This window comes from Bacillus rossius, chromosome 1 (genome assembly GCF_032445375.1).
Source record: "Bacillus rossius redtenbacheri isolate Brsri chromosome 1, Brsri_v3, whole genome shotgun sequence".
In the NCBI taxonomy this organism is placed as follows: domain Eukaryota; kingdom Metazoa; phylum Arthropoda; class Insecta; order Phasmatodea; family Bacillidae; genus Bacillus; species Bacillus rossius.
This window is the reverse complement of record NC_086330.1, coordinates 378,292,533-378,364,621: the sequence shown is the minus strand read 5'-3', so window position 1 is coordinate 378,364,621 and position 72,089 is coordinate 378,292,533. Positions and strand designations below refer to the sequence as shown.

The following is a 72,089-nucleotide window of genomic DNA, read 5'->3' as shown; positions in this document are numbered from 1 at the left end:
TGAAGGATGCTAATGGCTTCGGGAAGACTGAAACTAATGGAAGTATCAACACCGTGAAAAGTGAGAATACATTCAAGCCTATATTCAGTAGATCCTCCATTCTTTGTAAAAATGATGGACTCCTAAAAAGGAAGCATGAAGACGATGAAGACACTTCGACATCATCGATAGCGAATTCATACGGTAATCTGGGTGAAGAGGATGTCTTCTACAGTGATTGTTACAGTGACTCTGAGGCTGTTGACAAAGGCATAGACTGTGATGAAGCACCTAGAGCTGACAAGATCGAAGAATGTGGCGATGTCCTGAGACCGAAACGATGGAAACGTCGTGTTATAATAAATAAATCTGATAATGCTTATTATGATCACTGGAACGATTGTGATATTAACAGTATTTATAATAAACAAGCAAGTAAGATGGTTGTAAAAGAGATTGATTACACAACATGGAAAGATGCAAACATATTGGTTGACCGGCTAAGACTTCTACATGGCTCGCTTTGTGCAGGAAACTATTCGTTCATCAAAGAAATATCCTTCATACTCAAGGAACTGAGGAAAGCTGGCTACATACAATAATGGCTTCTTTTACTTGTATTTGTGTAATGTTGAGAAGTAATTAAATATTGAATGTAAAAATTTAATGTTTTTATTTCTTGTATTCTGATTTCCAACTAAACCTGTGTGTTTCCGCTAATGTATGTGTGATCATTCCGTTTCCTGTGTGTAATGTGTGTATACGTTTCCATTCCTGTGTGTACTGTGTGTACGTTTCGTTTCCTGTGTGTGTACGTTCTGTTTCCTGTGTGTACTGTGTGTACGCTCCGTTTTCTGTGTGTACTGTGTATACGTTTCGTTTCCTGTGTGTACTGTGTGTACGTTTCGTTTCCTGTGTGTGTACTGTGTGTACGTTCCGTTTCCTGTGTGTACTGTATGTACGTTCCATTTCCTGTGTGTGTACTGTGTGTACGTTCCGTTTCCTATGTGTGTACTGTGTGTACGTTCAGTTTCCTGTGTGTGTACTGTGTGTACGTTCAGTTTCCTGTGTGTACGTTCCGTTTCCTGTGTGTGGTCTGTGTGTACGTTCTGTTTCCTGTGTATACTGTGTGTACGTTCCTTTTCCTGTGTGTACTGTGTGTACGTTCCGTTTCCTGTGTGTACGTTCAGTTTCCTGTGTGTACGTTCCGTTTCCTGTGTGTACGTTCAGTTTCCTGTGTGTACTGTGTGTACGTTCCGTTTCCTGTGTGTACTGTGTGTACGTTCCGTTTCCTGTGTGTGTACTGTGTGTACGTTCAGTTTCCTGTGTGTTCTGTGTGTACGTTCCGTTTCCTGTGTGTACTGTATGTACGTTCCGTTTCTTGTGTGTACTGTGTGTACGTTCAGTTTCCTGTGTGTACGGTGTGTACATTGCGTGTTGGAGCCGAGTAGACTTGTATCCAAGTAGCTTCATAGAAATTTAGTTTCGTAGCCATGCGCTCGTTTAGTCATGCAGTCTCGCGGTCATGAATAACTCGTAAACAGCTAGATTTTTTAAGACTCGTAGCCTTGTGGCCTCATAGTCTCTTAGACTCGTAGAATTCTAGCCGAATATATTTGGAGTTGATGATACAAAAGACAGTTGGAGCCTATGACTGTAGGAGCCAATGACTGATGGAGTCACTAGACTGATGGAATCAATAGACTGATGAAACCAATGAATAATGGAGCCAATGAATATTGGAGCCAATGAATATTGGTGCTAATGACAAATGTGCTGCCTTTTCGTTGTCGGTGTTTCCAAATGTGCTGTCTTATAGTTGACGGTACTTCCAAATGTGCTGCCTTTTCGTTGTCGGTGCTTCCAAATGTGCTTCCTTTTTGTTGATGGTGCAGCCTTTTCGTTGTTGGTGCTTCCAAATGTGCTTCCTTTTTGATGATGGTGCTTCAAAATGTGCTTCCTTTTTGATGATGGTGCTTTCAAAAGTGCTTCCTTTTTGTTGATGGTGCTTTCAAAAGTGCTTCCTTTTTGTTGATGGTGCTTCTATTTTTAATGTTGTTTTGACTCTAGTATTTTAGTAAATTGTTCTTGATTTGACTAGCGTATTATTCCATCCTGTGCATGTATATAAGCGAGTCCTATACAGCAGGTCGCTCAGTTTGTTACTGACGTTATCGGTGTAAGGATCACCTAGTTTGTTTCTTATGGTGCATAAGTCGCGTAATTACCTGTTCTTGTGAACTCGATGGTATCTTTACCGTCTAAAACGATGAACTTGATGGATGTTGTACCATCGTCTACAGGAACTCTAACGTCAGCGCCGACGATGTTGGAGCAGATCCCGACGGCAACGCCTCTGACAACACTGGAGGAGACTTCAACAGTCGTGGTACCACCAGCAGAAGAGAATTTAATGCCGGTGGTGCTGGCTTCACAGGAAAACATGACGAACTTCGTTTCAGCCTCGATGGAGACTTCAATGGCTGGTGATTCAACAACTAACGGACATCGGTGTTGTTACTGTGACAAGATTTTCACAAACAACAGCAATGCTCGACGACACGAAAAGAGAGAATGTGTCAAGAACCTTTATCGTAAAATGATTGTTTGTGAGAAATGCCATAAGCAGTTTTCCAGAAAAGATAATATGAAAACGCACATGAAGACATGCAAAGGTCCTGCTGTTCGGTAGAAAGTAAAGGTTTCTATTCAACAACGATGCATTGATGTTCATAAGAGTATGCCTGGAGATGGCGCAACTGCGACGTCAGTATCTGTATCGGGTCTGAAAGGCTTGTCTTCATCAGCAAGGTATCCTTGCAGCTACTGCGATATGTCGTTCACTTTTTCTCATGTAGCACGAAGACATGAGAGGAGTAAATGTAAGAAGAATCCATCTCGCATAAAGTTCCGCTGTGATGAGTGTCATGAATGGTTTACACGTATTGATAGTTTGCGACGGCATGTGAAAAAATGCAACGGTAAAGTTCGTGTGTCTACTGAAGAACTACCTGTAGAAATTTCGACTCCTCGCTTTAGATTGGAGACTCGTAAGCGTACAAGCAAGAAAACCAATGTGCAGCAACCGATTGCTACAACGTCTGGACATGAAAATAAACCTAATACTGTGCTCGGTGCATTACAAGTGAATGATAATGGGTTCTACTTGGCGCAGTCTGCATTTCGTGTAAAATTGAAAGATTACTATTATCTAAATACGTTAGGTGAGTCAAAAGACATTTGTAATTTTCTTGATGATATCAGAGAGGACATAATCAATCAGCTTACTGATGATGTAGCAACAAACGGTCCATCAAAATAGAACTTGTGGTTGGACTGTATATATGGAAAGCCGTATCCATTCGAAGACGAAGTGAGGAAGTGTGCATTCAAGACACCGGCTGCAGTAATTTACAGTTCTGACGATGTGAAGCAAACTGTTAAAAACGGTATCCATAAACTCTGTCAAGAAGAGGAGGACTATGTCTGTAAAGGTTCTGGTTGGTCTCTGTCTAGTATAAACCGATTGGAGCTAAGAATTAGTCATTTCACGCCTATGCAGGGCTTTCGCAAGTGATCCTGTAGTAAAATATAGATTTTGTAATAAAATTTATTTTGTAAAAGAATTTGCGATGTTTTATTTACGAACCTGTCACTATTATGTTAAATTGTTGTTATATTAATTTTTTCTTCAGCATCCAGAATCGTACCAAGGACCTAAGTCGATCTAATTAATCATTTTATTGGTTACAAAATTTATTTAATGAATTTTGAACTTTTTCCTGAATTTCTAGCATTGAAATTATGAATTTCCAAGATGGCGGACATGAAGGCCTATAGGATGATGGTAGTAGAGGATTTTAAGCCTCATAAGAATTTTTGAACATGGTTTATTGAAATTATTATTTTTTACATAAAATTAAACATTATTGCATCGATCGAGTATCGAACCAAGGACAGGACTGATCGAATCAATATGTAAATTAATGAGTGATTTATTTAATGAATTATGGATTTTTTCCCGAATTTCTAGCTAAATAATTACACGATTCCAAGATGGCTGCCATAACGAAACATGCAACAGTAATAGGATTAGGTTAGGTTATGTTAGGTTAGCATAGATTTGCATATGGATTAGGTTAGGTTAGGTTAGGTTAGGTTAGGTTAGTTTAGGTTAGGTTAGGTTATGATAGGTTAGGTTAGCATAGATTAGCATATGGATTAGGTTAGGTTAGGTTAGGTTAGGTTAGGTTAGCATAGATTAGCATATGGATTAGGTTAGGTTAGGTTAGGTTAGGTTAGCATAGATTAGCATATGGATTAGGTTAGGTTAGGTTAGCATAGATTAGCATATGGATTAGGTTAGGTTAGGTTAGGTTAGGTTAGGTTAGCATAGATTAGCATATGGATTAGGTTAGGTTAGGTTAGGTTAGCATAGATTAGCATATGGATTAGGTTAGGTTAGGTTAGGTTAGGTTAGCATAGATTAGCATATGGATTAGGTTAGGTTAGGTTAGGCTAGGTTAGGTTAGGTTAGGTTAGCATAGATTAGCATATGGATTAGGTTAGATTAGGTTAGGCTAGGTTAGGTTAGGTTAGGTTAGGTTAGGTTAGCATAGATTAGCATATGGATTAGGTTAGGTTAGGTTAGGTTAGTTTAGCATAGATTAGCATATGGATTAGGTTAGGTTAGGTTAGGTTAGGTTAGCATATGGATTTGCATACGGATTAGATGATGTCATCAGGTTGGCAACATCGAGGGTCGCAAGGCTAAAGGTCAGGGTCGAATTTCAATGTCAGGGTCAAATTTCAAGGTCAAGGTCAAAGTTAAAGGTCAAGGTCAAGGTCAAAGGTCAAGGACTCGGTTCAAGGTCTAGGTCAAAGTTCAGGGTTCAAGGTCAAAGTCAAAGGTCAAGGTCGGATCCTGGATCCTCCGCCTGGGCTTGAACCCCCCATTTCCAACTACTGTAACGGGACATTTTTTCGTGCGTACATGGCTGATGAACGTAACGGGACACTTTTTCGTGCGTGTATGGCTGGCGGAAGTGACGTAATCCAACATGGGTGATGAAGCGAAGCCTTAAGGTGGCAGGATCGGATCCCCGATCCCCCTCCGTCCTCCGGTGTCCCAGAACGAACTATATACATCTACTAAAAAGGACTACTTTATATATTTTTACAGAAGCTATCAAAGAAAAGTTGTTTGTTTTTGCAACCAGCTACAAAGCTCTGCGATTTTGTTTTATCAATTCAGAGGACGTTTCTGACACAATAAAATCGTTTATATGTTAAAAATGTTAATTAACTTGTTTTTTAATAAAAACAAAGTGAATTGAAAGTTTCTTCAAAATTAACATTTCTGTGTTATTACTCACACCCAATTTTAATCGTGACTCTTGTGAACGATATTCGGATTCGAGACAATTTTTTTTTTAATAATCGAATTCGCGATTCGGATCTGAGAAAAAATTCATTCGAATCATCACTGGTTTCAACTCTGATGTTGATATGAAAAGAGATAAAATAAAGCACGCGTGGAGTTAGGAATTGCCAGGAGACGACATGATGTGACATATAGTGGAAATACCACGAATTTGGATGGTTATAAATTTGACGAATGAGAACCTCCGTCGTTAAGCACAGCCACTTCCACGAAACACGGTCGTTTGGAAGTGTCTGCACAGTGCGGACACTACACTTCAGGCTATGCTTCGGGCGTCCAATCAACAGACAAGAGAAAGGCTTCACGCAGACTCAGCCGACCCCATGACTCCAGTGAAGGGTCGTCATGGGTCATGCACTGTTGAGGAATGTTCACCTTCGATTTACAAAGAACGCTTCGCGCTTGTAGGTGTTTCGCCACTAGGGACGTTTATGGTCTGAGTGCGAAAATAATTAGTAGAGCCACGGAAATTTCGCGGATTCATTTAGTCGCAAGCTAGAAGGCAAACCTCCACACTGTCGCACTGTGTTCATGATTGGACCGCAGTTATCTGGACACGCCCCTCTACGACCGTGAGCCAACGATGTCCAGCTAGGAGAGAAGTAAGCGAATCAGGTAGTGCCAAATAACAAGGATAAAAATTTTCTCGCTAAGAAATCAACCAATGGGAAAGTAAAGATGGGTCGAGCACACCTATAACTTTGAATTCTATCCTGAGGCCAGAGGAATCCGCGGAATCTCCGGGACTCTAATAATTAGTTACAGCTGTGGTCTAATTCCAACTTGAAATTTAATTGAAAGTGTGTGTAAATGTCGACTGGACAAATTAATACCACCAGGTTGATAAAGCCCAATTTCAATTCATTTAAACCGGGTGTTTATGTTGTGTGTTTTGATATGGACAGGAGTTTATTAATTATAGGTCAGTCTTCAGATTATAATCAGGGTTTGTGTATTTATATTTTGTTTAGTATTTATAAACACTCCTCCTGTTTACAGAGTCTTGCAAGCCGTGTCCTGTTAAGCGATACTTCTCGACGGCTGATCACGGCTACCTAGAGTGCCAAGTTTACATTTGTGTCATCTGTGAATCTTGTTCTGATAAAAAAAGAAGTGTATTACACCAAACTGTTTAAGTTTGATCGCAAGTAAACCTAACCCATTTCTCCTTTGGCATCTCGTGAAGAGCTGCTACAGGAGAGATAACACGCTCGTCACAAACTACCCAGCGATCTTCGCTAATTTACGACGATCTTCTTACACGTACTGACACCGAGTTCACTTACTTCCAACACGAACACAAGAGAATATTTCTCAGAATGTCATCAAAACATTAAGAAACTGGTCGAGTCTACAGCAAGAACACTCTTATTGACTTAATGTAAGCTTTTGGACATACGCCATTGCTAAGCACAGCATGTCTGTAGAAGAAAATTACAAAAAACCAAAAGACAAAAACAAAAACACAAATTAAGCAAAAAAATTGCTGTTGTCAATAGGATATCAACACCGCATAATATACCATAACAGGAATATGGTCAACAAACAAAGAAAAACAAAGAAAAAAAGACTAACAGAACGAAAGAAACCCCCACAAATGATGACAGAACAAAAATATTGAACCGAAAAAAATCCTGCACAACAGTTGAAATGAGACAAAAACAAGACAAAACGAAAAGACGAATCAAACACAATAGTTTTCCTAAACAGAAACAAGCGACGTTTCGGGAACTGCTATCTGCTCCCGTCCTCTGGCAGAGACGCACATGGTACGAAAACACAGATGCACTCTTATTGTGTCCACTTGTGAGTTTTACCTTTGCTTAGTTTTAGAACGAAATATACAACGGTGGATGTCTGAATACGGCGTAGGTTGTACGAAGATTAGGTTATTTGAAATTAAGGAAGGAAGCTTCGTGTTTGTTCGAGTTAAGTTCTTCTTTGAAAAGTCCGCGAATGTGCTGTAATCTCTGACTGTTACTTCCGCTGATAGACCCGGGGCGGAATGTCTGAATGAGCTGTCCTATTGCGAGTATGCGGGTGGCCCACGGAATACTTCTGGATAGGGACTGGAAAAATTAGCGGGTTCAATGACCTCCAGGATAGACTCCACGATCCTGTGCATACTCGGACAAACGTCGCCTGTTCATTGGCTACTGACTTATGAGGCGTCTCAATTGGGAGACTCGTGATTCGATACTGCTTGGACAGAGGTTCTATAATTAAAAAAATTCGCGATCTCATCTCGCGATAGGCTAAAATACAAGTAGTTATACCTCAGTGTTTCCTCTGCTATTGGCTCACAACTCACCTGGATGACTCTGGGCCAATGAGAAACACCCGACCAAAGCTTTATCGAATCACAGGCTGCTACGTTGGGACGTCTCACAAGACAGCAGCCAATGAGTGGGTGACATTTGACAGAGTGTACGTAGAACTGTGGAGTTCATCCTACAGGTCTTTGAACCCGCGAATTTTTCCGGTCCCTATCTATAATTGGCTCACAGTCCTCCAGGTTAACAGTGAACCCAATATCATAAATTGCATAAAGGTACAATTATTTGCATTTTAGCATATCGCGAAATTAATCCGCGAATTTTTCCGGTCTCTACTTCTGGAACACCTCTCGCGACAGGCCGTCGTACACAGACCGGCTGCAGTTGCAAAACATGACATGAATAAGTCAGAGATTCACCTTGGAATGTTTACTTTGGTGTGATAATAGTTTAACACATGATTTTACTCAATTTTTATTTTACATACACCATTGCTGGTTACTCTGTTGATTAATACGCAAGCACACTGAAAAAAAGCCAATATCAGGTCAGCGTTATGATATATATAATTTTTTTGACTACTTCCTCCCCTGAAATTCTCTGGGCTGTCTATATGCTATACCTAGTGACCGGAAAAAATCGCGGATTCATTCGGCGATAGGCTAGAAGTCAAATACATATACATTTTAGATGATTTTGCTATTGGCTTACTATTCATCTGTACGAATCTCAACCAATTATAAACCCCTCAACCAAAGAAGGATCGAATCACAGACAAACCAGCTGAGACGACTCACAAGTCAGCAGCCAATGAACTGGTGTTTATTTTCCTGAGTGTACAGGGGAATGTGCAGTCTATCCTGAAGGCCGTCGAAACCGCGAATTTTTCCGGTCCCTAGCTATACCTATGTATTTTGTTTTTGACATCGGCTGATTTTTCCTTGTGTTCTGTGTGTTTTCCAACTCGCCTTTTTTTTCGTTATTGGGTGTTCTCTATGACTTATATTTTAATTAAATCTTCCCCAATGCAATAATCGTTCAAAGAACGTAACATGATTTCAAGTAAACATAAATGCACCCTCCAACTAAATTCAGGTTCGGGAGGGGTTATAGACTCCTCCCTCTCATTTTTCAAGACAATTCTGGAGCCGCCAAATGAAGAACTGCGTCGAGCAAGTTCTTCGTCTTCGGTCTTCATCTTCCGCAAACCGTCTACCTGGCAGCGACTGCAGTGCATTCCTGACAGAGGACACTCTGGAGTCGACTCCTGACAGCCATTCTTGTCGACAGATGCGCGCGGTCCAACTTTGGGCACACCCTGTCTCACACTCACTCCGAACTGACAACATGCTATGAAAACAAGTGTTATATTTTGAAGCTTTATCGGCTGGAAAGCCGGAATTACAATAGTCCGTCGCCTCAGTCAGTCAGTCAGTCAGTCAGTCATATGGCCCGGAAAATTCCATCCATCCGTCCATCAAAATCTTTGTAACGTCATACTTTTGACGGACAAACGAATCAATTAATAACATCCAAATTGTTGCAAGGATTTTGCGTCTCACGTTTTATTATATTAGAAGTTTTTTTAACTTAGTTTAATCCTTTATATTGTACATAATATATATTTTTTAAATTATGTTTGAACTCATTTTAACGTTTGTGTTTGGAAACAAAAACCGTCCGATTCACAGAAGTGTGATAAATTACGCATAGTAAATCTAAAAATGTTGAAAATAATACCAAAGTGGCAAATATTGAGATTAATGAACCATAAGAGCATAGCTTACATGATTGTCAATCCAATCTAATTAGAAAAGATAAATTTTCTCCAAAATTTAAGTTTTCTAAACAGTTGGGCAGCATGGACAAGGGGAGATATTATGACGAAAGAACGGAGTGTTGTGAATCGCTCGGCGGCTTGCGAATGGACAGACGTCAGGCTGACGCGACTGGCTATTGTAATTGAGGCTTAGAAAAAAACTAGCGACCCGCCCCGACTTCGCACGGGTGCAATGCTGATACTAAATATACTACGGAATGTCTATATACAACGTTCACAGCTTTTTTTTTATCATTAGACAATACAAACATAATATAGATCAATTAAATGCACAATGTATTTAAGATACTTAATTGGATAAGGATTAATGCTGTATTGCTTAAAATCGCTTCGTAAATAAGCCATTATTTCTCGTAAAAAGTAAAGGATAAAAAATGGTTACTGTGGGTTATCCATAAGAGATAGACATATATATACCATCGCGGACTTTTTTGTAGACCTTTTTAAGGTGTACAATACTGTAGTACATTATTTTGATCTATCTCGTAGGGTTCAGCCAGCGTTTGCAATGTAAGCGCAAACAAAATGTGTTTATTTACGACATCACATTAGAAACCTCTAAAATTATGTGTTTCTCTACTATATTATGCATGTATTATACATATAAACCTTCCTCTTGAATCACTCTTTCTATTTAAAAAACGCATCAAAATCCGTTGCGTAGTTTTAAAGATCTAAGCATATGTGCTTAGGGACAGACAGACAGCGGGAAGCGAGATTGTTTTATACTATGTAGTGAAGAGGTCATTTTATCAAAGTTTTTAGTTCTACAGCTGGATATGATTTCATATTTTCTAAGAAACAAACTAAAAATTGGTTGGCTAGCCAAGTACTTCTATAAACATAGGTACTTAATTTTAATTAGTTGAATAAAATGTGAGAAATAGCTGCCTATGGGTCAGTCGCTTCAGGTATTCCGAGTCTTATAAAGTAAAACAAAGGTTTTATTGTTAGTTTTAATAGTTTTCTAGTTACTGCTTTTTCAGAGAAGGGGTGAAGAAAAAGCATGCCAGTATGGTTGTATGGCAATTTATTTTTTTCAAGTTTGGTGTTCAAACTATCTTTGAAAATCACCAATATTTTATTATTATTTATTTCTGTGTTCTCAAAGCGCCATGTAGGAAAATGTTAGCCTTAACAAGAAGATCTGAAACGGCGCAACCCTTCTTTACACTGTTGCAATTGCCACAGAGGCGAAGATATGCATATTGAAAGCGTAAATTTCGACCGTATATGCATACTCCCTGGCCCAAAGTCAGGCGTCACTCAACTCTTCAAGAAAACTGATTTTAATAACAGTTCTTATTTTAAAAAAATGTAAATTTTTCCTCGATACAAACGTAGTTTGGTAAACCAAGGGCTGATAAACACTTAGCAGTACTCTACTTAAAAACGAAACAAATAAATGAATCTAAAATAACTCCAAAAACAAATATATCATATAAAACTACCGATAGAAATATTACTAAAAAAAAGGGGGAGGGGTTGTCCGTAAAGTCGGTTTACGGACGATAATTTTACGTGATAATGTCATATCAATTTTTTTTAATTGCTGCATTTAAAAAGCCCTCAACCTTTTTGATATTACAGAAGATTTTCTCGCACGGTGGTTGGCCGGTTCTTGCACGCTCTGGCTCAGGCGGAATGTGGACAATGAGTCATGCTTTTTTCGTGCGTGCAGCCGGCATTTATCGAATTATAAGACGTTATCATGTAATAAAACTAAAAATTGACAAAATAGTATAACTTAATATTATCTTTGAAAGATTTCTGCAATGGGAGTGCATGACTTGATATAAGCTTTTGGACATAACGTCATTGCTAAGCACATCTATAACTGTAGAAGAAAAATACAAAAAACCCAAAAGACAAAAACACAAATTTAAGCAAAAATATTGCAGTTGTCAACAGGATATAAACACCAAATAATATTCCATAACAGGAATATGGTCACCACTGTTGAAAACAACAATTTTTTGCTTAATTTTATGTTTTTGTCTTTTCAGTTTTTTGTAGTTTTCTTCTACAGACATACATAAGCTTAGCAATGGCGTTATGTCCAAAAGCTTACATCAAGTCAGTGTACTTAAAACCATTAAATTAACCGATCACGACGAGATTGGAAAGCGTGCGTTTAAAACTGTTTCGACTGTAAACGAAGTACGTGGCCTCGTCGGGGCTCTCACCTGAACTGTGCGGCGAGCTGTTGGAAGAGCCGTAGCCGTCGTCCAGCACTGCCTGCGCGTGGGGCGGCTGGGGGCAGGCTGCGGGGGCGGCGGGGGCGGCGGCGGCGGCTGGAGGCGGGTCCTCCGGCTGTCCGGCCCTCAGCACCGACAGCTCCATGGTCCGCCACGCGCTGCCTGCTCAGGTGCGCGCCATGGGGTCTCCTCCTCGCTACCTTCTTCTTCACCTCCTCCCGCAGGTCCTTGCCTCGTCCCTACCACTTCCCCCCGCCCTCTCCCATGCTCTCTCTCTCTCTCTTCCGCGCCCGCCGACAACTCAGGTCCTCATGTCGAGGCTCCCCCCTCCACCGCAGACTGCTCACAGTCGACGACGTCGGGACGCGGAGGACGTCTGCTCGCCGGCTGACGCGCGGGCCGACTGAGGCGCCGCTCATATACCTGCCGCTCCGCGCCGCTCCGCGCATGCGCAGTGGCCGGGCGGGTCTGGACCGGCGCCATGTGGCCGGCCGACCTGCGCGGCTCGGGAACCACACATAACTTAGAAAGTCACAACTTAGAACAGACATAACTTAGAAAAATTGGAAAAATCCACGTAACTTAGAAAAACACAACTTAGAAAGATCATAACTTAGAAACACACAACTTAGAAACACACAACGCAGAACCACACAACTTAGAAACGTCATAACGTAGAAACTCATAACTTAGAACTATCACAACTTAGAAACATACAACTTAGAACTGTCATAACTGAGAAACACGCAACGCAGACCCACACAACTTAGAAACGTAATAACGTAGAAAGTCACATATTAGAACTATCACAACTTAGAACTGTCATAACTTAGAAACAAGTAACTTAGAAACATGCAACGGAGAACCACACAACTTAGAAAAGTCATAACGTAGAAAGTCATAACTTAGAATTGCCATAACTTAGAAAATTTCTTAGTTGTGTGTTTCTAAGTTATGACAGCACCCCCATTAAATCAGTTCTGTATAATTGTAATACCTGAAATTATTATCTACAACATCGGTCTGAACGAATTTTATACGACCTATCATTACTGCAAGGGGTGGAATAAACAGGGGTTGAATGAAAACAATTCATAACTCCCTTAGTAGGCACACTATCAAATTCATTCGAATTGTTTTAAAATTAAAAATATAATCAATTTTTTGTCTCAAATACTTTTTGGTACAACCAACCATTGCTGCAATGGGTGGATAAAGAGGGTTTAAAATAAAATAAAAAGTAATTAAGAATTCCCTTACTAGGCATACCATCAATTTTATCTATAACTTTTGTCTGAAACAATTTTTGATTGTACAAACCATTACTGCAAGGTGTTGAAAAAACCTGGGTTTGGAATAAGAAAATAAAAAAACTTCCCTACCATGTACTCTATCTATTTAATGTTATTTTTGTTCAACTTTTTAAATATTGTTGAAAATTTTTGTAGAAAGTAAATTTTTTGTTATAAACCATTGCTGCAAGAGGTGGCAATAACAAGGATATAAAGACAAAAAAAACAATTAATTTGTTTTAATAAACATACAGTCAAATCCGTTATAATTTATTGTAAAATTCCTAAACTTGATCTAAAACCTTTGGCTGAAACAATTTTTGATGAAACGAACTACATATTACCGAAAAAATAAGGGTTAAAATTAAAAAAAAAAACTTCTTTAGTATCAAATTCATCGGAATTTATTTATAAAAATCTTGATATTACCTTAAACATTCGACCAAAAAAAATTATACGACCACGTATTATTGCAAGGGAAGAAAAATAGTGTTTGAAGGTTAAAATGAATTGCATAACTACCTTAGTAGTCATAATATTAAATGCGTTAAGACATTCAATGCTGGATACTTGAGTTTGAAAAAATTCAAATCTTTTGCTGCATGGAATATTAGAAAATGTTTAATCGATCTTTTTTGAATATTAAAGAACATATATGTAGGATGTTATATACATAAAGTCTTAAAATGTTCCAGGAGTTTACAGAAGTTTCCATAACATTTCCAGAATAAATAGGTGCTTAGAAATCAAACTACGCCTGTAGGCTGTGCCAAAAAGGTTTTTTTTTTTAAAGAAAAATGCTCTCGTTAAAACTCGTTGTGTTTTGTATCATGTCTGTATAATTCGTTTATTTAAAATAATAACTGTAAAATAACGTGTAGTGACTAAATGTAAAGGAATCTGGAGACCTCGGTAAAGGTTAATTTTAAATACCAAAATTTATGTTCATTTTCGTGTGACCATGTATGTTTGGATGTGTCGTTTGATTATTGAAGGCATTAGTTAATGGTACATTTATATTTTCGTATTTGTGGTGTTTTTTAGCTACCTCTTCAAATAAAGCTAATTTGTGTGTATTGAATTATGTGCGCATTTGTGTAAATTAATATCGTGATTTTGCGAGCCAAAGATGGTTATGTATTATGAAAACATTTGGTTAACCTATCATAGTTCTAGACCACAACTAACGCCACCTTACGTCTCTAATAAAATATTATAAAAATCCTTCATATTTATCTCATGTATAACAAGACATTAAAATACATATTAGACGATATTTTATTAAAAAGTATTAATGAGACCTAGATTCTGAAACAATCTATTTCCTGATATAATTCGGGACAAAACTAAATATATTTTGTTTTATACTGTGTGGTTGTTAGTGTAAGCATCATTAGTGACCGATTTCAGAGGGGAAAAAAAAAGGATCCTTTTTAACCTGGGAGTTGAATCTCTGTTTACTTCCATACTCCTTGGTTCTAACTGTACTGCCTGGCCTGGATTATTTTCGTCACGTTTGCAGTTTTTTTTTATATATTGAGTGTGTTCTACTTGGAGTCCCCTCTCGAAAAATGTACTTTGCCAAGTGAATAAATGATAAGGTAGTGAAAATGGAAATGCTCGTCTACAAATCAATATCAGGCGCGATATAAAGGTTTACGGACGTATTCGGGAGTAGAAATGAAACAAACATTTAATAATATTTAAACATATCAATATTTAAACATGCTGAACATGTTTGTTGACCATATTCCTGTTATGGAATATTATGTGGTGTTTATATCCTGTTGACAACATCAATTTTTTGCTTAGTTTGTGTTTTTGTCTTTTTTTTTTTTTTTAGTTGTTTTCTTCTACAGACATACATGTGCTTAGCAATGGCGTATGTCCAAAAGCTTACATCAAGTCATGCACTCCCATTGCACAAATCTTTCAAAGATGAAATGCTGAAAGAAACTAATTACGTCTATTATAAGAAGTCATAAGATCTAAAACCTCATAATTTCTGATAGGATTACAATTATTTGAAAAAAATGCCACCCCTCCGCTTTCTCTGTTTTTCCGTTTCGAGCTGGATACGTCCTTGAGGAAGGCACACACGCATTTGAAATTTCTTTTCCTACGGCGAAGAGAATTTGCGGAAATTTTCCCCCGTCTCTAGCACGTAGTACGCATCCACGACGTTCTAACCTGACGCAACACGTCCACCCCAACCCTCCATTCTCACTCTCTCTTTCGATGCTCGCGTCTCTTGCCCTGGTCGGGCTCGAACCTGGATCCTCATTACGGCATTCCGCGGAGCGCCCTTGGCCTCCGGGCGCCCCCTCCCCTCGCGGCCCCGAAGTATGCCGAACTACTCGTCGAAGTATGCCGAACTCATCTCGGAACTTGGCGCGGATGCCGGAGAAGAGGAGCGACGGAGGGGAAGAATTCCCGTCTCCAATTTGTACATAATTAACGTACGTTTTAATTCTTCTAAGACGGTTGGATTTGGTGAGGAGTTGGAGGGTTGGTGGAAAGGGGGGGGGGAGATGATGATTACGTCCTCCCCCCCCCCCCCCGTCGCGGGCCGCGGGTTTTTAACTACTCGGGCCCCGGAAATTAAACCCCCCCTGACAGAGAGGGCTGGTGGGGGTGGCAGTTGCCCGCGTGACGCCCGGGGGGTTTTTGACTCGAGTCGAGGTGGCATGACGACATCAGTCACTGGCGCACGACACGTTCAACATCTACGGCAAGACGGTCGTCTATAACTAGGGACCGGAAAAATTCGCGGGTTCAATGACCTCCAGGATGAACTCCACAGATCTACGTATACTCGGTCAAATGCCACCCCACTCATTGGCTGCTGTCTTGTGAGACGTCCCAACGTAGCAGCCTGTGATTCGACAAAGCTTTGGTCGGGCGTTTCTCATTGGCCCAGAGTCATCCAGGTGAGTTGTGTACCAATAGCAGAGGCAGCACTGAGGTGTAACTATTTGTACTTTAGCCTGTCGCGAATTGAACCCTCGAATTTTTCCTATCCCTATCTATAACTAGGGACCGGAAAAATTCGCGGGTTCAATGACCTCCATGATGAACTCCACAGCTCTACGTACACTCGGTCAAATGCCACCCCACTCATTGGCTGCTGTCTTGTGAGACGTCCCAACGTAGCAGCCTGTGATTCGACAAAGCTTTGGTCGGGCGTTTCTCATTGGCCCAGAGTCATCCAGGTGAGTTGTGTACCAATAGCAGAGGCAGCACTGAGGTGTAACTATTTGTATTTTAGCCTGTCGCGAATTGAACCCTCGAATTTTTCCTATCCCTATCTATAACTAGGGACCGGAAAAATTCGCGGGTTCAATGACCTCCAGGATGAACTCCACAGTTCTACGTACACTCGGTCAAATGCCACCCACTCATTGGCTGCTGTCTTGTGAGACGTCCCAACGTAGCAGCCTGTGATTCGACAAAGCTTTGGTCGGGCGTTTCTCATTGGCCCAGAGTCATCCAGGTGAGTTGTGTACCAATAGCAGAGGCAGCACTGAGGTGTAACTATTTGTATTTTAGCCTGTCGCGAATTGAACCCTCGAATTTTTCCTATCCCTATCTATAACTAGGGACCGGAAAAATTCGCGGGTTCAATGACCTCCAGGATGAACTCCACAGTTCTACGTACACTCGGTCAAATGCCACCCACTCATTGGCTGCTGTCTTGTGATACGTCCCAACGTAGCAGCCTGTGATTCTACAAAGCTTTGGTCGGGTGTTTCTCACTGGCTCAGAGTCATCCAGGTGAGTTGTGAGCCAATAGCAGAGGCAGCACTGAGGTATAACTGTTTGTATTCTAGCCTATCGCGAAATGAATTCGCGAATTTTTCCGGTCTCTACGATATCCAACATCCGACAATACAAGAAAAGAGACATTCGTGAATCAATAAAATAATTAAAACACCCAGCAAACATTAATAGAGAAGACGGCTACAAATTAAGCAAAATGGAACCCACTCATTAGAAATTATCAAAACAAAGCTCCACAGCCAACATCAGACATCGCCCCTGATTGGCAAAACGGCCCAGCCAACCAGAAGAATGGAAGGCTCTGATTGGTCCACAGCGGCAGCCAATCAGGAAGCATCTTCCCCTCAGGCGAGAGTTGTATGTAAAGACAGGACAACTGGTAAGAACCTCAAGAAGTAACTGCTCCCTGATGATGGCGACTGCAATGTCGACCGAAACATCGGTGAATTATTCGCCAAGGACGCGGCTACAACCCAGAAGCCAAGCTACTTCTATTCTGTATCACGTTTAGAGTGCAGTAGAGTAAATGAATACCAATGTTTCCAAACCATACTACCTAGCTAATTAATATTATTATTTTTAATTACTATCGAATCTTTAATATAATTGGTCTATTATATTAATTTAACTGATGTTTCTTTTTTTAAAAAGACTGTACATTAGTGTCTATTAACAGTATTATGACAATTGTCATTCTGAATAAAAAAAATTATCAACGCTAAACCCCAATAATTATTCCTCAGGAGAAAGTATTTGTAGCAGTCCATCACTATTAATAAAAAGGAATTAAATAAAATTATGCGCTGTGCTTAAAAGAGCAAAATCATTTAAATTTTATATGATAAAAGAATAGTTGATAAAAAGTTGAAAACAAGACGGTGTATTCCAATTACATGCCACTCCTTAGAAATAAAATAATGAACGTTATCAGTTGATGATTTTGAATAAATATAACAGAAAAAAATAGGTAATTCCAAATTTATCATTCCAAATTATAGTTTACAACATAAGTTTCAAATTCATTAAAAAAAGTTTTTCCATTACATTACAAAGTTGTGTACGAAACCTTTTTTGCTGTATGGTGTATGGGAAGCCTAAGATGCACATAAAGTTCTGCCATTCCCGATTACACCCGAAGAATACACCTTCGGCCAACCTCGGGTTTATTTATATATATTTATACTTCTCTGTTTATTTTAATGTAGCTATGTATACTAACCTAACTTACCATCCATAGTGTTTTAAAGTGTTTTAATGTAGATAACCTAACCGACCACTTTTAATATTTGAATTCATTTTTCCTGCGCAAAAATAAAATAAATCCCGAAGTTGGCCGAAGGTGAATTGTTCGGGTGTAATCGGGAATGGCAGAACTTTATGTGCATCTTAGGTCTCCCATGGTGTATATCTGGCAACAGAGCACACCGGGATAAGTCTTGATGCGGTAGCCAGTGCGCCGTGCGGTTAGTCAACCCGCCTCACAGCGGCGTCGTGAGGGAGAGGGAATCAAGGCGCTGGCCCTGTATCTCTATTCACTGGCGGCTGACTTCTTCGAAGAAGAGATCGAGAAGCTTGTGTCACGGTATGACAAATGCCTCAATCGTTTTGGCGATTATTTTTAAATAATAATAAAGACTCTGCTGAACTTCTGGGGGTAAAATTATAATGTTATGTTAATTTGGCCTTTTTGACGTGATAACGTCTTATAAATCGATGAACGCCGGCTGCACGCACGAAAAATTGTCGAGTTCCACCTGAGCCGAGAGTACAAGAACCGGCCAACCACCGTGCGAGAAAATCTTCTATAATATCAAATAGGTTAAGGCGCGCTTTTTAACTAATTGTTCGTGATCATATTTAAACAAATTATTTAAATTAAATCTGCAAAAATTGTAAATAATATTTGAAAATTAAAGAGTATGCAATTTTTCATCAATGTTTTCTTATGACGTTATCACGTAAAATTATCGTCCGTAAACCTACTTTACAGACAAACTCCTTTTTTTTTATATCACAGAGGAGGTTGAAAAGACAATCCCGTATTTGTAATAATGTAGTGGAATTAATATGTGTGGGTTTTGAGGTGTTGTCGGGGAAGGTTTTGGTTTGATTGGTTTGGAAAAGAAAAAAATTGGGGTGTGGTTGTGTCATGGACTCGGCCGTGTGTTGTACGTAATACATGTACGAAACAGGAATAATGTTTTCTATACAAAATATAAAATAAGCTTTTTTTATTTTAACACCATATATATTCACTGTACCTATTTTACACTCATGTTTTACGTATGCAATCGATAGATATTGACGAGAGCTGACGATTGAAACTCAAACGAACGTCGTAGCTTCTCCGAGGCAAAAGTTATACTAAATGGAAATCTCGAAACGCAGCAAAATGACCTCAAAATGGCGGCGATTCCCCCTCCACCGCGCGCGGTACGTCACAGAACTCACTTAGCGTAACGAATTCTTTGATCCCTTAGCTATTCCAGTGGTGTAATTAAATTTTTGGATGGAGATGACAGATATGCAGCTGCAACACCAAACAGTATCCCCCCGATTTTGTTTTCGTTTGTTTTTTGACGTGACTACGCCTAATAAATCGATGAACGCCGGCTGCACGCACGAAAAGGTGTCCCGTTACGCACATTTTCCCGTTACTCTGTGTCCCGTTACGCTCATTGTGCGCTTGCGCCACATCTATTTCTCTTCCACTCGATTGGAACAACCATTGATTTGACTTTTTCGAGGCACATTAAACTTTAAAAACTCCCATTCGTTTCCTACTTTTCATATCATCGTCCTATCCTTAACAGAATAACACAGATTGGAAGAAGTTAAATAGAAAACATGTATAAAAGTTATAGTTAAAATAATCTGTTCGTTAAAGTAATAAACATATTTGAATTAATGAGTGCAAATAAAAGTAAATCTATCAATTAAATTGCAGATTTCATTTCACTCCTTCTTTGTATCCATACAAAGTAGTGATAATTCAATAAAAATGATTCAATTTTATTCATAAAAGTACGCAATCATTTCATCAATTTTTTGTTATGACGTTGTAACTTTAAACTATCGTCCGTAAACCGACTTTACAGACAACCAATTTTTTTTTAATTTACTCCCAATATGGAAGCAATTTTAAAGACGTATTCCCGTCAAACAAAAAAAGGGGGGCGCCAAGACGAGTTGTTGCCACGGGCGGAAACTAGTCTAGTCACGTCCCTGCGGCTGGCGCCTTCGTGTCAGAACCAGCGACGAACTAGCCCGTCCCGCTCATCGTGAACACGGAGCAAGGAAGATGGTGTGAGCAGTATTTTTTTTGACGTGATAACGTCTTATAAATCGACGAACGCCGGCTGCACGCACGAAAAAGCATGACTCCTTGTCACGTTCCGCCTGAGCCAGAGCGTGCAAGAACCGGCCAACCACCGTGCGAGAAAATCTTCTACAACATCAAACAGGTTAAGGCGGGCTTTTTAACTAATTGTTCGTGATTATATTTAAACAAATTATTTAAATTAAATTTGCAAAAAACTGTAAATAATATATGAAAATTAAAAAAAGTATTCAATTTTTCATCAATGTTTTCTTATGACGTTATCACGTAAAATTATCGTCTGTAAACCGACTTTACAGACAACCTCCTTTTTTTTTTAGATCGCGTGGTTTATTCTGAAGCTCCGCACACCGTGTGCGTGCCCGGGTAGTCGTGTGTGTGTGTGTGGGGGGGGGGGGGGGTCTTACGCTGAGGTTATTAACTGAGGACGCAAGGGACGCAACGCGCAACAAATGCAAGACGTGTTCGCAGGCTTCCACGGCCATTGTCAGAAGTAGCTTGGCTTCTGGGTTGTAGCCGCGTCCTTGGCGAATAGGTAGGTAGGTAACTGCTCCCTGACGATGGCGACTGCAGTGTCGACCGAAACGTCGGTGAACTATTCGTCAAGGTTCACAGCTACAACCCAGAAGCAAAGCTACTTCAATGCAAGGAGATCACGGTTGTTTATACGGCAAGTAAGTGCAAGACGTCACTAATCCCGTAACTGAACGTCGTATAACATTATTAAAAAAATATATTTCTACCTCGGAATTCTTTTGATGATACATATTTATCATGAAAACAAAAATAAATTTACAATAATTTGATGTAAAAGTGTTCTTTTCAGTCACCGTATGAAAATTTAACAAATGCAAAACACTTACATAATTAAAAATAACATCGTGTGCTACTACGCCCTAAACATATACGTCCATGACAGTTTTCGGAACACTTCTCTACAAATGTGGCCGCCGAAAACGGAAGAAAATTGTAAGTTTAACAATATATAAACCAGGCCTCAATCATCTGTGCGTTATTCGTAGGCCCGTTCCACAATGATACGGAAACGGAGACGGACCACGCACGTAAACGGAGACGGACCCGTAAGGATGAGCTCGGCAATGCCGAACTCTTCAGTTTACGTCGCTCCGTGCGACCGATAAACACTACGGTGGTAGCCATGTCTGTTTATGTTCTAAATACGATAAAAAATTGTTTCAAGTACAAGAATATCTAGTGTTCCTATTATTACTTTGTCGTTTAATTATATTATTTATGTAAATTCTGTCCATGCTATAATTACAAAGTTATATATATTTTTTAAAATTATATGAACATTTCGTAGCCTTGAAATGAATCTCATTGTCATTTGATACGTTTCCATTCACTGTGGAACGGCAAAGCGCTGTAGCCAGGTTTTGTGAATACAGGTGCCCAAATAAACCATCATATAATTTAATGTTAGAAATAAATATCACTCTAAAATCTCTGGGAATAGTATACTTTTAGAACACCAACATTTACACACAGAAATCTAAGTAATGATTTTGCTTGAGTGAAGAAAAACTCAACATTTTATATTTTTTGTTTGTTTTTTATTTAATCTGTTTTTTTAAGTCAATTGTTGGATGATATAGTTTAAAACAAGTCATAAATATATAAATGTTGCTAAACACGTGAATCACAGATGTCATGTTTGTATGAAATACACGCAAACTACAAGACCCAAGACACAATTCTGTGCATGAGGCTATTGATTGAGAGGAAATACATTGTTGTAGGGCCCATTCATATTCAAATTCAAAAGATTTTATTGACTCATACTTTTTCACTTTACACAGTTTTACAATTACAATTTAACATTCCAGCACGCTGTGCTCTTTTGTACAAGTTTACACTGTCGATACTGTTAATTAAGGTATTAGTAAGCAGAGCAAATCGGTTATTAAAAGGAAAAATTAAAAAAACAACCTTTTATATTAATTGTTTTTTTTGGAGAACCTTGGCTCGATGTCTTTTTGGCGTTTTACAACACACTACTAATCCTAACATATAGCACTGTCCTGCTTTCCCTTACCTATTTTCTTAATGATAATATTGACTTATATTCTATTGATTGCAATGTTTACACTATTTACATTATTACTGATAGGGACCGGGAAAATTCGCGGGTTCAATGACCTCCAGGATGAACTCCATAGTCCTACGTACACTCGGTCAAATGTCACCCACTCATTGGCTGTCTTGTGAGACGTCCCAACGTAGCAGCCTGTGACTCAATAAAGATTTGGTCGGGTGTTTCTCATTGGCCCAGAGTCATCCAGGTGAGTTGTGAGCCAATAGCAGAGGCAGCACTGAGGTATAACTATTTGTATTTTGGTCTATCGCGAAATGAATTCGCGAATTTTTCCGGTTTCTAGTTATTGAGGATTACAATTATTATCGTTCTAAAATAATATCTCTTCTGTGGCCTTGTGTAGCTAAGTTGGTATTGTTTAAGTCCTGGAAATGGGGGGGGGGGGGGGGGTCCGGAACACACAAACACCCTTCCCCCCCCCCCCCTTCCCGAGCCTGTCCCGGCGAGAAGCCTAAGATGTACATCAAGTTCTGTCCCTGCCCGAACACGCCCGAATATTCACCTGCGTCCAACCTCGGGATTTGTTTTATTTTTGCGCAGGAAAAATGAATTCAAATATTAAAACTGGTCGGTTAGGTTAGCTACATTAAAACACTTTAAAACACCATGGACGGTTAGTTAGGTTAGTATAGCTACATTAAAATAATCTGAGATATATAAATACAGTGACGTAGCCAGGATTTGTATATGGAGGGTGTTAAGAAGCATTCCCCCCCCCCCCCCCCCCCCCCCCCGTATTAAAGCGGGAGGTGGGAGGGGGGGTCCTCCCCCGGGAAAATTTGGATGTTAAGGTGTAAAATAATGCTATTTTAGCAGTTTTCGGTACTGAAATTTAAATATTGTAATGATAAAATTTTTATTAATTTTAATATGAAATTTGTTTGTGTGATGAATAAGAAATTAATTAAAGATTTGCTGCTAAGGGGGGGGGGGGTTGAACCCCTAAACCCCCCCCCCCCTGGCTACGCCCCTGTATATATATCTATATAAGGTGAATATTCGGGCGTGTTCGGGCAGGGACAGAGCTTCCCGTGGCCCGACGGTGAAGTGTTGCAGCGGGACACGTCAGCTCGCCGCGACCAGGGGCTGGCTGGCGGTGAATTCCTCCTGGCCTCGAGGCAGCCTGTCCTCTCCATTACCTCACTTCCTCATTGGGCGCCTGGCGTCCCTCCCCCGCTCCCCCTCTCCGCTCACCCCCTCTCCCAGGCGGCACCCACCGCGCGTACTAGAGCTGCGGCGAACCGCGTGTGTTCGGGTCGTTACCACAACGCTGAAATACCACAACGCCGAATGCCAAATTGACCGCAACGCCGACAGCCAGAAAACCGATGTGTACCACAACGCCGAAATACAGTAACGCCGAAAAATGTACCACAACCTAACCTAGCCTAACCTTACCTTACCTAACCTAACCTTTGTGGCAGTCCTGCAACCTGCAATGACATTCTTCGGAGTTAATGTATTTCGGCGTTGTGGTACACAGCAGTTTTCTAGCTGTCGGCGTTGTAGTCAATTTGGCATTCGGCGTTATTGTAAGTTCGCCGTTGTGGTATTTCGGCGACACCTATTTGTCACTTCTTCATTATAACCGACTAGCATAATGGATTGCGATGATATTGTGGTATAACATAAGCTCACGGTTAAAAATTTTCAAAATGGTAAAATCCATTGAATATTTAGTAGATTCCGTCAACAGTTCATTTGCAGTTCTACACTTTACCTATTAAATTTAGAATGACTCAAACACAAGTCTGGTTCAAAAATACGGAAAAGTGAAAAAAAAAAAAAAAAATGCACCTTAAGCAGTTTGGTAGCTACCTATGTAATGTATAAGTAAGTTCTCTACAAATTACGAATGTTGCGACGCCGCGACGTCACACTGTACGCTTACGCAATACGACTCGATTCGTTGCTCTAACATAACATAGCATGTTATGAGTAGAGACTGGAAAAATTCGCGGTTTCAATGACCTCCAAGATAGACTCCACTATCCTCTACACACTCGGGCAAATGTCAACTGTTCATTGGCTGTTGACTTGTGAGTCGTCTCGACTGGGTGGTCTGTGATTCGACACTTCTATGAGTGAGGGTCTCTAATTGGCCGTCATGACTCCAGATTAACAGTGAACCAATGGCAGAAGCCGCGCTAAGGTATAATTACTTGAATTGGAGCATTCAACGAAATGAATCCGCGAATTTTTCAGGTCTTTAGTTATGAGTAGAGACCGGAAAAATTCGCGAATTCATTTCGCGACAGGCTAAAATACAAATAGTTATATCTCAGTGCTGCCTCTGTTATAGGCTCACAACTCACCTGGATGACTCTGGGCCAATGAGAAACACCCGACCAAAGCTTTATCGAATCACAGGCTGCTACATTGGAACGTCTCACAAGACAGCAGCCAATGAGTGGGTGGCATTTCACCGAGTGTACGTAGAACTGTGGAGTTCATCCTACAGGTTATTGAACCAGCGAATTTTTCCAGTCCCTAATTATGAGGTATCAGAGATAACGAGTAACGTAACTATACGATAGTGAGTACTAATTGTTATAGTAACGAACACATGCGGGTACGCTTTTTTCTCGTTACTATTACACCTCTAGTACTGACCATCCCACCGGCACACCGGCACGCAGGTACAGACTCGTGACCCCGACACACCTCACACTTCGCGCAACGCACGGAGACCTCGACAAATGGCCACCAATGAGATTACACTTCAAGGTTATGTTAAAATATCATGCTTCGAGATCACACCACGGGCAGAAGTTACGTATATAATAAAAATAAACGACAAAGATATTATTATTATTGTACTTGAAGCCTTTTTTTTTTTTTTTTTACACGTTTGGATGATAAACAAACATGGTTACCACAGCAGCCAAGTACCCGGCTTCTATTGGTCGCACGGAGCAACGTAAAGGAAAGAACCCAGCATTGTACGGGTCCGTCTACGACTGCGTGCCGTTGTAGAAACTCTGTTCCGTGTGATCCGTCTCATTGTAGAACGGGCCTTACGCAGTGTCTCCAGTCTCCATTTCCTAATTAATTTTCTTTCGAAATGTTTAGCCCATGTGGAACAAAATTTAAACCAACCTGTTTATAACTTATAACTTTTTTCAGTAATTTTTTTTTTCAATTTCGGGAAAGACATTCTTCCCCCCCCCCCCCCCCCCTAAATGAGCTTAGATTTAATCGGGGGGGGGGGGGGATGTGAGAATTAAAACTTTGCACACAATTCACATGTATACATTCAACAATTCCGCGCAAGGGTGTTAGGCTAAACTCCACAGTCCGGGCCATACTTGAGGGTGCGCGGAAAAAAGGGGATATGTCAAAATGTCATTGTAAATGACTTATCCCCTGTTTCACGCACGAAAACTGTCAGTTTGTGATGTAACTCCAAAAGTTCAGTGCCACAGAATAACACACAAAGGTGCTAGACTTAACCCATTTGGACCAATTTGTATAGCTTGTTCTCCTTTATTCCATACCATAAAAAAACATTTTTGCCAACATTTGACTTATCCCATTCCCGCGCAACCGCGAAATATTGGAATTACCTTCGGAAGGGCCTGCATTGAAATTCGTCAAGCATATTCTGATTTTGATTGTCCACGGTTTTTGCGTATCGCTACAGGCAAATGCTAGCGGTGGTGTGGTCCCAAGGTCATTCAGGTCAAACCAAAATTTCTAGCAATTGGTAAACTGGTGCATGTTGCCATAAGACTGCAAGTATTGTGGGAGTGCTCTATCCCTTACCTTCCCTTCTATACACAAACATTCCATTCTCATCACATCTCATTGTCTCTAATGAATTCATGACTATAATGTTGACCCATGTTACATAAAAAAATTATATATATATTTATATATCATTATGCTCCACACTTGAGACCAGAATTTTGTCATTCATTTAGCTTGAAGAGAATTAAATGATTAATACTTAATGTCAAAAGTATTGTTGCGAATCGCGGGTTCGTAAAGGATAGCCCAATTAAAGATTTTATTACACACACAGTTTTATTTATTGCCACTATTTACATTACCAGCAAATAATCTAAAAATGCCAATTAATGAATTATTGTACTTAAAAATGTTGCTTCCTCCAGTCACTCGTTTCTCACAATCCACACGCCTCGCTGGGCCGCACCTCTGGCGCAACTATCGCCGCAGCACCCCTCGTGGTCCTCCGTCGCAGCACTCCGCCGCCGCCGTCGCACTTCGCCTTCGCCGAGATCCCACTCGACGCCTCGCTCGGAACTCCGCCGCGCCCGCGACACTATCGCCCTGGAACCTTCGTCCAGGGACTTCGCCGCTCTATCGCCCGGAAACTCCGCCGCGGGAAAACTCCCGACTTCAAATCACTGAACTCCGAGGCCGGCGTCCTCGTTTTATATATCACATACACCATTTCTAGAATCCACGAGCGCGGCTGGGGCCAGTCGCGTCATTCCGCGCCGACACGACGGCAGAAATCTCTCGAAACACGTGTCGGCGGCTCGCGTAACTCCGCAGCTGGCAGGTCTCGGATGTCAAACTAACAGTGCCGCGCGGGGGGAGCGGAGGGATGGAGGGAGGGGAAGCGGCGACCCAGGTGCGCACTGCACATCCCATGTTACGGCAGCCGCCAGCCAGCTCTGCACCTGCGCGTGACGTGGCCTTGCTCGCGTTCGTAACAGTATTTTTAACTTTAACTGTGAAATCTCAATTGAACTTTTAGCAGGTGTTTCAAGAAATTAAAATTTCTAACTTAACAGATTTCCACTACAAATAAAAATCAAGTCTTCACACCACAATTATATGTTCTCAAAGTTCATTTGTACGTATATGAATATTTCACCAATAATTTTGTTAACTGTAATCGCACCTACGTAGCAACATTGTATGAACTAATTCACAGAACTTGTGGGAGGTTTGCCAATTCCTCCACAACAAAATTTGAGGAAATCACAGCAACGGTTTTCCTAGTTATGTTAAGGTTGGCACTGATGCATCAAAAATAAATACACAATTATAAGTACTACTACTCTGTATTAAGTAAAGAGGAAGTTTAAAACATGGATCAAAATCACTTATCAAGAATAAAAACATTCCTGAACATGTGGCTGAAATATACTTTAACCTTAAATGGAAAGAAAATATTAAATAGTGAAATCCATCCATTGAAACATTTGTTAAGGAACTATCACACTGATGCTTTTACCTTGTAAGGTAGCAACCTAAATTAAGAGAGAACTTGTCACAGGAATATAATTTTCATCTGAAAACCTATCTGCAAACATGAAAGAGAGTCCAGTTACATACCTGAAAAAATTGGGATCTGCAGTCTAATTAAAAAGCTATAAATGAACGAACATTTAGTATTTTAATCTGGCCACTTCAGTACCACGGCCATGTTGGTTAAGCAATTATGCCGAATTATCAAACAAAAAACAAACTATCATCATCAATTATATGATTATGAGAAATCCAAAGAAAAAATAATATACAGAATCAGATATTTCGAACATATTTTAACCCCACAAGCATTAATATTTTTTAAAAAAAGTCACTGAGCAAACTATAAACGCAGGCAGCACAGTAGCAGTAAGAGGTCAACTAATCCCCGAATTGTGAAAAAAAAAACCAAACGTGGGCGGGTCAATCAGCACAGAATCACAGAACGTGCCAAACATAAGTATCTAAAGGCAAGGTTTACAGTATTTACCCGAATGCATTTTTTTTTTTTTTTTTTTTTTTTAACTAAACTGTTGACACAAAAAGCAGGGGGTCGCATTTATAATTGCAAACTTGTACCTTGCCGTTGGGAACATCTTAGTTAAGGAACTACACACACTGCCTGCAAACTGCACCACCCATGCCACTCTAGCCCGGGGCTTGCTGGACCCCTGCACAGGCGTGACAGATGAGAGAAGAGAGATGCAGGATGAAGGAGAGGTGCAGATGAGTTACTGACTGGCTTCTCTCTACTTCTCTTCACTGGCTGCTGGCATACCAACCCTCCCGTCCTCTTAACAATCCCAAACGACCCACGACCACCCTGTATCACCACATTCTTCGCTTTCAGCACGGCTGCTTTTGAGCTAGTCATAAAACAACTTTTTTTTTCTAACTGTGTACTTGTTTTTTCAAAAGAGGCATATGTAAACTCACACTTCCGGCGAAAGTAGCCCCAGCAAAGGTCCCCTAAAAATGGAATAAATTTAATAACTGAAGTAATTTACAAGTACTACGTAGTACTTGAAATGCAATTTCCACTCCATTAAATTATTTTTATGAACTCAAAAGTTTGGGGTCACATTACTATATTTAGAATCGTATTATTTTCTGGTAATTAGTGTACTATTACGGCCACCAAAGGTCCCTATAATGAGCACAATCGCAAACATCCTACATTGTTTAGGTTGTAACTGAATATTTAAGTTTATTTCCTTGATATACAACTATTTTCTGACATGCAAGGTAACTCGTGAAATACATGAGAACCCTGACAAAATACAAGTTTGCCAACACTGTCAATTGACATACGTCTTATCACAAAATTATCTTACATAAAAGAAGCAAAGCTATGTTTATGTATACCATGTTTTATCGCATAATCTTCGCACACGCGTAATCGTCGCAACAATATTTTAGGCTGTCAAAATTGGGATAAAAATCTTCACGTAAACGTCGCATGATGTTTTTGGTCCCGCTAGTAGATGCCGAGCGCTTTGTGTAAGTATCTTTTCCGTATAAAACAATGTATTTTAAAGTAGAAATCTAATATTTATTTGGTCATTACCACTTGCTTAATAAATTAACGGAAAAATACAAAGTTGTTTGATGTGTAAATTTTCTTTTAAAGACTTTTTAGTTATTTCCTTTATCTGATTGTCTGCGTTACCGCGGCGTACCGCTTATAAATATGTAGCTAGCGCATCATTCATGTTTGGTTATGTTGCTTCCCGTATAGAGCGTGCGCACGTAGTCGAATATCTATATCTCGCCGAGTGCATACAATGCGCGCTCTCTGTCAGGTGCCGAGTTAACTACATTTGATAGCCCGTATTCTTTCGTGGCAAGTGTGTACTATGACACGTTAGTTCACGTCAGATTCAAGTGGCTTGCGTTCGCGTTAGAGATTTGGTTTTTCTATTTAAAGTTGAAGAAAGGTTTTTGTTTAAGGAATTACTAATATAGATTGTTTGGCGTGCTCTTGTATACTCTACCTTTTTTTAAATAAACATACTTTCCATGAACGGGTTTTGTTTTTATGAATAACTTTACCTAACAAAAATATTTTTTTCCGCATAATCTTCGCACCCCTACTTTTCAAACTTGATTTTAGAATAAAATGTGCGACGATTATACGAGAAAACACGGTAATACTCACAAAAAATAACACTTTTTTATTTCAGCATTAATGACATTAACACCAAGTTTGAATATCTATGTTACTACAGAAGCCTTTAAAATCAGTTAAAATATAGCCCATAAATTTATAAATAAACCAGTACTATGTATATGTACGTACATATATGTTACTAGTGTGCAATTACTAACAAAAATTTTGCACACACATTTTCATCAAACCATGTATGTAGTTTCTCTGGTAACATGTTGTTCTATATTTCAATACATATGGCACAAAGTGTTTTAATTTTTTTTTTTTTTTAAATGCATGCATACATAGCATGTTCAAAATTAGGCTAGCAAAAATATTGCAGTAAAAATGTTTACTTATCACATAAAAAAACAAAAAAAAAAACACAGGAAATAGTAAATATTTGATTGCCCTATTTTCAGTGATATATTGATAATCATCGCACCAGGTAATGTATGCATAACTAAATGGCATTGGGCAAGACCACACAATTTGGCAATACAGACAGGTGTCAAAGTCTGATTGGAAAGGAGTTGTGAAAGGGGTTAGGTACAAGCCATAAAAAAAGCACTAAATAAGATATACACTATATAATAAAGCTGGAATAATTTCATTACAATATACCCTCTCTGTAACATACCAATTGTAACGACATATAAATATGTTATTTTTTGACTTCATTGATATCATGTAAGAATGCAAAACATAAAACAATTAAAATTTATTTGAATTCAGTGTCAAACTTTTCTCATACAAATTTCAAGTTCATTAAAAATAATGTGAAGATAAATTAATAAAGCACAAGAACTTAGTAATGATGACACATTATAATATACAAAACACTATAATCACACAAAAATAGTCGAATAAAGTTATTGCAATAATGTGTAGCTCAAAGTATATTATAGCTAAAGAGAATTATTCATACATATTAAATTAAAAATAATTTCATATTCCAAGTGACTAAATATGTAGCAATGGAGGATGAATTATGTTTATTAATGTATTTTGATAGGCTGAATGATAAATAAAAAATTAGTATTTTAGTATTTTTTTTAATAAGGATCAAATTTGTATAACAAAAACCTGAAAAATATTCAAATCTGTGCAATTAGCTTTAAGAATATTTAATGGAAAAAAAAACCTCACTACAATGGCTTTCAAACAATCATTATGACTAATAATTAATCAAAAACTTCTTCCAATGAAACCAAAAAATAAAATATAATCCACAAACAAAAAACAAGTTATAGGTTTGTTGTAAATAAAGCATATTTCTTGCACAATTTCGAAAACAAGCAACGTACAAAAGTACACCACAAATAGCTTCTTTTATCTTCCTGCCGACACACTGACGAAACAAGAGTTCACAGAAACAAACACAGCCTATGTTTGTTGAAAATGACTTAACCACAGTTTTTAACAAAGTGAATATGTGTCCAAATTAATCCCCTGACCCCCAAAATATTGATCCATTCAGCAGAAGAAAAAAAAATCTACATCGGAAGAGACTTGCTCCCTTGCGTTCAGCCAGATGAAATACTCGATGGTCACAAAAACTGTCGGTAACAATTTGTCATAGCAGACTGTTGGAGATTTTTGAGGTTAACAAATCTTTACACTACGTCAAAAATAAGTATGTGTTTTAGTGTACAACTTGTAAACAAATTCACAATCCGACAGTTCCTCCAGCAAAAGCGTACTACATACAGCGAAAGGCCTTTCGTTCAGCAAGTTCATTACCACGGCCATGCCAGATCATCTCATTTCAAAACAGTTTTAACGGGAAATGTGGAATAAAAATTAATATACAATACAATTATACTTAAAATAACTTGTAAAATACTGTTTAACAGAAGTGAATGAGTAGGGGGGGGGGGGGGGAAAGGTCGATCTTCTTCCAAAAATCATTACATAAATGTAACCATGAAATGTGTAACCCACCAGAAAACAGGAAAACACTGAAATGAAACGGAAACCAACAATAATAACGGACTGAGCCTTATGAAATCCAGCACATAATGCAAAGGCTCGACGGAACAAACACATGAAACAAAGAGAAAGACTGCAAGCGGACAGACAGACTGTCGGCACTAGGCGCTGTCGTGCAGCAGCTGGTGGAAGGCGTTGAGCGACGTCTCCAGGTCGAAGATGAGCTGGCGCGCCTGGGCGTCGCTCAGCTGGTCGGACGCCTGCAGGCTGGCGAACGTGGCCAGCCACTCAGCCACCTTGCTGCGGCCCGGGAAGTCCGGCGGCAGCAGGCTGAACCGGCTCATGGTGTCGGCCAGGTCGCGCAGGTCCGGCTGGAGCTCGTCCATGGCCCGCAGGTCCAGCCGCAGCTTGTCCATCAGCGTGATGAACAGCTGCAACCGCCCGCACCCGCGCCCTCTCCTCAACCTCCTTCCCGACCAACTACAGCAGGACGTTCCAATTTAAATGTCATACGGGGACGCACCACAACGCCGAACGTACAACGCCGAAATACATTAACCCCGAAAAATGTCATCGCAGGACTGCCACAAAGGGTTAGGTTAGGTTAGGTTGAGGTTAGGTATACAAATTCATTCGGTTGTTTTTTTTTTTCATTTTTGCTCCTGTTTCCGCAACCCCCCCCCCCCCCCCCCCCCCCTCCACGCAGCAACATTTTTCAGACGTTACCATATTTCGGCGTTGCGGTACACAGCAGTTTTCTAGCTGTCGGCGTTGCGGTCAATTTGGCATTAGGGCGTTATGGTGTTCGGCGTTGTGGTATTTCGGCGATGTGGTAACGACCCATGTTATACTTTCAGATCTCTAAACAGTTCGGTACACAGCACAGCGAATAGTCCTTGTTGCAACACGCTCGGAACCACTACGATGCAGATATTTACAATTTTGCCGGATTATCGAACATCAAAAAAAGGTTTCCCGGGCAAACCAAAGGAACAGGTAACACACATTACAATGGAATTAAAAACCAAGTTGTAATAGGCTGTTCTATTGGAACATAAAAAATACATTCATATGCACTTTCTCACATTCTGAATCCGTCTGCAACATATCAAAATTAACACTCCCCCAAGACTAATGATTAGGGCCATGCATATTTCGCGAAAAGATTCCGGGACAAGCATACAGTTAAAACACTGTAGCATCATCTGTGTTTCGTGATTGGGCGAGTTTCTTTCAGATTCATGACGATTGTTAAAACACCAATCACAGTAATTCATTGCAGAAGCAAATGCGTCCTGAGTGGCTCAGCCAACTAGACAACTACTTCTCCCGCAGACGACCACCAATCACAAGTAATAAACTGCTGGTGCGCGTATACCTTGTTGCAGTCTAATAGGCGTTCAGCTTTATTCGCAAAAAATGCCTGCCCCTACTAATGATTTATGACATATCTGTTGCTCACAGGAGCAGGGGTCTTGCTTCGAATTTCAGGAGAGGGTTTTGAGAGGTAAGTATGGAATACCTCCCAGTTTAATGGGAGTCAGAAATTTTGATAAGACTTCGGCTATTTAAAGCCATTTCTGACAGCTTAAAAATTATTTTTTTTTACATCTACAGTTATTTTTCATTACTGTGGTTATGAGAACCCTACCATAGGACCGCCACTGGTCGCCCATTACCATTGGACTGTTAGAAGAATAGACTTATCCTACTCTTAGTTGTATAACAGAGAGAGTAAGTGCTCACTAATTCAATCATTCAACATTACACTTTCAACGAGGCAGTAAGACATGCAACTAATTCCGTTAGCTTGCTGACATCTTAATTACTTAGACGTAAACCAGACCACACGTTAAGTTGGTTCATCCACAAACGCACACAGTAATTGTTTGTACAGTTTGTGAACACCCTGAAGATATCCAGAATGCGACGGCAACGTAGGGTTGGTGAAAACTACCACTCGGTCACAGCTGAAGCTGAGAAGTCGACTAAACTCAAAACTACAGGATGTTGAACAAAATTATTATTATTTTGCATGGATTCAAAGCAAGGACTTACAGAGACAATATCAGCAATACACTTGCTGGTGTTCCCTTTGTCATCCTTGATCGTGATTGGCCTGTCTTCTTTGATCCTTTCTAGAGCACCAGGGCAATCCAGCTAAACAAAAAAAAAACAAAAAAATTACGCAAGTTCAAAACATAACTGTAGCTGATCAAGACATTCGTAATTCCTTTTTTTTTCCGGTGCTCATGCTTAAAAAAATTACTATCAATATTTGAAAGATTTTAAGAGAGGGAAAAAAAAAGAAAAAGAAAAAAAGAAACAAAATGTATTCCAGGGGAAAAAAAACACCCAAAACAAACAAACTTATGACAAGCAAAGTGCCTGTCTCAGATGAGTGATGAAATTAGGCTTTGAGAAGAACCAGACATTGAATGCATTTATTAATGAAACTGGAGTACTTTGATAAAAGCCATCAACCATAATTTGGAAAGTGCAAAAATCCAGACTTTCCACCCATAAGCATTGGCATTCAAACCAACATCACCACGGTCGAAGAACCACCACAAATGCTATTGGTGAGCAATTAAACCCAAACCATGTCAATACACTTGTGTCACAATCATACTTACTATCCATTTCAATTTGTCTCAGTTGGACTTTCTCAATTGAGCAGTCACCATTTACAAGAGATTTTCATACTTAAAAAAACTAAAACTACTGAAATTTCCTTTCATCACACAGAATATAAATTTTATAAATAAATATGTTTGTCAATTAGACATACCAAACGCCACAGGATGCTCAATTTGATGAAAATTTATAAAATTTTTATGAAATGAAGACTAACAGACAATGATCGACATTTATCAATCAATTGCTTTCCAGGTGTATGCTTATGCTCAGTTTCAAGTTATGTATGAATTAATTTTCTGTTCATGTTCAATTTTTGTACATTTAGTTAGCATCCAAGTTATTTTTCAATCATCTTATCTAATTTATCATCAAGTATATTTACATTATGTTAAATTTAATATGTAATGTTAATGTAGAAATTCTTTTAATGTAGTTACGTGTACAAAAGGCATTAATTTTAAAACCAATATAGAGGATAAATAAATATGTTCACTTTTCCTTCTTTTCCGTGGGAGACAGTGTTCATGCAGTTATTGTAATTAAGCGATGATTCGAGAGTTACGCCCTCCTCGCTGGCGGACTCACCCTGAACTTCTTCACGAAGGCGTCTATGGTGGGGAACTCGGACCCCTGGACGTGCTTGAACGCAGCCTTGCACTGCACGAGGAGGCGCGAGCAGGCGGCCGTGTACTCCTTGGGCGTGACGCAGTCCCTGATGTACGCCTTCTCCAGGTTCTGCAAGGTGTTGACGAGGGCATACACGTCCGCCATGTTGTCGTACCTGCAGGTCAGTCACGTCTATTTCAGCAAGTGTAATTCCTGAACTGGCCGGAGCAGGGTGTCTACTGATACCTGATAAAACTGCTTTCAAGATATTTTCACGACCTTTAAACAAAATAATATTTTTTTACTTTATTATATGTCACACTATCAATTTTTTATATATAATAGGCAAAAATAAACATAATACAAAACAGATCTACTATTAGCAGAAATTTGCCTATCTTTATATTAAGCTGGTCTCACAATAATCCGTCTCATCTGTCCAGCACAAAGCCATCCGTCAATCAAATGAAATAACCTCGGAAATGTTAGCAAGTTGCTGGCAACTTTTGCGTTCTTGAAATTTTTTTTTTAAAGTTTGTTTATTTGTTTACCTGCTTAAAGGAAATTACATAGGTAGATATGAAAATATATTAATAAATATCACAGCAAAAAAAAAATCAAGTTTATTGATTCACATGTGCTTAACTGTAACGATCGTCAACCTACACAAGATAAATTTTCGCCAGCCTTCTGGTCTGTCGGCAGTGTTAAAATAGAAAAGTATTCGATGGACGTGCAGATCGTGTGAATCGCTCGGCTTGTTGACGGACGGACGGACGCGACACATCATTGAGAGTCCACCATTAGAATGTCAGGATGATTTGAGGTTTCCTTCGTGTAACTTACCTTATGCACTGGGGCAATATCAATATCCAAATTCCTGCTCAATTTCCATAGAATATAGGTACATGGAAATATACATGTTTTTAATTCATAATGTAAGAATATACCATAACATTACTTTTTTTTTAAATGGAAAAGCAGATTATCATCAAAAATACTGCGGAAATGGGCCTACAGGAAAAAATATTGAAATGAGAGTGGAAAGAGAACTAAGGTGAAAGCTTCAAAGTGTGGAAGAGTGAATGAAATAGAGGTAGAGAACTCTTTTCCACCAGGTACAAGTCAAATTGCAGTTTTAAAGATGTGTTTATCAACTTCGCAAAAAAAAAAAAAAAAAAATACCACCCTGCCAAACACACCTATAAGTTTTTTAACGCTTCACTTCGAATAAAGAATGTGGAAACGCATGTAAAAATACAAGAAATTGAGTGTACGCAGATGATCGCGTTGAGTTTTTGTCGTTTCGTACTTCATTTTACGTAGTTTAGTTCAAAAACACTGCCTTGCGTGATAAGGCCTATAAAACTATAGTCCGCCCAGAGCTGGGCATTATCGAAAATACAAGTATTATAAATACATATTTTCATTACTTTTGGGTATTTTGTATCAGTAGAAAGTTATGTCTCAGTATTTTATATTTTGTATCGAAAATACTTTTGAAGTGTATTTACTGTATTTTGTATTTTATAAAATACAAAATACATTGCGTACTTGCATTTATAAAATATCTCATTTATTTGCTGGATATTTTAATTTTGGAAATTAGGATTGGCTATTTATTTGCAATCTGGCACTAGTGAGTGATATCATTGTAAAGGTACATATTAGTTGAACAGAAACGGTATCACAGATTTTACAAATTGCTGTCTTATCACGTATGTTCTACATATCAATTGAATATGATTGAAAATTGCAATAAACATGGCAAGCGATTGTGAATCAGAAAATGTTACACACCAGCAGAAGATAATTGGTTTGCATTCAATGTCAATACAAATAATGAATCAAGTGTTGCACAAACAAACAAAATTGAACTTGAGTTATTACAATACTTACAAGATAAGGCTACCCACTCGAGTATGCTAGATGGTTATCCAGTGGTGCGAAAGCTTTTCTTACGATATAATACAAGTTTAACCTCTAGTGGTCCTGTTGAAAGATTGTTTTCATTTGCAGGTATAATACACAACCATAAACGCCACAGCTTGAGTGACACCATGTTTGAGAGACTGGTTGTCTTAAAGGGAATTCGTCCTTAGTTGCTCACAAAAATGTTGCATGTATTTTGTAATTTCATCTGTATTTTAAAATACTATTTTGTATTTTGTATCTAAACTACATTTTATTTTGAGTATTTTGTAACTGTATTTTTAGTAAATGTACACAGGTATTTTGTAATTTGTATTTCAAATACATTTTCAAAGTATTTTGCCCAGCTCTGGGTCCGCCCCATGCTGGAGTATGCCGCAGCAGTGTGGGACCCATACACGGCAGTTCTTGAGAGGGAGCTGGAGGAGGTGCAGAGGAGACCAGCTAGATGGGTGAAGGGCAAGTGGGGGAGAACGGACAGAGAAGGGAAGGGGGAGTGCAGTACCACAGAGATGATGATAGGAATGAGATGGGAGAGCTTAAAGGATAGAAGACAGAAGGAGAGACTGGTCAAGATGTACCAGGTGCTGAGTGGAGTGGGAGGATGGGGAGAGCTGGGGAGACAAGTCAAAATGGGAATGCCTAGAAGTAGGAAAGAAAAAATTAGGAAGGTTTTCAAAGAGAGGAGGAGGACAGAAAGGGGAAAGAATGTGATGGTCGTGAGGACGGTAGGGGAATGGAATAGGCTGGAGGAGTGTGTGTCGGCTGGGAGTGTGGATCAGTTCAGAAGAGGGCTGGGAAAGTAGGGAGAATGCTTGCCACCGGGCACTTCTGTACCCAATTGCAGCTATAATATTAATAATAATAATAATATACTTGGTAACAAACTTCGTTCTACTCACTTCTCTCTGTCTCTTGCATTTCTATACAGTTTAACTTCCTCGTAGAGTTCAGGCCTGTTTGATTCTGAAAATAGGAAAATAACAAAACTGTATTTCAAGAATGGTTTTTTCAAGTGTAAAGTCAATTTTCAAGTTCCTAACCTAATATTACTTTACCTTGAGATGGCATTCCGCCAAGAATTGACATTTCACAACACGACTTACTTTAAAAATACAAATTTTACTTAATTAAAAAACTTATATTAAAAATTTTTTTAGATCGCACATCAGAAATTTTCTCGATTACAATTGCAAGAGAAATGTTAAAATAAAATATCATCAATTCATTGAAATTCGTCACTTAACCAATGCTGTCAACTTTCATTATTAAATTTTCTCTCAGAGACATGATGTATTTTTTTTATATTGTTTTGTTAGTGTATTATGATGTATTTTATTTATAATGTTACTGACAAAACCTGGACATATGTACTGTCAAATATAGGACGCTAATAAATGAAATGAAAATGAAATGAGATAAAAACATAATAACACGTTGATAGAAACAAAATCTAAAAATATTATAAAATTAACTAATCTTCTACGAGTCTAATATTATCTTAAGAGTTTCATTTAGAATTTTTTAAATCATCTTATTCAACAAAGCCGATGTAAGTTTGTTCACAAATGTCACTAGAGAATCTTAAATATAAGGCTGGGAATATAGCGGATTGTTCGAGTGGACATGTCATATGTTTGTAGGCAACAACAAAAAATTGTATGTTGAGTAACTCTCTATTTTCACTTCTATATGTGCTTCAAGGTTGGTTCGTTCAAGTAGCAATTGTTTTCCGTGAAATTCGCGGGAATAGAAAATGTTCGTTAGCAGAAGCAGAAAGGTAGAATATTCTCTAAAACTGAGGATTGTGTTTGTGTGCTCAGAATCTTTTCGCAACGACTAATAAATCATTAATCTATTAGTAGTCATGTAAGTTTATTCTTGTTTTTTTTAGTTTTGTTAAGTAGATTTTATATGAAATTTATGAAGCTTTATTAAAATATGTAACGGTCAAGTACATTTAGTATTTTTAATATTTTTAGCGTAGCTTAGTTTATTTGCGACCATTGTAGAAATATAATGAAGTTATTTATTAAAAAATAAATGTGTGACAAATTAAACCACTATAGCACGTTATTTTATTCAAACTTCCGTTTTAAGTTCTGTTTGTATTCCATAAAATAAGAATTTTTCGGTATTTAGTATACAAAAATAATGGTTTATTTTACTAATTTCACATTATGCACTATGCCATTGTTTTTGGGGGATTTTCAGTAGATAGCTTTAAGTGTTTCATATGCATTAAACACCTGTAAGAATATTTTGATTGAACTCTTTGAATAGAAGCTCAAAATTATTACTTATAACATGTGAATCTCAATAATTTATGTTTTATAAGAAAAATGAATCCTATCATGAGAACAATACAAGAATATAAAGTGGTAATATTTTTACGTCGCATCTTTTCCATAAATAATATTTCGAATGTACTTTTTTTATCCTGTTACCAGCATTTCTTAATTCCTAGTCGTTTCTGGGAAATTACAGTTTTTAGGCCACTTTAGATAACCTCTGCAGTGAAACAACTTGCCATGTGCTTTAATTGCCTTGCCAATCCTGTAGTTTTCCATATCTAAGAACGTGTGTATTTTGCATTTGTATATTGTAATGCAATGGAACGTAAACAATAACTTAAAATTCCATGATTCCCCACTTTACATCCGAACCCAAGGTTGACCCTGGACTGATATGGAGGCCCGAAGCACTGACTTGTTATGTGCGATAGCACTAAACCTGGTGTAAAAAAGTTATTTTCATTGTGTGTATCAAACGTATTAATTCAATGTTGTACGTCAGGTTAAGTGCTTTGCATCTCAATACTTATTGCTGAAAAAATCCCTGTCGAGTGTTGACGCTTCGGTTTGGATTTATTATTATTTACGTTCCTTTGAGTAACAATATCCATATATATATATATATATATATATATATGCACACACACACACACACATTCTACATAAGGAGAACCACAGGATCAGCAACGCAATTAAAGCATGAAATGGCGGGCCGCTTCAGTACATAGGCTCTGTAATGCAAACAATAAACTGTAATTTCTCAGAAATCAGTAGGAATTTACGACTTCTGTTTGCAAGGTAAAACACAGAATTTCTGTATTTCTGAAAAACACAAATTTTCAGAATTTTATTATTTTATTTATGGAAAAGCCACGATGTAGTAAAATTACCGCCATAATATATTTAATTGTAAAAATATTAATCGAAAAACTTTGATATAAACTGGATATTAGGGTGTCCAATATGTGAAAAAAACTTTTATTTTTCTTTTTTCAAATTTTGAAATGCATACTTTCTATCGTTTATAAATGCTAAACCATACTCAAATATGAAATTTTATCTATCCAGCACAATTACAACCAGTTCCAACCAAGCCCCAAAGATTTGCAAAAAATCATGTTTTGTCCTAAAATTTTGTTGTCCAATAAAATTATAAAAAAAAAGAAATTTTATTAAGTAAATAAAAGACAAAATGAAATAAGAGAAATATTTTTTATTATTAAAACATATAAAATGACAAGTATCATGTAAGGGTAACTTCTCTGTAGGGTACTTTTTTCAGTCCAGATACAAATTTTTATGTTTCTGGACACAGGGCATGAGGAATTGCTTCTGCTCTTCATCAGCTGTGTTAAGTCCATAAAAATTTTGAATTAACATGACAGCCCTTCCAGCAGTGTGATTTACAACCTTCACAAGACTGATTCTTCTTTTAGCATCCATAAAGTGGCATTATCATCCCAAGAATATACATCGTCATGAAAAAAAACTGTCATAGATTTGAAGTCAAGAAAGAAATTGTTTGCTCTTTTCTGATACAAAATCATCCAGCTTTTTATCTGAAACAAAAACAGATTAGTTATCACAAAAGTAATTTAAAAAATATCAGATCACAAAAACGTTCAGCTTACCAAACAACGTTTGGGGCATTTCTTCCTTCAGTGGGATATAGCGTTTGCCAAAATCTGAGATTTGGTTTCTTGTTAAGTTGACAATCATTTTCACCTTAGTTTGGTTATCAACTTCATTGTCAAAGAGTGATAAAAGTCTTCACATAAATACCACAGGTGGTGGCTAACTTGATAGCAGCTTTAGAATTTGTTGCGTCAACTTGTTCAATGCCTTCAAGATGCACAAATCTAGGTTGTTTCACATACAATGTTGATGATAAACAGGCAAACATCTTGTAGGGCCTTTTTATCCTTCACAGCCATTCTGAGTTGAGACTGAAGCAAACATATTTTTAACAAGTAAATCTCTCTCGCCATCCATCGCGCCTGATGCAGCTCCAGGGGGCTTGATTTTTATATTCTTCTTTGAATCTCCTCCTAAAAACAACACACATAGCTCGACCAATTCGCGATAATTGTCTCTAACAAAAGTTTTGTCCAGTTCTGCGATATAAAATACACTAACAAAGATGTAGTGTTTGTCTCAGCAACATGTTCTTTTAAGTAGCTCATAGGAATCAATATTTTTCCAATTCTCTTAATTTTTTTTGAAGAGCAGAATGTCTGGGCTGTTAGTGACTTACTTTATCTTGGTTTTGAATATAGTTTTTAGTACAACTCATAAACGTGATGGCGTCAGGCGAAAAGTAACAATTCTCTTTTCTAAAGTCTGTTCCAAAAGAGCAGAAGCCCCATTGAAGCGGTCAGTATTCGATGATGTTGACGTTGACCCAAGTGTCTCCCCGGCTCCTTCAGGCCATTATGCCTCATCAGCGCCCTCTCTTGCATTACCAGTGCAGTGCAGTGCAGTGTCAACGATCAGGGACGCACCCGCGTGCGCCCTGGAACGTCCATAAATGACCATGTGTTTTGTTTTTATAATTTCTAATATCTGATAATTATCGTGTCATTGTGTATTTCCTGTGCCTATGTTAACATGTAGAACCGTAACCTGGCCTGCCGCGCGAGTCGCGTCTCTCCCACGCCGGCCCACTTCCCCTTCCCCTCCTCCGCAGCCCGCGCGTAGCGGCGCGCGGGCGGCAGAGTGGCAGTTGTTATCTGGCTGCCGCACAGAGCAGACCTGCTTCGCTCCGCTCCGCGAGAAGTAGCACGTTACGGAGTCCGGGTCGCAGCGTTGATGAAACGTCCGTCACCCGACGTGGTCGTCCAGGCTCTGACAGGCATTCCAGTGATAAATCTCGTCAACAAGATCACGTCTTCATTATTTTGTAATTCGCTCCGCTCGAGACGCGCGCTTTGCACTGCTGAATTCTTGCAACCAGCAAGTTCGTCACGGGACTGTCTCCGTAGTAATATCTGTCGTGTATAAGTTGTTACCAGTGTATTTCCGGGTGTCCGGGTCGCGGCGAGGGAGAACGTTCGTCCTGCAACGTGTCGGCCTGGCTGCGATAGGGCTTCGACAGAATAAAGTAGCTCGTGAAAACGGACAGCAATGTCTTCTCCTTCCAACCCTCTTCTTAACCTCCAACCTCTACAAGTTTCCCTCCCGGTCCCACGTTTTCCGGTCCCGGCCACGTTGGCCTGAACTCCACCATCTCTCCGACTGGAGCTACGTGGGCAAATCAGGGCGAGTTTCAGGACCATCCGCTACAGGGACTTCGGGACCACAGGGCGAGGGACGTCAATGTGTTGCAGCACATTATTTGTACCTTGTCATAAGGTTTCAGTTATATAGGGCAGCTGAGACAGCTTTGGCTTGATGTTTACCAGAAGAACTTGAGTTTTAGTACTGCAAAAAGCGCTGTTCTCTTTCATAAAAAAAGAAGCAATAATTGGCAAACATTCTTCTGTTGAACTTCGCACATCCAAGCCTGGTAGTAGTTTTCCATCCCAATGGACTGAAACTATGTCAGGCATGTTGTCCTGGAAGTCAGTTTTTTAGCTGCAGCCCTGGATTTTCTCCTCTGATTACGAATTCTCTGGATCGAGGATTTTTTTTATGAGGAAATAATCGCTGCTTAGTCCGAGCGCTTCTACGACCGCATGAAGAATGTAAACGTAGTTTCTTATGCTTATTTGGAATCAGTCTAAAGCTGCGACAAGCTTAGGTGTTATCAGATTCTGTCGATCTCTTTTCAGACTGGTTTCAGGGCAGAGAACCTCCAGCAAGCTGACTTCAGAGCTTAGAATCTCTTCTTCGTGTGAATCTGGTGGATGTTCCGAGTTAGGTGCAGTAGAAGTAGATGCAACAGACAATAACTTTCGTTGCCTTATATTTCTTTCCTCTTCATGTATTCGTCTTCTTTGTCCGCCAACCTTTTTGTCTACACCAGCCAAGCAACCCATTCAACCAAAAATGCTTTGTCTTCCTCCTTCTAAGGAATCAGCATGTTCAATATCAAATAATTTATCCGGATATTTTTTAAAATTATTTTACGGTTCTTATAAGTCTCCTGGGTTTTCTTACAGTTATTTGCAGGTCTCTCCAAACATGCTATAAATAGAGTTTCTTCTCATAGCTAGAGGAATTGAATTGCCTTTGTTGGAATTCTTGCTTTTTCCCAAAATATAACACACTCCCTAAACACGAGGTTAGCACTTTTATTGAGTCAGCTTGACTTAGTGAATATTATAAAACAAAGACAGCGAGTACTTGTCAATTAGACGGTAATTTTGCACCATTTATTTGATGCTAGGCAGTCCTATAAGAAAAATACTTTGTTTATCACTGTGTAATTCACCCGACATCTTTATACAAAGAGCAACACCATCATTATAATTGAAAAATCATGCAAGAAGTAACAAATAAAACACGTAGTTCTTAGAAAGGGCTAATATTTTTTTTCTAGAGTATATTGGGTGATTACAAAAGTTTTTAGGGGTTGTGTGTCAAAAAATATTAAACTAAAATTTAAGGGACACACTACTGGATACACAATAAGAAACAATTACCAGAGAATTGCTGAGCTAATCAGTACTGGTCTGACTTTGTGTGTAGATACTCTATTGTTGGAGTTCCACTTCCATTAATGTGATCCAGTTTTTGATTGATTTGTTACACTTGCAATTGGGCTTTGACTTGGGGCAAGGAGTCCTCCCTTTTTCTCACCCCCACCATTTCTTCTCTGCTTCTGTGTCATTGTAAAACGGGCCTTACAAGAAAATTTGTTCTTTGAACAACAAATTAGACTTCTTAGTAAGTTATTATTTATATTCATTCAATGATTATTTGTATTGTAATCAATGATTCAATCTTATAATTGTGTAGGTACCTATAATGTTGAAGGTCTTGGCTTATTGGAACTAAGTGGGATAAACAAATGAAAGCAAATTTGTTTTTATTCAGGTTTAATACCACATTTTTATTTAAGAATTCAAAGTTTTTTTTTTTTTTTTTTTACAAAGTGGTTTTCTGACATGTAAGTAAAATAATAACTAAGTGAAAGGTTGGTTATTGAAGGTCAGCTGAATCAATAACATGTAAAATCTTCGTTAAAATTGTGATTTACGTGTCATTAATGCCGCTTACATAACCTAACCAAAATGTAACTTGATTTTCAGAAGCCATGACTCTACAATCTTAACAAGTAAATAGCTTCAGCCAACAATGTGGTATACAGTTTCTGCGTGCAGATAGAATTTATTTTGATTTATTTTGTATATTAGCTTGGTTCCAATAAGCTGTTACTCGATATTTATTAGTTTTCATTATATTAAATAGCACAATTTAATTATATTTTATTTCCTAGATTTTCTTTACTAGTAAGTTTTTCAGGAGTTCTTTGAATAAAAATATTTCATAATTTAATAACTTTTTGAAATGCAATGCACAAGAAAACAAATCTGTTTAGTGGCTTCATAAAGACCTTTTGTATATATGTTTTACATTTATTATTTGTGCTGAGAACTTGGACATGTCATACATTTTTTTTTGTGCAGTGCTGTATGGATGTGGACAAAACATTCTCCTAGCTTGTCTATCCACGATAGGCCAGTCGAATTTAAAATGGCCGTCTAGACACTACACTACGCTGCTATTTTCTACCAATTTTCGGGTGAAATAGTTAATTAATGTGTTCAGCAAACGTCAATTAATCACTGGAAAACAAACTGAGAAATGATAATCCTCGTCACCGGTTGCTCCGGACACGAGGTGTCCTGCTCGACAGGCTGTGGTATCGACCTCGGGCGGCTGTCTGTCGCGCTCGCGAGTCGGGGCACGTACGTCGCGCGCGGCCTGGATGCTCTCCTCTGCTTCATCAGCTGCCGGGGCCGGGGGCTGTCGTCCCACCAGCCCGCATTCCGCATTACCCCCCACAGAACAAATACCAAATTAACACCAGGCTTCATGAGTTCAATGAAATATTCTATTAATTGTGCAACACTGCAAAAAATTCTAACATTTGATACTTTTTGAAAACCACACTGAAAACACCAATATAAATTACACATTCAAAGACTAAGTAATGAAATGTAAGGTGGAAGCAAATATGGCGGAAGTATCTTTTCATGCATGTTCCAAAATATTAGTGTAAAAGAAAACGCCAATTATTTAGCGTAACAGATTAAATTCCAACTGGCAAATAAGGTGATTAGAAATAAATATGACAAGAGCTATTAAAATTCTTAAATTAGTGCTAAGCATTTGGTACCAATAGCGCAATGTCATCTGTAGCATTACATCACAAGGATTGTTTGTAAAAATGGAAATATCTCTTAATATAATCATCCAAAAACATTCAGTAACCCTATTAAAAAATTCACAGTTTTAAAACTACTTGTAATAAAGTTAGGTTTTATTAATTACAGGTGTTAAAAAAATCATTTGATTGAGAATAATTTTTTTTTAAATTGGAATTATTAATTTGTTGGCATCAGTGTCATAACTAAATTAAATATATATTTTGCCACTGTAACTTCTTTGTTTCCAGTTGAACACGATGGCCTCCTTCACGCCCCGGGCGGCCGTGACGTCGGCGCGGAAGCTGTTCCCCAGGAGCCCGACCTCGGAATGCGAGAGCGACGACTCCTTGGGGCACATGTCGCCACTGTCCTCCCCCGACCGCTACAGCTCGCCGCCGTGCACGCCCGAGGGGTCGGGCGGGTGTCCCGGGAACAGGGCGGGGCGCTCGCCTCGCACCCCGGTGCGCACCTCGCCCAGGAACTCGCGGTTCGACTCGCTGAAGCCGGCGGTCTTGAGCCCTCTGTTTGTGCACCGCGACATCAAGAGACTGCGCAAGCACCTGGACCTGAACAACACCGGCGAGCTGGACAAGAGCTTCTCGAAACCTGCGGACGAGGAGAACGAGAACACGCCGTCCAAGTCATCGACGAACACGGTGATCCCGCAGACGCCGTCTCAGAAGTCCTCCAAGTTCGGCATCGTCGAGGAAAGCCCGAACACGCCGTCGGTTTGCAAGTCGCCGGGGCAGAAGCTGTCTTCTGTGACCACCGGGACTGCCAAGATGACGGTGGTAACGGTGAAGCCGGTGTCTGATCCTTCTATTCCCGCGAGCGTGTTCTACGGCAAGCGCAGCCTCACGAGGGAGCTGTTTCCGGTCCTGGATCCCGGCAGCGGCGCGATGCGAGGGGGTCTCGGCACGGCGATGAAGGCGCGCCAGAGGTACTCCAGCGTGGACTCTCTGCGGAGCGTGGGCTCGAACAGGTCCGCTCGTGGCGTCGCGAGGAGGAAGTCGCGACGTGTGCCGGGGGAGATAAACGCCGGGGTGTTCCACAAGCTGCGGCGGCCAAAGCCCAAGAAGCTGTCGGCCGGCTCGGCGGCGCGCAAGGTCCCGAGGGTGATGCCGCGGAGCAAGGCGGAGCGCTACCTGAGGAGCGCTGGCCTGCCCGTGGAGCTGACTGCCTTCGGGCGGCAGGTGGCGACCCCCGAGAAGCAGCAGGCGGGCCAGGGACTCAAGAGGAAGCTGCCCGACCCCCCGACCCCGCCGCCAGATCCCTCGAAGAAGTTCTTCAAGACAAACCGCACGGTCCACAAAACTAAGACAGTTACGTTCGATGGAAACATCAAGTAAGTGAAAGGCATTTCTCTTCGTATGTCTGTAGCTTTAACAAGTCCATTAAAGCTTCCAACATGTGCTGTCAAGGAAAGTTCAGAATTAAGAACTGGTGCAAAAAGTTAAACCTAAAGTTTTTGTAATTTTTTTCTCTTTATTCTTTGTTTACTTTCAGCCTAGAACAAAATTTGTTAATTACCTGGGTTGTCAGGTTTTATATTAGGATATTTAGAAAATAGTCACACTGGTTCATATCAGTTCACATTTCTTTTTTCATGCAGTAGTTTTATACAGTATAACTGTCTCTATTGCAATAAATATCTTATTGTGGGGTAAATATTTCTTACCCTCCTGAATTTACTATATCATGTCATTAAGACAGTATTATTTATAAAGCTTAACATAATTTTTATAAACTAAATTTGATTCATTAATGTAGTACACAAATCATAATGTTAACAAGATTTAGGTTTGAAATATAATTGTTGCATTACTGCAGTGCACAATTATTCTCTTTCTGGGATACATTCTGCTGTGGGTTTGATGCGTGGTGAGAGAATGGCATGTTGCATTGTCCGCAGGGTTCGTGTTGCGGAGGGCAAGTACAGCCTGAACAAACCCGAGAATCCCCTGAAGTTCCGCACTCGGAAGGTTCTCAAGTTCAAGCTGTTCAGCGGGGCCAGGAGCGACTGTGTGTTCGAGGCCGCGGAAGACGACGGGATGGAGCAGGTGAACAGCAGCGTGCGGCAGCTGCTGGAGGACTTGGGGGACGAGCCGGGAACGACCCCGGACACCCGGGACTCGGTGGTGGGCGCCGGCGGTGTCGTCATCGCCAGCGCACCGGAACAAGCGTCGGACGAGGTCGTCCCGGGAACGCCGCAGAAGGCACAGGTTATCGCCGAGTACGTAGTGGGGGCGAACGGTGAGATCGCAAGCCCTGGCCTCTCGTTCATCACCTCCTCTCTGGCCATCAGCGAGGACCATTCGGCTCGCAGCGACGGCCCGGGACGATCAGATGATTCGGCGGGATTGGCCGTTGAAAATCCAGAAGGTCCTCCCGAGCAAGACCCGGCAGAAGTCTCCGAAGAGGCAGTTGCTTCGGCGCTGCAACCAGGAACCGAGGTTGTTGCGGAAAACGTAACATTAGAGCCATCGGGAAATGAGTGTTTCATTGAAGATGAGAAGAAAGATTCAGCTAAAAAGTTTTTCCCTGTTTTCTACAAGAGTCCTGAGAGGGTGAAAAATGTCTTATTAGAGTAAGTATTTTTTCATTAGCTCTTTCATATTTCAATTTTAAGTCTTCAAAATATTATATACTCATAAGTATTTAGTGTTTGCTATTATATTAATATTCGTTAAAGTGCTCTGGATTCAGTTCCTGGCATGGTTGAAACAGTATTTTCCGCAAGTGATGAACATGGTGTACATTGCCATTAGGCAAGTAGGTTTTCTTGAGTTACTTAGGCCCCTGCCTACCCAGAAATACACACGGTATGCAGATCTTCAGGGAAAAAACCATGCAATTTGAAAACTGCTCAAGATATTCTAATGGTGTCTTGGTGAAAAACATTTAAGAATATGCTGAGGGCAAATGAGAAATTGTTTCTGTATTTTGTTACTAAACTGTATTTTTAGAACAGATGTTTTTAGAATGCTTTCAGGGATGAAGCAATCGGTACAGATTCTTATAAGCATTTGAAGGATTTGCACTACACCTTTATCTTCATTTCTCTGCTGTATAATGTTATGGTTACTGTTCCAATGTAATAGTTGTCCTGTGCACAATGAGAAAAAACTGCTCAAGTAAAGAGCCGTGCACTTAGAGGCGAAACCGTGCCAGAAGCACCAGAGAGTCTTGCTTATCATCCCACCTCGCTGACACACATACACTCCTGACTAGGCAGGCCCAATCATAGTCAATGCTCTATTCTCATGTAATCACCCCTCACCTTTTCTAGTGACTTATATGTTCATTTGCTCATTTGGATTTTCTTCTAACCACAATCCTAAAATAATAAAAATTTATTTTTGATTAGTTTTTTGCTCATTCTTAGCTTTTGGGCATAGCCTTGACAGTAATACAGTAAAATTTTTGTAGCTGTTTGTTTGTGCCAAGTACGTACTGTATTTCAAATGCCAGCTTATGGTTTTAAAATATTAATTTGAAAAAAATTGTGTCTTAATAGGTTTGCAAATACACTAGAGTCCCGTTATAGCGAGGTGTCACGGTTCCGGGTTTGATCCTCGCTATAACCGTGTCCTCGCTATAACCGAATTGGACAAATTTTGGCCCCCAAAAAATCAAAATTAACCGAAAATAGCATAAAAACCTGTATAATTGGAAAATAACAGGTTATATTAACGAAATCTTAATTTCTGTGAGCAGATGTGTGAATTCTCTTTAAAACGATACCCCATAAGTATGGATGCGATCACCGATTGCGTCAAAATAACCAGAATACCCTACCACGCCACGAAGTATAGCACCTCAGCCCGCGGCCGACGCAGCATTGTCCTGCTATCGTCAACGCGGACTGTCTGCTGGTGGCCATGTTGGTTCGGGATGTTGCTAACAGGTGGTGCTAGTGTAGCGCGACAATTTAATTCCTTACAAAAAAAGCAGGAGTGCGGCAGCGGCAACGCACGTACGCCTCAAACGTAATAGTCGCTGGAGAACTATACTTTTTTCATTTAAAGAAACCTGTCAACTTTTTTAGAAAATAAATTTGGGATTAAACTCAAACCATCACCACCCCTTTCCCGGACAGATACCCCAACAACTGCCCGAAACAAAAGTTACAAGCAAACTGCCCTAGCGATTCGGAAATAAATACGGTAGTGCCTACTAGAGGTGTAAAAGTACCTAACGAAAAAATGTGTACCTGTATTTATTCGTTACTATAACAATTAGTACTCGTTACTATCGTTACGTTACGTTACTCGTTACTTCTGATAGCGCATAACATGCTATGTTATGTTGCAGCAACGAATCCAGTCGTATTGCGTACTGTAATGCTTCGGGATCTTCAAATCCAGCCTTGGGTTGGTGGAGTTCTTTTTTTTATTCTTATTCACCACGGAACACAAACATATTAAGCTTCATCATCACTCTTCTCCACCATTGTTCTATCCCTCCTTTGTTTTCCAAAACAAAACAAAAAAAACATCTGGCCATACCAACCTTCTCAAACTAAATTCTCAACACAAATAAAAATACCTTCCAGGTAAAAATATAACACATCACAAAACCCTTAGCCCGGGAGTGCAAACACTTTACAACCCCCCAGGTGAACTGACGTACAATTTTACAATGATACTAAATTAAAAATTTACCTGAAGTTTACCTCTAAATTGAACTCACTGGATTGCTAGAAACAAAAATCTAGGCCTGCCGTAGTCACTCCCTTCCAGCCATCTCTACTAGTCTTGTTATACATGACAACAAAAGTTTCAACCTGTCCGTCTAAATTAACATGACATTCTCACACAAACTGAACAACAAGAGTAGCAATGATTGTTACAACACTTCCCTTAAATTAACATGACATCTTCACACAAACTGAACAACAAGAGTAGCAATGATTGTTACAACACTTCCCTTAAATTAACATGACATCTTCACACAAACTGAACAACAAGAGTAGCAATGATTGTTACAACACTTCCCTTAAATTAACATGACATCTTCACACAAACTGAACAAGAGTAGCAATGATTGTTACAACACTTCCCTTAAATTAACATGACATCTTCACACAAACTGAACAAGAGTAGCAATGATTGTTACAACACTTCCCTTAAATTAACATGACATCTTCACACAAACTGAACAAGAGTAGCAATGATTGTTACAACACTTCCCTTAAATTAACATGACATCTTCACACAAACTGAACAACAAGAGTAGCAATGATTGTTACAACACTTACCCAGTTATATAAGGTTTTAACAGAGACTGGTTGAATGTACCCCGAGCACCTCCGCCATCGGTCAAGTGTCCCAGTTCCCAAACATTCTTCCCCGCTTCCCCAATGAGCTTAAAAGGCCCCTCATACAACAAACTCAATTTTTTTGTCTCCTTTAGCAAAAAATCACTCCGCCCACAGACTCTGAGAAGAACTAGGTCACCTAGTTTAAAAATGCTATTACAAAGGTTTTGTTGGGCTCCCCTCCTCAGTGCCGCATGCTTCAATTTAAGTCTGACTATTTCAATTTTGTCCTCTATTTGGGTCTTTTCCTCTTCTGGAAACTCAAACTTTAAAGCTAAGCTATCTTTCTGTGGCTCCCCACTCACTAGCTCATTAGGAGCATAGCCTGTGCTACTGTGAACGTGTTGGTTAAAAAAACTGTTCATTAAAGGTATCATCTCCGCCCACCTGCTGTGTTGGTTGTGGCAATAGGTTCTAAGTAGTCTCCCAATCTCTCTCATCACTCTTCACTGGGATTCCCCTGAGGGTGTCTTACTGAACTATAGACTACATCTACTCCCTTCCAAGCTAGCTCCCACCTCCAAACGTCTGCTGTGAACTGAGTACCATGGTCACTCAGAACTCTTTTAGGTACTCCTACCTCCACACAGTAATGATTAAGCAGTTTGTTGACACAAGCAGCTGCTGTAGCCTTCTTTAATGGGTAACAACGCACAAATTTGGTGAATACATTTAGCACTACCAGAATGTACCGCACTCCTCCTCTTGACTTAGGCAAAGGGCCATATAAATCCACCGCTACAAGGTCATCTGGTCTGGACGGAATAATAGGCTGCCATCTTCCTTCCCAATTTCGATTTGGATACTTTGCCTTTTGGCAGATATCACAACTGCTTATGATTTGCCTGACTGACTTCTCCATATTAGGCCAGAAGTAACTGTTGTTGGCCAACCAAAACACCTTTTTTCCACCAAAATGTCCCATGGACCGGTGGAGATGCCACACTAACTGATTAACCCAGCCCTTTGGCACACACGCTTTCCACTTTCCTGTCGCATCCCTCCGATAGAGCACCCTTCCATTTGTACAATACCACATCAGCAGCTTCTGTACCTTTGAATCATTGAGATCTTTGTCCTCATTTTCCAACGTTCTTATAATGCTACCCCATATTTCATCTTCTCGCTGAGCCTCTCCTAACTTAGCGAATCTCTTAATCAAATCATCATCCCGTTCTGCAGTGAGGTGTTTCATAATAGGCCCGGCCCTAGGTTTTTCCTCCATTACCAGCTCCCCCTCCTCAACTACAGTTCTACTGAGCAAGTCTGCATCACTATTTTCTTTTCCTGAGATATACACCATCTCCAGGTTGTACTCCTGCAGGGCTAAACACCACCTCGTTAGTCTGCTCCCCATTAACTTGCAAGTTAGTAGGAAAGCCAAAGAGTGATGATCTGACAGTACAATTATCTTGCTGCCTAACACTAGGTTTCTTAATTTCGCTAAACTCCACACGATTGCTAAACATTCTCTCTCCGTTACTGTATAGGCTCTTTCTGCTGTATTTAGACTCCTGCTGAGCATGGCTACCAGTTGTTCCTCTCCCTCCTCATTTCGCTGGAAACACTTGGCCCCAAGGCCATAGCCTGACGCGTCAGTGTTTAGATAGAAAGTCCTAGTGAAATCCGGATGGTGGATTATACAGTTCTCCACAAACAAAACCTTTGCTTTTCTGAAACTTTCCTCACATTCACTACACCACCTCCACACCCAATCTTTTCTTAGCAACCTCAACAGCGGTGCCACCACATCTGAAAACCTCTCTGCAAAACGGAGGTAAAAGTTACACAGTCCTAGAAACCCCCTCAACTCCTTGAGGTTTTTTGGGCGAGGAAACTCTTTGATTAACCTAACTTTCTCAGGATCTGGTCTGATCCCTCCCGCACTCAATCTAAACCCCAAAAAGGTCACTTCCTCCCTCAGAAACTTTGATTTACCCAAATGTAAGGTCACATTTACTTCCCTTAGCCTACACAACAGTTGTTCCAAAATTTCTAAGTGCTCATCGAAACTCTCAGTCGCAATTAACAAGTCATCTACGTAGGTCAACACCCTGGATTCTAGTTCGGGTCCTAAGGATGCATCTACCGCCCTGCAAAATTCCCCTACACTGTTTGGCAGACCAAATGGTAATACCTTGAATTGGTAGGATCTTCCTTTATACAGAAACGCAGTGTACTTCCTATCCGCTTCAAGTAAGGGCACCTGCCAATAACCCTTCACAAGGTCTGTAGTGCTTATGTACTTGCATCCCCAGAAAGCACCAAACAAATTGTCTGGCTCCACAGGGCTCTGCCGGTCAGGGACGATAATGCTTTTAAGGCCTCGTGAGTCGACACACAGTCTCACACTCCCATCCTTTTTCCTGGCACAAATAAAAGGGTTAACGAAAGGGCTGTTCCCTCTCTCAATTATACCATTCCTCTCCATCTCTCTGATTTGCTTTTCCACCTCTTCTCTACATGCCCATGGGATAGGGTAGCTCCTACCTTTAAACGGAGTGCTGTCAGTCACCGGAATTCTGGCTACATACTGAGTAGTTAACCCTGGTTCACCTCTGAAAACCTCCTTGAAGTTCACCAACAGATTTCCTAATCTCATTCTCTCCTCTTCACTTCCTATCTCACATTGCCCCAATACCTGGCTTACTTCCTCCTCCCAACTTATAGGGGTGATAGTTTGCAATTTCAAAGGGCTTTTTCCTAATGTTTCTCCTAATTTCTCCAACTCCATGCATTCCCCCTCCTCTGCACATTGCACCCTCAGTACTTCAGGGTTACACCCTGAACCCCTGCTACTTCTCTGCATGTCATACACTATCCCTCTAATGAAAATCACACCCTCCTTGAAATTAACAATCATACCATGCATATGCATAAAATCCACACCAACTATCACTTCTTTAGTTAACATAGGTATAACTAAGCAATTCGCCCTGTAAATTTCCTCCCCTAGTCGAAAATCCAAAAAAAATTTGTTTGTTTACTTTTTTACTTTTTCCTCTGGTAGCCCCAATCACGGTAAGTTGTGGCACCGGCAATACCGGATAAGTGAACCCATGCTTATTTAAATCTATTAAAAACTGTTCAGAAATGCCTGATACTTCTGATCCCGAGTCGAAAAGGATAGCGATATCCTGGTCTCCGATCCGGCATAACAATTCCGGTACCGGTCCGCTGTTGGACGTCTGTGTTTCTTCTGATAACAAAAATTCCCTCTCGCCAGTAAACATTGCTGCAGCCATGTAAACAGCATCCCGCTCTTCTGCCTGTCCTTTACCTTGGATCGTCCTGGCCTGGCTGCTTAGGCTTGACGATCCCCACCGTTTCCCGAGCAAGTATTGAGTTTGTCATTATTATGCCCTACCTGTCCGACTCCCATGCTTTCCCCCGATCTACTTTCTCCCTGCCCTGTTCCTGCTTCTTTACGCTCTTCCCCCTCTGCCAATCCGCCACCGCTTTTCCCGTTTCTCCAATTTCCTTGCCACCGGCTGTTACCAAAATATGCCCCTCTGCCAGGCCTGTTTCCTGAATAGCTTGGGTTATAATTTTTGCTATTATTACTGTTCCAGTCTTGAGATTTTCCATTTTGATCCTGAAACCCACCTTTCATCTTGTCCTGACTACCACTTCCCCCACTCTGATTCTGTTGGTGCCAAGGGCTTCCCCTTTGGTCCCTCCTCGCATTAATTCTGTCTAGTTCCTTCAGCACCTTCCGCAGTTGTTCCACCGTTGATACATCTTTCCCTACCAACGCCTCCTGCACACTTTCAGGGGTCTGTGAATACACTAAGGTTACAATTTCCTCCTCACTGAACGGTGTGTCGTAGTACTTGCTTCGCTCTACCACATTACTTAGGTGGGCCTCAAGTTGCCCGGCCATACATCTCCCCTGGTATAAGTTTGCCCTATTGATTCCTTGTATTCTTTTCCCCCAATATTCCGTTGTAAATTCTCTTTCGAAATCCTGGAGGTGTGATATTCGAGTTTCAATGAGCCGCAGCCAGTTTTCCCCCACCCCCACTATGGATCTTTTTGCTACTATCACTTGCTCCTCCTCCGAACATCCATATACTGAAAAAAATTCATGTAACCTTTCCAAGTGTTTTCTAGGGTGAGTTCTGTCCTGCCCTGAAAACTTTGGAATGTCCCCGTCATGATACGGCTGTAAATCTCATGTTCCGACAACTACTCCCTGCTTTGCACCCCCCAGACCTTTCTCCTTCCAATTTTCCAATTCTCAGATTGAGTTGATTCACCTCTGTCTGGTTGCTGTTGATTTTTTGTTCCCATGTGCTCACATCCGCCTGCACCTGAGCAAAACCTTCTTCCCTGATCTTACGTTCTTTGGGTAATTCTGATTTACTCTTTCCTAGCTCATGCCTTATTAGCGCAATTTCCCCCTGACTATTGGCAATTGCTGACTCTAGTGTGGTTGCCTGCTGCACCAATCTATCTGTTTCCACGTCCTGTTTTCTTACTTCTGCCCCCAAACTCTCCATTTGTTCACTTGCCTTAGCTTGCCATACTCCTACTAGGCCTATTGTGTCCTCAATTTTGTTGAGTCGGTTAGCATAGCGAGCCTCAAACGCCCTCTGCTTTTCCCCAAACTCCACAAACTCACCTTTCACTGCTGATCGAAATTCCTCAAATTTCCTACTTTGCTCATCGAATCTTTTGCTCTGCTCGTCAAACATGCCCCTGATGGTCACTAGGTCCACAGTCCCTTCCCCGAGTGGCGGAGGTGTAATACTACTCTCCTCATCACTTTTGGTTTCATCCATTTGGTTTTTTGCTTCCCCCTGCTCCTTGGTTTCACTTATTACCTCCACACTTACTACAGGACAATTATTACACATATCAGCTCCAGCTGAGTTTGATGCTGCCGATGCGGCCCTAGTAATTATTGGTGTCATATTTTTTTTTTTTTTGAACTCTACACTTACATAACCTTACAACCGAATGCTACTCAATACTTCGTTTTTCCTTTCAAACGGCACACAGGCCTGCAACATAAAATTAATTACTGTAAACAACCTGATTAAGTAGTAGGCTATCACAAATAACCTGGCAGGAGTGACTATGCGATTATGGCTACCCTCTTGTATTCGGCAGTGATATAATTTTCTTAACCTTAGTACCCAAAGAAAACGAGAAAAAACAATAACACACACAAACTAACACACACACTCTGGTCATGGGCCTCCTTTCAACATATTAACACTTTAACTTCATTTATCACAGTTTGGGGTTGGATGGAGCTGACCTTATGTCCTTCTGCTGCTGTTATTCCTTGTCGATTACACGTTAAGTGCTCCCGCGATGCTTGCCGATTTCAAAAGCCGCCATTTCCTTTTGTTGTACTCTTGGTCAGCCGTGTGTCGAAAAGCAACAACCTGATACTTTGTCACTGATACGCGCCTGTATCAGGAACGGCAAACGAGTACACTTGAAAAGTATCAGGAACTTTAGTATCAGTTCAGAATTCGCCTCTAACTCGTGGTCGGCCGCCGCCGCTTCTCCACTCACCACGCCGACTTCAATTTCTTATCCGTTGCTTAAGTTCCCCGAGTACTGCTATTCCTCAGGTCCCTGTTCGGGCGCCAATTATGTAATGCTTCGGGATCTTCAAATCCAGCCTTGGGTTGGTGGAGTTCTTTTTTTTATTCTTATTCACCACGGAACACAAACATATTAAGCTTCATCATCACTCTTCTCCACCATTGTTCTATCCCTCCTTTGTTTTCCAAAACAAAACAAAAAAAAACATATCTGGCCATACCAACCTTCTCAAACTAAATTCTCAACACAAATAAAAATACCTTCCAGGTAAAAATATAACACATCACAAAACCCTTAGCCCGGGAGTGCAAACACTTTACAGTACGCGTACAGTATGACGTCGCGTAAATATAATAAATAGAATATAAACAATTAACAATATTTGATAATTAATGGTGTTTGTTAACCAAGAAACAATTAAATCTCATTAGAGCTGCTTTTTAATATTATCTCTTTTAAGATAACAACAAAAACGTGAAAATACTTGATTATAAAAACAAAAACATACATATTTCTAATTTGTAAAAAATACTTTACGTTGTTTCTGTTCCAATCTCAAACTTTGTCTACACACGGCACAGATAACTAACGGAAGTTTGATAAAAGAAAGAAAATTCTATTTTTAAAGCCACGCACTTAGGTGGCGACTGCACTGCTGAAGAATGTGACATCCGTCAACGGCAAGATGTCTAGCGGCGAGCGAGAGGGGTGGAGATAAAGCAGACAAATAACAAAAGCGCGCTTCAAGCGATCACGCCGTAAATTCCTCAAAAATACCTCGTTATAGCCGTGTTCTCGCTATTACCGTGCTCGCTATAACGAGATTCTACTGTAAATTGAATATTCTTTTCTAAGTATTGTTTAGTGTGTCCTGGATAGGAAAAAAAAACTTATTGATACACCTAAAACAGAAGGGTATAAGTTTGAAGTACCATGTGTACTTTTATCCATTCCTGTTTTCTTCACATCAGACTTGTCTACTTTTTTTTTTTTTTATTGTAGGGCCATGACAGTAGAGTGGTCCAATGCACTCGCATGACAAAGACAATTCAGTTTTGATTCCCCATGAGGATCCAAGCCTGGATTTTTTAGTAAGTTGCTGCTGCATCTCATGTGACCGCCTTTTCTGCCCCCTACGGACCCCAGTGTCGATGAAACGGAAAACTCTTTAATTTATGTGTTTTTATGAAATTGTTATGTAACTGGGATTTTATACTGTAGAGATTTTTTATTGTAGTGATTTCAAGTTTCCTGCATTTATTTTTATTTAGTTCAGGCCTAATGTCTCGTGGTAGCATGAGAGGTCAAGGGGTGTGCTGGTTGGCGGTTGCAGCGCCACCAACAAGAAGACGACCCAGCCGGGCAGGAGGGCGCCGTGGCGCTACGGCGGCGGCGACGGCCAGTACCAGATCGACGCCGGCCAGAAGAGGCTCGGGGCGACGCAGTGCTCCGAGTGCGGGCTGGTGTACAGCCAGGGGGACATGGAGGACGAGCTGGCCCACCTCAACTACCACAACAGCAAGCAGGCGCTCAGGTTCCTGGTGAGCCGCTGTCCCTACAGTCGCGAGCTTGCCTCCTGAACCTCCGCTCGGTTCAAAAACTACACGTTCCGCGCGTAAACTGTGTCACTAGGTAGGTTGATGAGGCCAAGCTGTCTGCGGCGTCGACACACTGGACCCGCATCAGGAGTTGTGGTCTGGGGAGGGATTTCCTTCGACAGCGGTAGCACTCTTGTCGTCCCAAGAATCTCGACAGATACTTGTTCATTGAACCAGTTGTGCTGCCAGTCATTCGCAGTTTTCAAGGAGGTGTTTCCCCTCATACCGCTGCTGACACCCTGACATGATCTACAGTGTGTCAGCAGTTGCCTTCCCCTGCGAGATCCCCAGACCTTTTACCCGTTGATCTTGTATGGGACATCACGAGAAGACAGATCCTGTGTCGTCCGGTACCAGCACTAACCGCTGCTGATTTGACTGAGCAAGCTCAACAGGCGCGGAACCGATCCCACAAGATGGCATCCGGCACATGCATGCACGTTTGCATGCTTGCATTCAAAACCGTGTTGACTGCAGCCATTATTAATGTTCCACCAATTCACGTGTCTTCTCGCGCATACTTGAACCTGTGACCTGGAAACTTTAATCAAATACGTTGCCTAGATAGTTGCTTAGCCCAAACTGCATTCCTCTAAACTAATGTATTATTGGTGTTAGGATTAAATTTTCCGCCAGCGTATAACGGTAGGTAAAAGAGCTATAGGTAAAAATATATTAATAGCAAGATTTTAAATGCAGTTGGGGATAAAGTGTAAAGTGTCACTTGGTTATTAATTTGAAAGAAACCATGTTTGTATTTCCACATTTTCTGTCTTAATGCTGTCACTAATGATACAAGCATACATTGGGAAAGTAAGTTGATAAAAAAAGATAATCTCATATTAAAATAACGATTCTAAAAATCTTATGTGAACTCATGGCTATAAAATAAAGATGTTCGCAGTACTAAACTAAACAAAAGCATATCAGTGGGTAAGCTCTGAAAATATAATCACGCACCCATTAATCTATGAACTATATTTTATCTATTTAGTAATTGATTGTTTCTCAGTGGTTCTGAGAAAGTTGCCTGTTCAAACATTTATTGCTCAAAATTATTCAGCAGTTACTATACATTTAACTAATTTAATACATTATGTGAACTGCAGGTTTTAAGAAAATGGTGTTCCATTGAGAAATTTAATATTTTCCTAGCATCTTAAATACTTAAAGCAAAAACATGAAAAAAAATTTAATATGAGTGATGTTAGGTTTTAAAGCTGGAATTAAACTTAGGTATGTACACTGTGATAGCTTTCAATTTACTCTTTTTGAAGATGGTAACATTGAATAATTTCAATGTGGTGTTTGCAGTTGAATTTTGGTTTTATTGCACAAAAAAAATCACTTTTTTTTTGGTCGGAAGTTGAGGTTAGTTTCAGTGATTGCGACTGGAAAAAATGTTGTGCTCCTAACCTGGTTCGGGTTCGATTCCCAGTGGGGTTGAAGCTGTATTTTTCACAAGTGGGAAACAGGTCTGATATTGCTTGTGGCGGTGTTTTTTTTTCCCCCTGATGTACTCCCGTTTTCCCCGTCCATTCATTCGACCTGATAGTCTATGTCGACCTCTGTGTCGAGGCAGTGAGGGGGCCCGTGCCTGCCAGGGTCCCTGGGGCGGCCGGGAGTGTGAATGCATGTGTGTGCAGGGCTGGAGGCCACGCACGGCACCGGCCGGATGGTGGGCACCCCTGTCGACCTGAGTGTCGAGGCAGTGAGGGGGGGGCGGTGCCTGCCAGGGTCCCTGGGGCGGCCGGGGAGCGTGACTGCACGCCTGTGCGCAGGGCTGGAAGCACGAGAGGCTGGTGGCCACGCACGGCGCCGGCCGGATCCTGGCCGTGCACCCGGGGGACCCCAAGTCCTGGTGGAAGAAGGTCACCGAGGTGCTGGAGGTGGTGGACCGAGACCTCGGCTACGCGGACGGCGGTTCGGGTCTCGACATCCAGGGGAGCAAGGTGAGCGGGCGTGCAGTTTGTCTTTCTTCAGTGTGTGATACGTTCTTCAGAGGTTACTGTGATTTGGTTTTGCTAGGAGTAGAACGAAACCGAACAGGGCCATTACTTATGTGTACTGCATCGTGTTACGATACTTTGTAGTCAAGTTGTAAGCCTAACTGCAAAGGTTCTAACAAATTTGTGGGTTATACATAATTTTTTTTAACATGAGTTCTTTAAAATTTCCTTAAAAACATTTTGGTAGTGACTGAACACTTTTGTTAGACAACTTGTTTTTCCGGTCTCTTTTCCTCAGTATTTATTTTAAAACTGATCATGTGGTTAAAATAATAATGATAATATCTACTTCAGGAAGACAATGCACAAGTGGTTAGTAAATTAACTATGACTTATGAGTAGGGCCTGGAAAAATTAGCATCTATTTATTACATAATTAGCATTTATGATGTTGAAAATTAGCATCTATTTTCCAGAAATTAGCATCTATTTTTGAGAAATTTGCATAAGATATTAAAGTTACATAACAATACAATAAGTTGTAATAGTGTTTATACCCATTATGACGAATTTTAACACAAACCAAAATCATTAAACGGTATTTGTAAACAAACGTTTGACCACTAGTAATTTCAGATGGAAACAAACTGACGATTCGAGTTGACCAACTTCAGTACGCTAAATGTGCACCACAAAATGTATGATTTGTCCCTATGTAAAATATTGATCAGAAAAAAAATTTGAAGACTAAAGTGATTATCAACGAATGTAAAAAACCGCGTACTAAAATATTTGTAGTAGTTTTCAGCATTTAAAATATTTTCATTTTTATCTTTGCAAGTTCACTACGATCCCGTCAACGACCTAGATATTTTCTAGGTTGTTGGTTTCCGTGATGCGCTTCCCGGGAAATTTTGTTTTGTTAGGTTAGATACTCTTCATGAACAGGCAACACACGATGCAATGGCGAACGTAGGCGAACGTGATGTGATCTAACAAAACAAAATAACTGCGTCGATAAGTAGTGTGAACATTCTTTTCTAAACAACATTCAACGGTATCTTGAGTAAATCGTAAAGAATAAATTTACAAAATTACTTATTCTATACTATCATGCGTGATATTTGGTTAAGGAATGTTTTATAAATAAAGGTTAGGATTCGGATTTTATTCCTTCAACAAGCCTTGTCAGAAGCTATTGTTTACGGTAATTGTGTTATGGTGGCTATTTTCAAAAAAAATACTTTGAGGAATGTGTGTTCAAGCCATTTTGTTGCATTCTATAGTGGTTTTTCGCCCGATAATGGCAATTTTACCGCGATTTCGCAAATATAGCATTTATAACAACAATTAGTAAAAAATCGCATCTAACCTCAAAATTCGCAAAAAAATCGCATCTATCGCAAATTGCGAATTTTTCCGGCCCCTACTTATGAGCGATGTGGTCTTGGTTTTTGTGTATAACTGATCTGGCAAGTAAAATGATTTTTTTTTTTGACGTGATGTTAATAAATCGATGAACGCCGGCTGCACGCACGAAAAAGGATGACTCGTACCGTTACGCACATTGTACCATTACTAGAGACCTGAAACTGGCGGTGTTATTTTTGGCCAAAAGCAGTATTATTTTTGCCAAAAAGCGGTGTTAAAAAGCGGTATTATTTTTTATCTGGATAATTAAATTAAATAGTTGTAACTGTATAGGCTTAATATTCGTTACGTAATTAATTTTCTTTGACATAGCTTATAATTATCCTAATTTAAACACACTCTTTACATTTGCTTAAACCAAAAATAAATAACAATGAACTCATTAAATTTCCAGTTGTACATAAAAATTGCTCACCACTGACTAAAACTTCCATACAGAAATTTTTTAGTCACGAGGTTGCTTAATGCATTGTTCAGTACATAACATAAGAAATTAAAGTACTGTTCATCATATGAAGAACCACAAAAAAAATTTCATTTCACTAATGGACACTATGTGTTAAAAATTCCCTTGTAAAAATTTTACACACACATTAGCTTAACATAACTGTTGCATAAAATTATTCAAAAAAAAAAAATCAATCATCAAAGGAGAGCATTGTAAACACTTCAATATTCTCTTCTTTTAAGTTCTGCCGTCTATCTGAAACAACAATATTGTAGTGACTCAACAACCTGTCACTCTCAACATTATTTGTAGGCATCCATATTGATTTAAGCACAGCTGAAGCAAACTGTTGACAGTCAGTTGTCAGTGCAGTGAGAATTTTCACTACATCAACAACTTATCAGCTCTGCACAGTGACTCTGCTGCATCTTTCAGAGACTGGTACCCTTTAAAAAGTAGGGTTGTGCGAATGTTCGGTATACCGATACCGAAATCGAAATTTTGCTACTTTCATTTTCGATTTCGGTAAGAATTTCATCTGTCGAAGTTCGTTTTTAGCGAAATATTTCGAGCCAAACGAAAGTTCAATAGCTTACCGAAGTTCCGTTTGTTCTAGTTGAAAAAGAACTCGTAATTTAATAAAATTGTACAGTAGAATACCGGTACAATAACGTACCTTATTATAAAGTATATTTCACTTAACGAATTTTTTTTATTCAAGTCCCCGCCAAGAATCGTATCTTCGCCATGCAAAACGGTTTCAGTTTAAAGTATCATATTTTCACTATAACGTAAAAATTCTACTAGTAGCGTGGCATTACTACACCAAAATTTACTTAAACTGGTAAATAAATTTCCAACTAAATGATTAATGTAGTAGAACAAAGATACACAAATACCACCGCAACGTATTTTCTAACCTCTAAATTCTCAAAACAAAGTTAACAAACAGTTGCGCACACAACCATAGATTATACCGTACGTAGTATGCGACGTGAGCAACACAACACCATTCGATACATCGAAAGACGGAAGTTTGAGAGAAGTATTAATTATTTAGACAAAAGTGTTACGCTACGCTAAAAATACTGTTTGATGTCTGTGCCGGGATTGTTTATTGTTATTGTTGAGTTTATTTTCAGGTTACGTTATTTAGACACCGCATTGTATTTGTGCTACAATATGAATGATCCTGGAGATAAAAAGAAACGAAAGCAATTCACGCTTAAGGAAAAAGTGGATATACTCAGAGAACTAGACAAGGGGAAAAAAGCAAGTCGCAGTTGCTAATACATATGGCATTGCGGCTCTCCTGTAGCAATTTTTTATATATATTTTTTCTCTTTGTAAAGATATGTATGCATGTTTCAGTACTAAGTACAAAAACTTGAGGTACCTGTAAGTACTTAGCACTGAGATTCTACTGTAATGTCTTTATATGATTTGCTTGTTATTACTAATAATGTAATAACATATGCAAATCATATAAAGACATTAATTAGAAAAAAGATTTCCATTAAGATTAATTTACGTGGTGATGAAAAAAACTCACATTAATGAAAATACGGTAAAATCATAATTTGAACAAACATGGCAGATAAAGTAAACAAAATTCAACCGTGATTACAGTAGGCCTAGGTATCAAAACAAAATCATGCAATATTTGAAAAATTACCTGATTCATTTGCTTTCAAACAGTAGTGTAGGTACTATATTCGTAAAACATACATTCCAGAACTGTTAGTACAGTATTTAGTATTTACCGTATACACAAACAAAGAACGTACCTACTTTTATTCGCGCACAGCCAAACAAAAACATTGTCGTCTGCTTTATTTAAATTTTACATACTCTGACTGGCATATAAAATCCTCATAATATACAGCCAATTAGACAAAAAGGTCAACAAGTCGCTGCGTGTAATGACCACTTGGCAGCAACCATTTGTTATGTTTTGTTTTGACCATGTCCCTTGCCTGGTCTACAGCTTCCTGAGCTAGCCATGTGTGACAGTGGTGCAAGATGGCGGCCGTTCTGCAGTATTCACGTATTTTTTCATCAGTACCATGCACATGATAAATATATTATCATAGACTGCGACATTACGACTGTAAAGGAAATAGTCTGTGCGCTGAAAGATCTGGATTGATTCTTGAAATTTACGAGTGACATGGGGCTGTGTTGTGTGGTCTAGGGCGGATGTTGATTATATTAAATAATAATATTTATATATATTTATCAAAAGGTACCAAAATGATTTATGTAATATAATTTATTACTGAAGAGCAAATTTTGGGGCACTTTTTTCTTTGTTAATTAAAAAATTTCGCTTAACTTTCGTTAAGAATATATTTATCTCATAGAAAAATTCATTTTCGTTTCACTTTCGCGAAACTTGATAAATTTTCTTTCACTTTCATTTCGTGTGGAAAAAGTCACTTTCGCACATCCCTATTAAAAAGGTCAACACTGTCTATCATCTTCAGTTCAGCAATGGATTTTAGTTGTGTAACTATGTTTTCAGTTTTGTTAAGCAGAATGTTCTTAGGGTTGAAAAGCTGGTTCAATGACCTGTAAACATGTGCACAAGGATCACTGTTCATGAGTGTCTGCAGTATGTTCATGCACAGTGTTGTGGCTTTTGGCAGTTGTGCTTCACATGTGCAATGTCAGTGGTGTTCAAATTTTTGAGGACACTACTGTTTTCGAAAGTATTGGAAAATACAGTCAAACCTCTCTGAAACGACCCCTCACGGTTCCCAGGAATAGGGTCGTAATAGAGGGGGGGTCGTAATAGATGTTTTCCGAAATTTTCAATTCATTTAACTCTCTCCCCCCCCCCTCCCCCCCCCCCCCCCTTCTAAACCGCTACTCGCTAACCAGCCGTACAATGGCAGGATGCTGTCACTCGCAATGCCAAACGGCTTTGCTTTAAACCCACTTCAACCTTCATGACAAGTCCGTCGCCCTACAGGCCACCTCTAAAGAAAATATGTCAAAAGACAGTTTATTTTTACTGGTTAGTTAACATGTACGTTTTCTGCTTGCCGTAGTTAAATACACTAGAACCCCGATGTCACTAACCCCGGATTTAACGAAGCAGTGATTTTACGAATACATTCTCGGGAACCGTCAAAAAATTGGACATTTTGACCAAAATGTGAAAATCAGAAAAAATTAAAAAAAAACGAAATGAAAGATCATTAAAAAAATTTTAATTTAACACACAGCGTATTTTTGTGTCGGCTTTAATACTTCCAATAATGTTCATGTAAGAATAACAAAAAAATAATGGGACATTTCCTTTAAAAATATGGCAGCTGTAGGTTCTGCAACGCGAGTGGGCACACACGAAGCTCGCCCGGCTGGCTGGCGGCAACGGCTTCATGACGCATAAGCTCACCCCTCCCTCCCCTCTTGTTAACATTCTTCAAGGCTAGCTCATCCCTCCCAGACAAACCATCTAGTGTCCTCCCTTATAACACCCCAACTCCGCTCTTCTTTGAAAAACCTTCAGTGAGAAAATGCTCATTTCACCCTCCCTTCTCCCGTAAAATTGGGCTATTATGAGGGAGGGGTAAGATCGTTGTAAATATTTTCGGACCCCTCCCTCCTGGCCAAAATCGCCCAAAAAAATAGTATGTCAAAATATGTCACTTTTCACACCAAGTTCGAATTCAGTCATCTCTGGCAAGGAATTTACAAGCTTTCAAACTTAAATATAAATATAGCAAGGGTCCTATGAAAAGGAATATACCGAATAAAATCAAGCTGCTGTCACCAAACAAAGCATAAAACGGCCCAATGCGTGGTCGCTGCGTTATTGCTCGCGCGAGAGGCGAAACGTGGAATGTTAGAAGAAAGATAAATGCGGGGGTGACAGACGGCAGGCAGTGTGTTTCCTGTGTGGGGAATAAGTGGCGTAGATTTTTTTTTTTTTTTTTTTTTTAATGGGAGAAGCGACCGTTTTCTATCAACCCACGGGAAAAGATAATTGCTTGAGCAATCAAAATAAACATCGCTGTGGCAGTTAAAACGAGTCGAGGCGACCTTTTTCTGTCAACCCACGGGAAAAGATAATTGCTTGAGCTGTCAAAATAAACATTGATGCGGCAGTCGGTCGCTGTGTATATCTACTCGAAAAACAACATCTCACTTCATAACAAGATTCCTTATAACCTACACATATTGCCGGATGTTTACAGCCTAATCCATGAAAGTTCTTTAGCCACGTTTTGAATGAAAACAACTGGCGGGCCAGTGTTGTGCCCTGTTTTGCGGACACACAAAGCTTTTATCAATTTGCTGAGAGTTTTAATATATTTTTACTCTCGTTAAAATGAAGCAGATAACGTGATTGTTAACAAGTACAAGCAGCATCCGAGATCGGCCGCAGCGCACGCTATAGAGTATAACGGTAGAAATCTTTCTGTGGTACTTTCAGCTATTTTAAAAACTTTAGCAAAATTGCCTTTGTTCACACATTCTAGTAGCGCTTGTTTATTCAGCCATTACAAAAAATGGATACTTTGTCAGCTATTACGGTTGAATTTTTGAAGGGAAAAAAAGGTTTTTTTATTGTTATTATTTTCAGTTTTCACTGTTCCATGAAATTTTTAAAGAAATTTATTTTTGTGTTTGGCAGAAAAGGTAAATGATGAAGTTGGAAATTTTCTATATGTTGCATGTTGCAATGAGCAGGTGTTCCTGTACGTGGAGGGCAGGAGCGTGGTGGGCTGCCTGGTGGCTCAGCCCGTCTCCGAGGCCCACCGGCTGCAGGTGGCGGCCGGGCTGGACACCTGCTCCCGGGAGACCCACCCCGTGAGGTGCGGCGTGAGCCGTCTGTGGGTGGTGGCGTCCCGGCGCCGGCGCGGCGTCGCCTCGCGCCTCGTCGACTGCATGAGGTCAGCCCCCCAACTTCGTTCCGTCCACTCGCACACGTCAGTTCGTTCGTGTTTGCGTGGCGTCATTTCATTTCCATTTGTATCTTTTATGATTATTTTGGGTTATTTCACATTAATACAGTAGAATCCCGCCGATGCGACCCCCCTCTGATGCGTCCATTCCGTTTATACGACCGTTTTTTTGAGAAACCGTGAAAAATTTAAGTAGAGAAAGTCGAAAAATTTGAGTAAAATCGGCTGAGAAACAAGTATGTTACACTTTGTTGGGCGCTATGTGTTCACGTTTATCTTGGCGGGAGCTGTACTGTAAGCAGGCAGGCATAGAATACACGGCCAAAAATAGATGCCAACCCCTCTAGACTGTCCACGCGGCAGTGTCTAGCCGAGCTAGCCCGAATTCTCTATTGCGACCATTCCGTTTATAAGTCCGTTTTTCCGGAGACCGTGAGGGGTCGCATCAGCGGGATTCTACTGTATGTAAATTTAGGTAACGTTTCCATACATTTCAGGTTTTTTTTTTTCCCCCTTTGATTTGTTTCGTTACAATTCAGTCATTCGTAACATTGATATCCGATTCAAATAAAAGACGTTTATCTCATCTTAGTTGGGTAGTTTCGATGCTGTTTCGTGTATTTATACTTCATTTCATTAATTCAAATACATTAAAGTGAGAGTTGAGAGCTTTCGAACGGTAAGCACAGCACCGCCGGCTCTCGTTGAAGGGAACTGTTTCCGGGGTTTACAGGCACGCGTGTGCCGAGCTTCATTGTGTGTGCAGGCCGGTGCAACCAGCTTTTGAGGACTTGACTGTTTCTCCGCCAGGGAGCATGCTGCTTGACGACACGTGTCATCTGTGGCTCCGTTCCAACTCATTTCTGACGCCTTGAAAAATCGTTGCCAAAACTGGTTTTATCTGCTTACTGGTAATACTTAACGTTTTTAAAAAAAATGGAGCAGACTTCAAATGTCATGTTCAGACTGGAGTAAATCATTTATTATCACTCCAGTTCTTTTTTTTTATTATTCCCAGGAGGGTTTTTGAGGTTGTTCGGTTAGTGAGGGCAGATTTTAACAAAATAAAATAATGTAATTGGGGAAAGATTGTATCTTCATAAAATATTACTTTTTTTTTTATATATATACCCTTTTAGTAAGTTTTCCTGCTGAAGCACATTTTGTTTCCATTATTTTCGTAAGAGTGTTTTACTGTGTTTGTTTCAGGGCCAACTTCATGTACGATTATATTCTCGGTGTTGAAGATTTTGCATTTTCTGTGCCAACTGTATCCGGGAAAGAATTTGGAATGAAGTACACAAACAAACAAAATTTCCTGGTTTATGTGTAATGTACATTTTAGAGAACTTTTCTTTTGTATATATGTTTTTTTTTTTGTTTTTTTTTGTATTTAAAAAGTGCATGCTGTTTTGGATGGGTCAAGTATTGTGGATATATATTTTTTAATATTTCTCTTATCTTATGAATACAGGTTTTCATGTGTTTAATATGTATTTTTTGGTAGCATTTACATACCTGTGCATGTTGGAGTAACAATTTTTAAGATTTTTTTATCTAGAATTTTTTTTATTGGTTTTTTTTCCCCCTACAAATTTTAAAGTTCTCATTTTCAAGTACTACTTAAATCTGCTTGCAATGATATATTGTTTTTACTTCATAATTATTTTGTAACTGATATATTTTTCTGGCAGTTATGAAACTGTTTTAATTGTATATCTAATGACTTTGTTTTAGTTATTTCCATTTAGTTTTAGATTTTTATAAGTTTTGACAAACAATGCTATAAGTGATTGTTTTGTAACATAGCATGTAAAGGTTGGTGATTTTGTAACTTTTGTATTTTGCTGTCATTCTTGTGAAAATAATAAATTCTGATAACTTAATTCCTGTTCAGTGTTAATTTGTATGTTTGATTTTGATTCAGGCCAAGCAATTTATTTCGCATTATTTCTTTAATATTGGTGGGTTGCAAGTTATTTCTGTGGTGTATCTGCAGGCCCCCATTTCTTTTGGGTTACCTTTATAAAAAAAATTGGCCAGTATTGATTTTAAACATTTATTGGAACCTTAGAAGTACCTCATTTCAAAGAATTTCTCTCTTTGTAGTACTTTACATTTTTAGTTCCCTAAAAGATTTTTTTTTTACACCTTGTAGTACCTAATAGTAGTTCAGTATTAATTACTAACATTATTAAGAACCAAAACTTTGGGGTTTTGCAGTTTTAGCATTGCTGTATCCCTCCACATGTCATCCATACACCCATATCCCTGTCTATATCTCTCTTTTATATTTAATTCAAATCAATACTGTCATGTGTGTGCAAAAATCACAAACTGCTAAACTATATGAAATAAACATTTGCTGAAATGACTCGTGTCACCTATTTGTATCTCACACAAACTGAAATGGTGCTGTTTGTATTCAATTCAATTCTGTCATTTGTTCGCATTCATACACCTAAGTTTCGTCGCAATCAGATGAATAGTACAGGGAAGCATACGAGATAAATAACATTAATTTTTTTTTATATGTTTAAGATTAGCCTTTATACATCTAAGATCTGTTTGCTGTCCAATTGCTAAGCAGTTGACTTCAACTTCAAAATGGACACCCACTCCTTAGACTAATACTTCGATGGAAACGTCTCGCGTCCACCGTTATTTTTCGAACCATTGAAAAGAGGAACTGTCATTAAATATTTACTTGTAATTATCCGATATGACTCGTGTGCTACCTATTGTATGTTATCCACCTAGACAGTAACCTTCCTCGTGTTTCAAATGTCAAGTGTGCAGTATTTCGTAGAGATTGGATGAATGATGTGTTAACAATGGAATTGCAAAATATCATCAAGAATAATTAAGTTCTGCTTTAAGGGTTGGGTTTATCAAATTCTCACCTAGGCAGTGATCTTCCTCTTGTTTCAAAGGTCAAGTGTGCAAAGTTTCATCGCAAATGGATGAATGTTTTAGGAACCCATAACAGACAAGCAAACAAACATTTGTTTATATGTGTGTATATATAGATAGCAGTTAAAAGGGAAAATGTTTGTTGCCATAGTAAGTACTTGAAATGAAAGAAGCTTAATTTGGAGGCAAACATTGCTGTAAAATCATCTAGTGACATTAGGTAGGTGGTTTATAAAGTGTAATGTCAGTTAAAAACCAACTGTCATAAATGAAACATGAGTTTGTGAATTCAAAAATAAACTTTGTAAACAACAGTTAAGCAAAAGTAAATATTAAGTCGAATATTTTCAATTGACAGTTTTGATGGAACGTCTATTGCCTAACAATTGTGAAAACAGAATTGACTTTTTGTAATGTATATTATCATAACAGAGAGTGCAATCTTTATGGTAAGACTATTATTTTATACTTAAAATATATGAGGTGACATCTAATTTTGGTTACAGTATTTTGTACATCTTAAAATGTTTTTTTAAAATGACCTAATTATATATATATATAATTAGGTCATTTTAAAAAACATTTTAAGATATATATATATATATCTTTAAATATAGTGGAGCAGGTCATGTTTTTGAGAATTGTGGAAAATCTTATTTGTTTACAGAGTTGTACTGACCTGGTTTGAGGCCGGTTGTCTGTAAGGGTCATGTCATGTGATAGCTGAGCTCCGATGTAATAGCAGTGAAGAACAATCAGTCTTTGCTGACGGCAAGCACAGCACACTATGGTTTCATGATTCACTGTTTTCCCAGCCATTAAGCATGCTATATACTCTGTTGGGTAACTGTCTTCCTATCCACAGTTTGAAACCTGGAGTTAGGAACTGTCAGGAGACGGCATGCTGTGACGTATTTGAGGTCACTTTTTAACCTCGCTATTGCCACATTGTTTCGCCCAGAACGTTGGTAACTCAGATGAAGGTTGGTAAGTACGAATTAGAATCTCCGTCATTGAAAACTGTTACTTTCATTAAAAAAAAATCATTCCACAATGCAAACACTAAACTTAAGACTATGTTTTGGGCTAGCCGAAAAAAAAAAATAGCTTCACACTACCATATAATCATGCCGATGTGGCCACTGATTAAAAAAAAAAAAAAAAAAAAATGAACTCCCGCTGTGAGACAATATCTGCATTGGCTCTCGTCACTTCTGGCAGTCTTAAGGCAGAAAATTTACACATAGCCTCTTTTCCCACATGTTTTATATTGCTCATATATTGCAAACTATTATAACTAAAGTCTGTCTCTCATGGCCACAACACAGATGGAAAAAACCTTTACTCTGTTAGGATATCAAAGGTGTGAGCCCATTCCTTCTGAAGAAAATTTGAATATCTTGTGAATTGCACATCAACCAAAACCAAGTAAAAATTACAGTAACCATTTTATTAACTAAAGTTTTAAATTTAAATATGAATAACAAAGAATATACAGATTCAGCATATCAACTTGGTCAGTTTTTGAAGCAACCTTGTAAATAATTTTGGATGGGTGCTTAATATGCCACTGGACCATGCCTCATTGATACTGATTATTCAGCATCAAAACTTCCAGCGCATGAATCATGCTGAGCTTACGAGAGAGAGAGAGAGAGAGAGAGAGAGAGACAGTAGTCCGTGACTGGCGGCGAATTAACATTGTCAGCACCAAGGATAAGTGGACAGGTAACTTAAAAAAAATTATATATATATATTTTTTTTAATAAATTATAACACATTTACAATCAGCACTGAATTTTTGGTATCATTTGAATTAGTAATGTTCTACACTTGGATATTCTCAAAAATATTTGAAAATGGTCCCTTTGAAGTTACCTACTGTATCCAGATAAGGGGCTTTGCCTGTGTGCTCCTGTCTCTCCTCAAAACTATATACTTTAAAACTAAATAAACTACCGACAAATATTAAAATCCAAAGGAAAAAAATAAAAAAGAAGGCACTTACAGGAAGGATTTCCCACTTTTTTTATGACCCCTTCTGAATACAACTTACACAAGATAAAACTGGTATTTTTAAAATTGTGTCAACCCTTTCCCAACAAAAATTTGAATAAGTTCATAACAATTAATAGGTTATATAATAAACCATATAAGGCAAGTCTAGAATAAAAATTATTCATTTTTTTAAAATATGATTTCAAAAATGTTTAAGTAGAAAAGGAATTGGGAGGGTGACAAACATAAGCTGTACCTATCCAAATAGGCCTCCATAGGAATGTGTTCTTACCACACATATCCCATAATTCCTTAAAGGCAGTCACAATGTACAGGACACATTTTTAATGAATAGTAGTACAGGACACATTTATAATGAATAGTATCTGAATACTTTGACTGTTGGTTGTACTAATGTGCATGCAGCTGACGCCACTCCCGCTGCCTGTTTTAGCTTTTTAATTAATTATTAGTGTTGTAAAATATCTCAGGGTTTTTAACGGGGGTTCGGCCTCGTGGCTGCAGGCAGGAGCGCGTCTCGGAGTTTGAAAATTACGTTCAGAAATTACCTGGGCTGTTTAGGCCACCCAGGACGCCTCG

General features: G+C 39.5%; 3 protein-coding genes across 5 annotated transcripts in view; 1 reads left to right on the top strand and 2 right to left on the bottom strand.

The window, feature by feature from the left end:
• Positions 1-12,112, bottom strand: part of LOC134528561 (sodium-dependent noradrenaline transporter-like) — a 173,892-nt gene extending 161,780 nt beyond the window's left edge. For both annotated transcript variants that reach the window (XM_063362295.1, XM_063362296.1), the window contains exon 1: positions 11,725-12,112. In XM_063362295.1, coding sequence (XP_063218365.1) covers positions 11,725-11,881 — 157 coding nt within the window. In that variant the 5' untranslated portion in view covers positions 11,882-12,112. The remainder of the gene's footprint in view (positions 1-11,724) is intronic.
• An 18,099-nt stretch (positions 12,113-30,211) lies between these two features.
• LOC134528560 (vacuolar protein sorting-associated protein 28 homolog) lies at positions 30,212-38,065 on the bottom strand. The gene is made up of 5 exons (XM_063362294.1): positions 37,805-38,065; positions 37,649-37,712; positions 34,794-34,989; positions 33,627-33,728; positions 30,212-31,999 (listed from the first exon to the last, which is right to left on the bottom strand). The coding sequence occupies exons 1-5, from the start codon at positions 37,833-37,835 to the stop codon at positions 31,730-31,732; spliced, it is 663 nt and encodes a 220-aa protein (XP_063218364.1). The 5' UTR covers positions 37,836-38,065; the 3' UTR covers positions 30,212-31,729.
• A 405-nt stretch (positions 38,066-38,470) lies between these two features.
• On the top strand, positions 38,471-68,952 carry LOC134528559 (N-acetyltransferase eco). 2 transcript variants are annotated; one of them, XM_063362292.1, is made up of 7 exons: positions 38,471-38,526; positions 45,603-46,699; positions 47,267-47,941; positions 57,570-57,777; positions 59,616-59,786; positions 66,364-66,566; positions 67,788-68,952. In XM_063362292.1, exons 1-7 carry the CDS (start codon positions 38,503-38,505, stop codon positions 67,909-67,911), a joined length of 2,502 nt encoding a protein of 833 aa, XP_063218362.1. In that variant the 5' UTR covers positions 38,471-38,502; the 3' UTR covers positions 67,912-68,952. The 2 variants fall into 2 exon arrangements, with proteins under 2 accessions (XP_063218362.1, XP_063218363.1); XM_063362293.1 differs by having other exon boundaries at positions 38,474-38,615.
• Positions 68,953-72,089: the final 3,137 nt, after the last annotated feature.

Bases quoted from the DNA above. Each gene is read 5' to 3' on its own strand.
- LOC134528560 (XM_063362294.1), bottom strand. From the start codon at position 37,835: ATGTCAATTCTTGGCGGAATGCCATCTCAAG. The intron at 34,990-37,648 runs GTGAGTAGAACG...ACTGACCTGCAG, and splicing joins AATGCAAGAGACAGAGAGAA to GTACGACAACATGGCGGACG. The intron at 33,729-34,793 runs GTGAGTCCGCCA...TTTTTTGTTTAG, and splicing joins CCTTCGTGAAGAAGTTCAGG to CTGGATTGCCCTGGTGCTCT.
- LOC134528559 (XM_063362292.1), top strand. From the start codon at position 38,503: ATGTTCGTTAGCAGAAGCAGAAAG. The intron at 38,527-45,602 runs GTAGAATATTCT...CTTTGTTTCCAG, and splicing joins TCGTTAGCAGAAGCAGAAAG to TTGAACACGATGGCCTCCTT. The intron at 66,567-67,787 runs GTCAGCCCCCCA...TGTTTGTTTCAG, and splicing joins CGCCTCGTCGACTGCATGAG to GGCCAACTTCATGTACGATT.